This window comes from Mytilus trossulus, chromosome 6 (genome assembly GCF_036588685.1).
Source record: "Mytilus trossulus isolate FHL-02 chromosome 6, PNRI_Mtr1.1.1.hap1, whole genome shotgun sequence".
NCBI lineage: Eukaryota > Metazoa > Mollusca > Bivalvia > Mytilida > Mytilidae > Mytilus > Mytilus trossulus.
This window is the reverse complement of record NC_086378.1, coordinates 48,206,409-48,266,621: the sequence shown is the minus strand read 5'-3', so window position 1 is coordinate 48,266,621 and position 60,213 is coordinate 48,206,409. Positions and strand designations below refer to the sequence as shown.

At 31.6% G+C, this 60,213-nt stretch overlaps 1 protein-coding gene and 1 long non-coding RNA gene across 2 annotated transcripts; both read left to right on the top strand.

The window, feature by feature from the left end:
• The first annotated feature begins 12,055 nt into the window (after window positions 1-12,055).
• LOC134723476 (uncharacterized) lies at window positions 12,056-14,385 on the top strand. Its single transcript, XR_010108084.1, has 3 exons — window positions 12,056-12,158; window positions 13,438-13,553; window positions 14,275-14,385. It is a non-coding gene; the product is annotated as an uncharacterized LOC134723476 (long non-coding RNA).
• A 3,025-nt stretch (window positions 14,386-17,410) lies between these two features.
• Window positions 17,411-46,735, top strand: LOC134722760 (transient receptor potential cation channel subfamily M member 2-like). Its single transcript, XM_063586385.1, has 12 exons — window positions 17,411-17,600; window positions 19,452-19,505; window positions 20,302-20,391; window positions 21,834-21,933; window positions 23,730-23,991; window positions 24,257-24,334; window positions 25,536-25,682; window positions 29,967-30,239; window positions 31,725-31,920; window positions 40,836-41,007; window positions 44,934-45,103; window positions 46,429-46,735. Exons 1-12 carry the CDS (start codon window positions 17,411-17,413, stop codon window positions 46,506-46,508), a joined length of 1,812 nt encoding a protein of 603 aa, XP_063442455.1. The 3' UTR covers window positions 46,509-46,735.
• Window positions 46,736-60,213: the final 13,478 nt, after the last annotated feature.

The window sequence follows — 60,213 nt, the reverse complement described above, 5'->3', positions numbered from 1 at the left end:
CTAAAACTGCCAAAGAAGAAGTGTTAAGATTGTTGATAAGACCACTCATCACCAGTGAGAAAATCAATAAACAAAAGTGCACAACACTAACTTGAGCTTGTTGTCTTGAAATGTGGTCAAGGAATCAAACGAAAATAATATTTGACTAGATTAATAAATGTTCTAGGTTACAGCATCAATGTGCTTTGAATTGCAATTTGTTCTTATGTTGTACAGTAACACTTCTGATCTCCGCTCATAAACTCTTTTTAGGCCACATCATTCATTATGTGACTGTCCCAAGTAAGAACCTGGCATTCATTTTTCGTTGGCTGTTGTCTGACATATTTGCTATTGTTTTATTGTTTGTCATTTACTAGGCAGTGTTTTTTTCTCTCGTTTGAACAATTTTTAATTGTTTTGCATTATGTAATTCTGACCTTTTGCACTATATGATTATCTGCTCATTGTTGAAGTTTTTACTATAATTTCATGTAAGGACTACATAAACATCATTTCAACTCTTGTTGATAGGATCATTTGGCTGTCTCATTCTCTTTAGTTGTTTAATAAAAATAGTACCCAGATATTGGAAAAAAATTGCATTACCTTTTTAAATGTTATTGGATGAAATATACGACAGTCAAATGCAAACTGTTATTCTGATTGAATATTTTTCAATCAAAATCTTTGAAATACCGGGTTGTACACTTATTTCTTTTAGCAACCAAATACAAGTAATAGTTACTGCTGAAGACAATGAAGAATCACTACAATACAGCTTAACGGATAAGAAAGTGAAATATGCAAATTATACACTAAAAGTATATGATACGCGTAAAGATGATGATAAGAAACAGAAGAAGGACGGAGGGAATCAAGGAACGAAAAGTACGAATGTTATATGGAATGAGTTGACTGAGACTAAAGGGGAGGAAATCATAGAATGTACAGATACGGAAGACAATGACAAATTTCCCGGTCTTGTTCTAGCAGTAGTAGGAGATTGTGATAGTTATGTACCTAGGCCATGGAATACTACAGCATTCACGACTGGACTGTTAAATACTGTACATGGAGTGAACAGTAAGATTTAATTTTGATTAGGAACTTTTGCACCCAGTTTGAATTAAGATTATAAATTCACGCTTTGCTTTCAAGGATCTGTCAGCTAGCGCTATATTCTACTTTCTATTTTAAAGAACTTTCGGATTTTGTCGTTATGATACACGACTTCAAACATTTAGAAGCATCAATTTTATTTGCTGGTATAAAAATTCCCAGAACATAAAATGTCAAAGTGTTTTTAGATCATTGTAGGCAAATAAGAATACTGGGTCTGTATATAAACCAGGGGTCGTGTCAACGAAAGTATCCTAGGATTTGTTCTAAGATAGGTCTTAGGGCATTATTTATGATGGTCTTATGACGTGTCAGAGACATGTCTTAGGATGTAAAACAAAGCTGTCTTAGGACAGTCCTAACTACGATGGTTCTAGGACCATCCTAACACATTTATGTAATTGAAAATATGTGTAGAAATTTGTATGACATAGATTAAATTGTATTTTAGAACCTATATGTAAAGAGAGAGAGTATGACTCTTAACTAGAAAACAATTAACGTTATTAAATATGATAAAAGATATAAATGAATTTAATAAGAAAACAAAAGTAAATGGTCACAAAACTTTGTGATATTTGTGCTGCAATTTTAGTACATAAACTAGTTTTGTCCTTAGCTCCCCTCGATTTCATAACATGTATCGAATCAGAATAAGGTAAACAAAGAAGTAAACTTTTTTCCATATTTGAATTATTTAAAATATCAGTGTTGCTTATGCTGATAGTATTGTTTAGTCTTCAAAAAAGGCAGCACGAAATAATTTATTATAATACAATTAAATCTTTAACAAACATTAAACCATGTTTTTGTTTAATTAATTTTATCTAATGATAGTTTAATATTGTATTAGTATTTTTAGTATTGAGTTTATGCCATATTTGTTGTTTTTATTACGTTTTAGGACGATGTAACATTTAAGACTATCCTAAGACACCTAATTGTATCTCCTAACTTTAGGACCAAATTTAGGACGTATCTTATTTTAGGAGACTTTCGTTAACCCGACTTAGGACTAAGACGTGTCCTAAGACCATCCTCAGACATATCTTAGTCCTAGGACAGCTTCGTTGACACTGCCCCAGATTGTGGTTTCGCTGAATTATTTTACTTTTAATCAGACATTTAGAATACTTGTAAAACGTTTATCATCCATAAAGAGCAAGTAAATGTCCTCTTTCCTTAATGGTACTGAATGTTAGAATACTCCCGCGGTTTTGTGAATTAAAGTATCTACACCTTCATACTTTTAGTTGGAGTTTTCATATTATCTCATAATAAAGTCATGCTGATACAAACGTGGACAATTTTCTCTGCTTTCAAAATCTTTATTTTTGAACCCGTCCTGGTTTTCCTACTTCATTTCTTATTTTTTATAAAAATTGTTTTATATTTTGCCTTTTTTTTCACTTGTTTCTTTTTAGTGAATGTGTTCCCTTGGTTTTAGTTTGTAACCGGATTTATGACAGACGAACAAACTGAAAATGAACGAAGAAAAAACATTCATTATATTATTTTTAAGTTAAAACGTTGTTGATTCCAGCTTCGCTTTCATCCCTTATGTCGTATAAGGTCACTTACAGACCATGGTACTAATAATATTACAATATTTCTGAATACAGTGTACCTTGGTATGCAATTATGCGTCCAATGGCTTTTTTTTTTAAATCAAAAGCATAACATCAAGCACTGAAGTCGATTATCACTGAGGCAATTATTTGAGGATTAAAAGTATCATATTTCGATAGTCCATACCAAAATTGCCTTTTTGTTAACCCTGACGCATTTTTTGCAAAGTCCAAAGTCAGGAGTATCTGACCTTTGTTAGTCTTGTAATGTTTTTAAAACTTTAGTTTCTTGTGTATAATTTAGAGTTTAGTATACTGTCATTATCACTGAACTAGTATATACATTTATTTAGGGGCCCGCTGAAGGAAGACTCCGGCTGCGGGAATTTCTCGCTGCATTGAAGACCTATTGCACAGTGACCTTCTGCTGTTGTCTGTAATATGGTCGGGTTGTTGTCTCTTTGAAACATTCCCCATTTCCATTCTCATTTTTATCTTAAGAAAAAATAAAGGAGGGGTGTTTTCTGTATCATATGCATATTGTAAACATTTATTTTATCATAGAAAGCTGGATATTCTATCGAGGAAAAAATAGTGGAGTCAGTTCTTACATAAATAAAGCATTTAAGAAAGAAACTAGCAACATAAAGAAAGATAAGACCAACACTTCTGCACTTAATGAAACTGATTCAACAATTCTCATTGCTATTCAACCAAAGAAAAATGACAAAATAGAGGTAAGCGAATCATATGTTTATTTTCTTAATATTCTTTTAATAGATAAAATTTTGGCGAGAAAAACAAATTAAGAAATACGATGTGTCTAATGCGTTTTAATGTCAACAAACAACTAAATACCATTACAAACCCTACCTTCCTCGCTGTCATTTACAACAATTCCGTTTTAAAAATAATCACAATAATAACTCGACAACAATAGTAAAGTACTAGTATCTCATTTAACAAAAGAAATCGGCAAAATCAATAGTAAAAAAATGTCGGTGTCAATACTTATTGATACTATTTCAAAGAACCAATGATCTTTAACTTTAAAGAGAATGTTTTTACTGTTTTATTAGAAATATACACGTAAAAACAAGTCATAATGTACTAGTTCATTATTTATCTGTATTATTGCCATATATTAGCTTGTAATTTTAAACATTAAAATTGTTAGTCCTAGCTGAAAATTGACATGATTGATACGGGACATAAAATCCATAGTCTGTTACTATTTTTAAAACAAAAATAGCTATTTTCCGCCTGTCAGTTATCGAGAACGCCCGTCCTCTTGCACCAAAAAAAGGATACTTTAAGAGGTCTATATTCGAATTTTATGAATTGTAATTTTCTGTTCTAATATTCTACGTTGAACACCGATTTTATTTGTATTTCATCGTTTTTAACTAACATTTTATGTTTTGTTTAGCAACAATACACTAAAAGATGGAAATAATCACCCATTAAACCTCGATGTGCGTGATCAATAAGACAAAAAGGTGCAGCTTTTCTTTTGGAAAAAATGTGTTAAGTGATATACGTTTATTCAAACTTTAGCTCGAAATTCAACAACATATATTGATTATTATTGTATAGCAATATAATATTTCCCACAGAAAGTAACCAAAAGTTAGCGTGCAATAAATTCTATTATTGCACTAGTGCAATAAGTCTTCAAAATTCATGACGTCATCAACGACAAAACCTCAGTTGAAACCAATTTTTACTTTCAAATATTATATTGCTATACAATAAAAGGGTTATTGCATGAATATTGGGGAATATTGTCCCTCGTAAAACATATATTGCACTCGCAAGCTCGTGCAATATAAAATTCTACTCGGGACAATATTCCCCAATATTCATGCAATAACCCTATAATATGATTAAGATTTGCACCAACACCTTTCTAAGTTATTTTGTGACCACGATTTGTATCTTAATTCTTTAAATTCTTACGTAATAGAAATATAATACCTTATAGGAATTATATCTAAATCTACATTTATAGCATTACTACACACCGCTAGCAACTTTTTCTTTATGAAATAAAGCCTTGTTCACACCAAGAAAGTTGCCAGGTTGAAATGTGTGTGAACGCTCTAATCTATTCCGAACCTGGAACAGTGTTGTACTGCGCAACACAAGAACATACTGTAAAAATCAGTTGTAAGTGGCTCACAATCAAAATACTGAGGCACAAAACAATAGTTATCAAAGGTACCAGGATTATAATTTAGTACACCAGACTCACGTTTCGTCTACATACATTTGTAAGACTCATCAGTGACGCTCATTTAAAAAAACACGCAAAAACGATAAACAAACAGCACTAAATTAGAAACTCTCAATTACTAAAAGCTAGATTAAAGCAAATGACATTTAACAGAATTATCATTTTCTCTCAGACTAAGGAATCAATCAGTAGGCACCCAACGGATTTAATGCAAATGTGTCATAAATAGTCTGAGAAATGTATGTAGGATAACAATTTCTCATAACTAATACGGTAAATTAAGGTTGTAAGTTTTCCTATGGGCACCAAATGCAACCAAATGCACCCCTTTTATAACACAAGTGTTATATTTTTGTTAAAAATAACTTAGTTTTTTTTTCACCAAACTCAATTAAAAACGTTTTAAAGCTTAATTTTCATTTTCGAGCACTAGTTCGTTACCGATACGGTAAAATTGTTAGTCCATTTTGATACCATCGATTCTGTGGAAATTGCATCGGTATTGATAAAATTTAAAGCATATTCAAGTTATATAAAGATATGCTAAGGAAAACGCATAACCATAGGAAAATATCACAACGGACCAAACACATTCAGTATTTGTAGGTATGCCAATGATACGAGAATTATTGTAGAATGATTCATCTTGACGTATATTTCGTTTTTTTTTAAATGTTTTACCTTTGTCCTATACCGGAGCATTTTATAGTCTGCTTAACCATGTTAACGGTATTGTTAAATGCTGTTTGATTGCATGCTATTGTTGATACATATCCTTTATCCGATTTTAATGTACATTCAAATTAGTGGAAAGTTTTCGCTATTTTTGAATTATTTTTATTTGGTGCTTGATTATTGTTTTTTTTTTCTCTCTTGTTGATAATACTATTTTCATTGCAGAAACTATTGGAGACAGGAAAACTTCATCCTCATAAAGTATTTCAATTAAACATGGCACCTGAAAAAGAAAAATGCGAATTAGTTAAAAAGAAAGAAGAATACAAGTGGTTTAACACGTACATTTCTACACTTTTAGCAGATATTTCAGAAAGATGGACTCCTTTGCTAGATGTTTTATTCGTAGATGAGGATAAACATAATAGTCAAGGTTGTTATTTACAGTAACATTCGAAGTAACTTCTCCTGTCTTTATCAATCGCTGGTTCTGATATCTACTATCTGTTACTTTTTCATTATTATTTGTATAATGTAAAGGAAAAGAATTAAGTAACTTTGTATTCGTAAAGTATATTTTGAAGCCCTTGGTTACGACTCTTTTTTTTAAATTTGGCAGGAAATTCAGTCGAACACTCGCAATAAGTTTTGACATGTCAATACGTTTTTGACAATTTATTAATTTGCCAATTTTTTCATGTTTTTAGTTATAATGAATATCTCATTCCTGAAGATTCAGTATTAATCTAGTAGCAATTGTTTCACGATTTGTTTCGTGTATACATTCAACTCTTCGTCATATCTATTTTCGTTTCATTCTTTAGTTTATTTTGTACATATTCATGTATGTTTTATTTTAGCCTTAGAAATGAAAGTTCCAGTATTGCTTTTGGTAGTAGAAGGTGATATGCGAACTGTCCACCAAGTTAAAGCTACAGTTAAGAAGAATATACCAGTCCTGCTAATCAAAGGTTCTGGTAACGCAGCAGATTTAATATCGAATTATTTAGATGAACCAACTCAGAGGTGTGATTGTTATAGAGAGTTTAATAAGATATTCGTTAAAAAAGAAATTTATTAAAAAAGTGAACTCCAGTTTTTTTAGAACATTTATAATAAGGTTTAAAGACATTTGATATTTAATTGATATATACAAATCCTTTGTATTTTAAAGTTTTGCTTCAAATACTTCCTCGCTTTGCAACTAGTATTGTCTTTCGTACTATCAAACCTTGAAGTGATATTACGATAATTTAGTACGTGAAATGAAGATCATTTTGATTGTGGCGATTATAAATATAATAAGTTGACGCTTTGCGTAACGAATATCAATTTCTGCATATATATTTTTCAAACGAACTCAACAACCCAAGTTGAATTCGTACACATGTATTCAAGTGAAGATGCAGAAAAAACTTTCATGGTTTCCTACTTTGAACTCTGTCTTGTGTAATCACAGTTTAAAAATAAATTTCATGATATTTGCATCTACTTGGAAAATGAAATAGAAAAAAAATGATACCTAAAAATCTATTTCAAATAAACTCAGTAAAACACATTCAAAGATTGGTTTGTATATATGCCTTTCAGTGTTTCTATGTTTCATAATTATTAATTATATTGATTGAAATGATTATAGCTTAATGTTGACTGATTTACCCTTGTTTTTGACATTTTTAACTACAAGTATTATGTGTTTGTCAATATAATGGAATATTATGCGAGTGTCATACAAGTAAGAGGTTAAGCTATCAATAAAACCTTGTTAAATTCACCATTTTCTACAAAGAAAATGTCTATAACAAGTCACGAACATGACAGTATTCATTCGTTTGATGTGTTTGAGATTTTGATTTTGCCTCTTGCTTACTTACTTTTCGTTTTGATTTTTCTCGGAGTTCGGTATTTTTGTTATTTTACTATTTACAATCAACGTATATAACACTTTTGGAAAGGTCTGCGTATTTACTTCATGCATTATATGTATAATATACAAGAAATTGTATACTTATCTTGTTTGGGAAAGCTGAAGAAGTTATTTATAGTCAATGGAATATATAAATTTAACTAGAAAAAGGACTACATTAAATAAATTGCATTGCTTTTCAACTATCATTGAGACCAACTTATCAATATCGTCACAGAACAGCTTTGACATTTTTCATTACCATTTTAGCTTTATCTATATGAACCAATTACACCCCAAGATCATACATTGGTCACCATTTTTATTTCAGTGAACGATGTCGTCTGCTAAAAAAGAAGGCGCCTTTGCTATTCGGAACCTATTTTTTGAATGACCGCTTCATGAAATTAACAAAAACGATGGAAACCATTGCAACATTTGATCATCTGGTGAGTTTGTTTGTAGAAATGTGCATCTATTGTATAAGCTTTATAAAACACCGATGGAAAAAGCGTACTATTATACTGTTGTAATGTTAGATATTTTCAGTTGTGGACACAGTTTTCAATCTTTCCCCTGCTTTTGAATTAGGCTTGCAACATACAACAAAACGCCATGTATTAAATTGATCTTCATCACTCAATAATCATATCTAGACATTTTCGGAGTACTTCTAAAGTTTTTATCAATTATGTCTTCTTTTTTCTGCCTTTAAACTGTGTGCATTTTGAATAATTTTATTTTGACATCTCCAGTATCGGCTTTCACTTCCGTATTCAAGGCATATTTCGAACTGTGAGTGAAATTAATCATGATTTGATGAAGTGACGTAATTTAGAAATGAACTTTTTAAATAATGAGTTTTATATGTACGACTGTAGTATATGTAAAAATAAATGTTTTATTCTTCAGATCACGATATATGATGTTAACAACGACGAAGGTTTAAAGATGGAAGAAGCAGTAGTCGAAGCTATAATCAAGGGATGGTCACTGCGGGATTTAAACAAGAAAAGTAAGTTATCTTCTTGTCCTTTCACAATGAGAATAATGATTTTTGTTTACAGTTTTTTTTATATATCCTTTATCTTTTTTGCTTAACATTAAGAAGTGAATAAATATTTTTTCCACAAAAAGTATACGTAAATGAAAACAAATGCAATATATATGGTTTTCTGAGCTTGTAGACCAGAACGAAAGGCGGTACATTTTGACTTTGAACGAGGAAAGAAAGTAAAACAAATAAATAATATTTATGAGATATACGTAAAAAATATTGAAAACAACACGTTATTAATTTCTTGCGTCCGAAGCGCTTTTCTGGATTTACCTTCATCAGGAACGCTCAAAGCCAAAATATGGACGAAAGATACCAGAGGAACAGTCAAACTCATACATCGATAATATACTGACAATGCCATGGCTGAAAATGAAAGAGACAAACAGACAAACAATAGTACACATGACCCAACAAAGAAAACTAAAGAATAAACAACACGAACCCCACCAAAAACTAGGAGTGATAAGTGAGAGAGAAAAAAACATTCCGAATATGACATAAAGAAAATATATAGGGCAACATACAGAATTTAGCATATTTGAAGCTTTAAATCGCCCGGCTTCTTTAAAAGATGAGGAGAACATTATACATATACGTTTTAAATTTTCATTTACACTTCCTTCAAATAAAACAAAATAGAAAATTTGACATCGGATAAATACTGATGAAAATGCATTGCTTGACTCAAAGACATATTATAATCCTTTGACATAATTTTTTATATGTTCAATCATGATTTGTTATATTAATGATGTAAAGAGCAGCTATAAGTATTATCAGCGGGTTTTTTTTACGGAAGAGGTTTAGTTTAAGAAAAGCTTAGTTGAAAGTCAAGCAATATTATTGTCAATTATAATCAGACTAATTTCAGTGCAATCGTAAGTTAAATTAATTTAAACAGATAAAATAAAATGAAAAGACAGATTAATTGGTTCTTTTAATTCATAGTATTGGGCTTTGAATTCCTTTCAGATGATAAAGTACATGTCGGAGAAAACGAAAAAGAATTTAATCCTGGTATGTATTGTTTTCATCCTTGATATCTTAGTGGCATTTTATAATATGAAAACGATAGTAGATATGGAACTCATTATAACAAGTAATCATAACTTGACTTGCGCATATATTATAGATTTATTTTGTTTAAGAATCATAATTGATAATAATGATTATAATACCATTTATTTTAATATATCACATACAAAGTAAAGTGCATTAACGTAAAGTCAAATACTGTAATGACATTAATTATATATATACATTTCCTTTATGCGTCATTGTGTACCAATGTTCTACAATGGAGAAACTAACAGTAGTAACCCCATATTTTTCGTCTTAAATTTATCTGCATATTGATAGATGTAATAGGACGTGACACGCAGTTAAATATTTTACTATGTATGAATTAGATTGCTGTAGTAGTTCTTTATTGCAGATGAGTTGCCCGTTGAATTTCTTATAGCTCAAGCCGGTAAGTGCATTTCCAAATAGGTATACCCTCTGTTATGTTTTAAAAAAATAGAAGATACCAAATATATTATCTACAATATATGCCTATTTAATAAAAATAGGTTTTCTAAATTGCATGTAACCACAAATGAAAATAAAGGCAAAATGTTAAGGGCCACCAGAGCAGCAATTATACAAGACCATAACGTTATTTGACTATCGTCAAGATATTTAAAACAATATCTATATTTAAAACAATATCTATATTTAAAACAATATCTATGAATTATCATTGATATGGTTTTATTTATAAATGAACTGTTTACAAAATTTAGAATTTTTGAAATACTAAGGCTTTTTTCTACCTAAGGCATAGATCACCTTAGCTGAATTTGGCAAACATTTAGGAATTTCGGCCCTCAATACTCTTCAACTTCGTACTTTATTTGGCTTTTTTTTTTTTTTTTTTAACTTTTTTGAATTCGAGCGTCACTGATGAGTCTTTTGTAGACGAAACGCGCGTCTGGCGTATGTACAAAATTTAGTCCTGGTATCTATGATGATTTTTTTTATCTATACTATTTACAAAGTTTTCTTTCAATATATAAGTTTTGTGATGGTTCGTTTTTATCATAATCCGCTCGTTCGTTAGCAGGTTAGTTAAATGGTTCTATTTGCAAAATTGCAAAATCTACTATGCAGTAAATCTCATGAAAAAGCTTATACAAAGGAAAGCTATTTGCATTTTTTGTGACGGTTTGCAAATTATTATATTAATTGACCATAGATATTTTACCAAACATTTGGATCAGTCAACTTATTTTTAAAATACTTTGAGCAATTAGGTTTTACCGATAACTATGATATTGTAGCATATTTACCTGATGATATCGGGATATAGGTATTTAGTCGGAGTTTAACATGTACTTGTTTTTATTTACAAACCGGTATTGATAAAAATAAACAAACAAATTTCGAAAAGTTCAGGACTTAATTAAATCTGTATTGGGGTAAGATGATGCAAGCATACGATTTTTATTGCATCATACACTTTGAGAAGCAAATAATCTTTAACTACTTTATTAAAATATTGTGTAAAAAAGTTAATTATGAGCTATGAGAGTCAAGTGGCTCGAGCATTTTTCTTTAAAAAATTCAAAGAAATATTTTTCTACAGTGGGTTAGCTTTCATTAGTCTTCACTATCCTATATATTAACAACTTTTGGTTATATTTATAATTTAAAATCCTCACTGAAGGTGGAGCACGAATGCACAGTTAATTAAATATATTGATGTGCCATTTGTATGCAAGAGTGACATTCTTCGGTATTATGTGCCGATTCGAAAAAAAGTTATAACAGGTTCATTTTTTTATAATGAGGTAAAGGTTTCTGATATATTTTGAAGAATTACAAAATGTTCAAATTCAATATATTTCAGTTTTTGTCATTGGTGTAATATACTTTCATAAATTTGAAAGGTTAAAAATTAGTACTTACCAGTATAAAGAACCGTTCATCATTTTTGAAAAAGACTTTAAATGAAAGTCGAATTATTTATCTCCACTACATGATAGATTGATTGGCAAATTAACCAGATTTATCTAATGTCAATCACAGAGAGGGACTAGCAAGCAATTTTTAATTGAAGCCTATTCTAAAACGTTAAAACAATATTCCTCTGTTAACGAATGTTACTTTATACAAATATAAAGACTTTGTTAGCTCAATCCACAAATTTTATAAGATATTATGAATTTTTATTACAATAGATTGATATGCTAGATATTGTCAGTTATCTATATTATTGTGTACACAAATCGAAAAGAGAGCAGCTACGTAAAGCATAAAATGTAGTGGTACACTAAAATCAACGAACACAAAATGGCAAACTGCCTAATTTCTTTGGGTTTTTTTTTTGTTCTGATTTTTTAATTTTGTATTTTGAGTTTGAATTTTGATTGTCGTTTTATTTAATAATATAATTAAAAGACCAATTATTGATGAATAAATATCTCAAGTTTTTTCCCATAAAGTTATATATTTGCTTTGCAGAAATGTTCCAACAGCCACAAGAACAATACACAGACAAACAAAAAAAGCATGAAGAACATCGTACACCAAATACTGTCACATTAAACATAGTAAATGACAAAAAGATAAGTAAGTACTTGATTTATACTTTATTCAACAATAAACCCTAATTGGCGTGCCTGGAATGAACTACGAAACAATACTTTTATGTATGTTTCGTCAACTAACTAATTGTATATATTAGCGGCAATAAGTGAAATTAGGCATTAAGCTTAAATCCTAGGCAATAGTCTAACGCCTAGGCAGTAAGTATAATGCCTAAATGATGTTAGGCATTATTCTTTAATCCTAGGATTTAAGCTTAAATCCTGAAAAATATGTGCAGGTATTAAGCTTAATGCCTAAAATATAAATGCGAGTAAATAAAAGACATTTATTCATTTAAATGAACAAACAATTATTTGTTATATCATAGCATTATGAGATCTGGTGCCTGTTTGTCAAAACTGTCCTAAGATCGGTCCTATAAGATACTCTCAGAATAGAAATTATAATAAAGTTACAAAACATGTAAGACCGACTTACGGCATGTCTCAGCATGCACAACGAAGCTATCTTATGATTATCTTAGCTAGGATGTCAACCGCTGTCATAAGTTTTGGCGTAAAAGAAAAATACCAAATGAAAAAATTGAAATATTGTATAAACTTTAACCAACAACTTTAATTAAAAAAAAACAATTGATTATCAGAAAACAATTATTAGTTTTTAATTAAAGTTTATAAATAATTTTGATATAATAATGGACATTTAAACTATATGAAACAAAACATAAGTAAAAGAAATATAAATACGTTATCATATATTAGAATTGAACAAACTAATTGTTAATAGATAAAATTAAATATATATTTGAGGGAGCTGAATTCGAAGTGTCACGGTTTCATACATGTACTTAAACGTTCAAAGTAAAATCTCGTACATCTTTCTTATAAATTGTGAGTACTTCAACCATTTTATTTTATTACTGCAAATAACATACGTGTTGATATGAGCAGGAGAAGAGATTCGAATTTTACTGATGCAGAGCCCAGTTTCATCCTAATTATGAAAAAGAATATGTGGTATGATTGCCATGAGACAACTCTCCACAAGAGACCGGAAATAAAATCAATAATAAAATATGTTATTTAAATTAAAACGCACCAAATAATAAATTTAAAGATATGAAAACGTGATAGAATTTTGTGTTAAAACAAATTGTGGGACTGTTAACAAAAGTATTTTATTATCCAATACAAATACTTGAAAATGGTGTGAGCAAAATATCAATATAGAAAACAAATCTTTCCAAACAAGGGGTACATACTATTGATTTAAGATGACAAAGTTATTACATGTATTGCAGATATTCAAAGTTTGATGAAAAGCTATCAACTGTCACTTTCACCTGGATCCTTGTCTTTGTACTTTTACATTGCATATCAGTTCATACAGGAAAAGAACTACGAAAACAAAGACAAAGTAAGAAATACAAATGTAAAGTAAGATATACGATCTGTTTCCATATAAAGTTTAGTCACACAAGATTGGAAGTATGAACTGTTTTTAACAAATTAGACCAAACAGCAATTTATTATTCAGATATTTATGTAAATTTGATTTGTTAAGAAGCCACCCAAGTGCTATGGATAAGGTGATAAACATAGTTATCACAACACAATAACGTTCAGTAGTTTATTTTTAAGAACATTGTTTTTTATGAATTTTGAATCCTCAATGCTCTACAACTTTGTACTTGTTTGGCTTTACAAATATTTTGATATGAGCGTCACTGATGAGTCTTATGTCTTATGTAGACGAAACGCACGTCTGGCGTACTTAAATATAATCCTGGTACCTTTTATAACTATTTACTTATATAAAGAATCAAATGCTTCTATTTCATAATCTAGATTATTAAGTCACATTTCATACATGACATTCAATTTTTATGTCTTTTTTCTCTGTAAAGAAACTTTTTTTTAAAAATACATAAACGGATATGATGTATTATTTGTTCAGAAAGGGTTGTGAAGAAAAATTGTGAATGAAAAGATTTTTTTATCACCAAGAACCAGTTTGTCGTACATTTTCACCGCTTTACATGCCTTCGGAATTTCAAACAGTAAATACAACCTTTTTACAACACTTAATGACATATCAATAAAATACAGCATTTCATCTCTTTCACATTTGTTTGAAGGATTTACAGTTACTCTTGCTGGAAGCTATCATAGCAGACCGTGTGGATTATGTGTCAGCCATGCTACAGAATGGAGTCGAATTCAATTATAATCACTTTGAAACATTATATAATGAGGTTTGTGTAGCTTAAGGCATGTATTATTATGATCGTCAACTATCATAACCGTATTTCTGAAATTACCAAGACGGTTGAGCAATAACGTTTAATGTTTAAATGTAAACACGTTATCAATTCCATTCGTCCAAAATACCTTCAAGAGCTACAACTCAAACAAAAAGACCTAAAAATGGCCAAATGTAAATCACAAATAAAAATCCTTAACGATATGAATTAATTTCCTATGATTTTACTCAAGGTACGAATACAATTCAAGAATCCACAAGAAAAAGGTCACAAGGGAACTTCGTAGAAGGGTTTTATAAGTTTTTCGTATACTCACCTCTGGCGGGACTTGATGGTTCAAAACATTTACAAAATAATCTTAAAATTTAAATCATTTCATTATATGTTTTCCGGTTCTTTTCTTTTTATTGTATATAAATTATACATAAATAGGCACATCTCGAGGGTTCATCGTCCCTTTCGAACACTTTTTAAGAGTTAGACTATTTTTTATAATTGGGTTTTTTTCACATCAAAAAGTAATATCACAAAAATCTTTAACTGCTAGTAAAAAAAGACAGTGAGCTGTTTGATTTTACAATGACACACTTCTTTTTTTTTTTATTCGAACAGATAAAACATAAAAATATTATAAGATACTTATTTGATCTAAATAAATGAACTAGCAGAATATAAAGAGATGCGATATAAATGCAAATAAGACAATAATCCACATGATCGAGAAGAGAATAAATGACATGGTCAACCGAAGACCAAATGACGTGGATGATCGAATGTAGTAATTGGGAGTTACGGATTAATAGTACGGATACACGGTATTTTTGGCAATCAAACAATTGAAGTCATACGAAAAAACTTATTGTTCAGGTCATCAAACTTATATCAACAAAGCGCATACAGTTTAACAATCTTTTGAAGTCTATCAAAATATAAAGCACGTATCTACGAAATGTGATAACAAGTCGTGACTGTTTATTGCTGCTTGATGCAGCATAGTTTTGTGTATTCAAGTTCTTTAAATCTTAAAGCTACCTTTTTTTTCTAGCATTACGTAACAAATATAAAAATAGAAAGCTGTGGCGTGATTGCCAATAAGACAACTCTCCACAAAAGACACAATGAAATGTACGTTTACAACGATAGGTCATCGTAATACATTCACTAATGAGCGAAACCCAACCTACGCAGTCAGCTTTAAAAAGCCCCGAAATGACAAATGTAATACAATTCAAATGAGAAAAGTACCGACCCCAATTATGTACAATATAAAACGTAAAACAAAATGACATTCAGCAATATACAAAAGCCACTAAATTATAGGCTCCCGACTTGGGACACGAACATACATGTACAAAATGTGGCGGGGTTTGTTGGTACCAAACATTCATTATAAGCTTGTGTTGGTGTTCTTATAGTGCAACATAAACGCGCGTCAGGCGTACTAAATCATAATCATGGTAACTGTGATAACTATGAACAAACTATAAAATCGGTTAAAAGGGCTTATTTCATCAGACCGACACAAATAAGAAAATTATGTAACAAAAACACATACCTTCATATCAGAGTCTTTAAACAATTAAATCATTATATATAATCTTGTGAAATGATAAATAATAAATGCTTAAAGTTTAAAGTGCCTTCCCTTGTAATGTTTATTTTTTACAGACATTGAAATGTGAAAACTGTCGAGCAAAAGACTGTCGCAAAATTCACTCCATTCACCACGTAAGTCATTTCTTAATGTACACGTCACTCTAAAGTATCTGTGGTGACCATGTGAGCAGACAGATATGATGCTAAATAGTATATTATTTCATAAGTAAAAATAGGGTTAGATTTTTCCGAGTATGATTAATTTGTAAGTATGTTTTGTCATGCTATTTCTTATTTCGTTTACATTTAATCTTTTCATGGTATTGTTTCTGACTGTAAATTCAGTATACTAATACATTGTCTCATTTCTATCGAAAACAGTACTGCATGTATGATCTTAAAGTCTATTGTATATGGAATGTTGATTTATTTTTATCCGAATTTGGAGCTTTTATATTAATTTTTAGAATTAATAGATAACTTCAACATTGTACGAATATTGAAAACTAAACCCATTTTATGGTTTTATTTGTATAAATCTTTTTTATATGTTTACTAAGAAGTTAAATGCTCTCTAATTTGAAATGTTTGCCTCAAACTTGAGTTTTTGCGGTTGTAACTTGATTCCATTCCCTTTTATCGAGAATGCCCTGTCATTAAAAAAATCTAAGGTTCGGTGACTATGTTGAAGACTTCTACCCCATTGACCTTGAAACGTAGGATGCAAACAAGTAAAACAACAAAAATTTCGAGCTCCTAAAAAAATTCCAAACGGAAATTCCTTGAGCAAATAGCAAAATCGATAGCTCAAACACATTAAACGAATGAAGAACAAGTTTCATATTATTGACTTGACTACAACTGATGCAGCTAATTCTGCCTCATATATAAAAATTAATAACACGGTCGGTTGAAATCAAAATTTAGCGACACAAGAGATTATTCCAGCTTTACAATTGTGAATTTCGATGTAGCGCATGCATATAGAGAATATATGTCCCAGTTAACACGTTATTCCAGCGATCGCATTTCTTATCTAGATAACCTTTTCAATGAATCATTAAAGCAATAGTTCCAAGTACTGAAAGTGCATTTATCTCTTTGGCAAATTTTATGTACGCCACTTAGATTTGATTGATCGTTACGGGATATCTGTTTCAGAGATGACGACGAACATATTTCTATTGTCCATATCCTGTCCTCCCTAACCAAAAGTGACCATTTCTAGTAAAAAGAACGTGTTCTTGCGATTAGATATCGTTATTTAAAATACATAGATGTTTTAAATAAGCATATTTATACGAAAAACGAGCAACTAGTTTTCTATATGTTCAAAACGAAAATAAACATGTATATGTTGGTGTATACGTAGGAATTGTAATTGTAAGTAAATATTCTTGGTGGGGAAATTGACATGACTTGGTTTTTTTCTATAAAGAGAATAAGTGCAGGAGTTTGTGAACAAATCTGGTGTACATGCCACGGAAAACAGAAAGGTAATGCAGAGAACGGATCTACATATTGTAAAAGACATGTCGCAAGGTCTCTAACAATCTGCGACAGTGGACGGCTTATGTGTCAACAGTTACTCAATTATGCCACAAGTAAGATATTATTTATTGCATGTACTAAAAGACCATTTGATTCTTCAAATAAGTTTAAGAGATATTCGGATTAAAATGAGTTGAAACTGTTTTAAAGGAAGGTCCATTAAAACTTCAATCGGATGGATGATAGATGCTTTAAAGCTACGGAATAACTACTAGTAAACAATTGTCATATTACTACCTTTTTTCAGGCAAATTCATGAGCATTTTGACGATTGAACCTGATTTTATACCTAGTTTACCATACAACGTATATGATTATTGTTTGTAGTGCTGTTATATTATTATAGAAAATAGGTGTAACAAACAGAATGCTTTTTATTAGGTTAATATGATTATTATTGGGATACAGCAGCAAAACGGTGACAAATACTAAATGAATGAATTTGTTGTTCACAGTACGGGTACAGAAGTCAAAATTTATCGTCACAAAAAAATACTTATCAAAGGTGGTACCCATTACAATTAGTGAGACAAAATATTACTCAAAATATTATTTGTTTTTTACACAAATCGTATTAACAGGTCAAAATAACATGAATGTACGATGACTTGAGAGTTACTGAAAGCTAGTTTAAAGCCAAACATAGTTAATAATAAAAAAAAATCATTCATCAAAGAATCACTTAAAACATATCCCGGTAATTTATTGTTCATCTCCATGGACAGTCAAAGAAGACATTAGTTGTGCAATACAAAATAAAAGTATCGACAGGCCTCGATATGGTTAGGATTTAACATTAATATAAATATGTATCATGTTTCATAAGATACACAATCTCTCAAATGAACTTGTACTGATAGATCCCATAAATAATACAAAATTGTCCCTAGAAATGAGGTGGAGGAGGCTGTATTGGTGGTATATTTGAGCTCCGCCAAACCTAAAAAGATATAGAAATGCGACCCAATCAGAAAAGTTTTAATTGTTAATCGAAAAAACATTAGCAATATACCAGTATGGAAAATCAAAAGATCTAGCTTATTTGACTTTTCTGATTTAACATCGAGTAAGAAAAGTAGTATAGAAGAGATGTGCACTTGGTTCCAATTGGAAAGCCAACTACCTGCTGCAGCATACTGGTCACTTGTTCTCTAGTGGAGCATGTTTTATTTTCGAGCTATCTAGGAACAAAACATACAGCTATATATTCCAAAATAATACATTTTTAGCGTATGACATCAATTTCATGGCGGAAAGCATTACAGATTACAAAAGTGCAATATAAGTTGTAAATGTGGTATGGTGATGTAAAGGGGAGAGAAATCGTATATAAATCATATTCTAAAGAGTATTAACTTAAATGATAAAAGTTTCGTCCAGCGTTTTATAGACATATGTAAAGGAACAATCAGCCATTGACAGGTCCAATTGACCTACAATGCTATCCATGTTTTTCTAATTTCTTAAACTTTATTTTTTGCTGTTTCAGTAACAGAAAAAATGACAGAAATAAAGTTAATCTACTTGCGAGTTCAAAATAGTTTTCCGGTAAACTAAACTGGAAGTTTTCCGTTTTGCTTTCGCACAGTAACACACAAAATGAAACTCAAAGTTTTTGTTCAAAACATTTAAATGGCATGTTTACCTTTTAAATCTTTTTTACATTGTTCACACATCGGTATAATGGAATTTGATTCGGACTTTAATTTTTTTTTTATATTTCTCGGGTTTCTTTCTTTTTTATTTTTATTTTACACTTTTCTGATTTGAAAGAAAATTCGAAATCTCAAATAGCAAGATTTGGATGTGAAAAATGAATTGCCTACTGTTGGTAAATATGTTCCGATAAAGGTAACTCCCAAAATACATAATTAATGTGTTTTGACTTTCAAATTTATTAACAGTAGAAGGTGAAATCAGACCTGGGAAAGTACATCCACAAATAAATGACGACGAAGGTAATAATATATATAGAAAAAAAACGGGATTATCTTTCTTGATTTTCGAGTTTTCAATTTGAATTTTGAATTATGAATTATCTTTTTCGGCTTTAGTACATAGTTTATTAATTCAACACTACTGAGGTATACATATACAAGATTGAGTTGTATGAGATAAGACAGTATTTCAAAGATACAAAAAAAACTCTGAACATATAAGCATGTATAAAGTTCATAAACTGAAAATTTTATTATTTTTTAAAACTCATCAATATAACAAGTATTTAATACGATGCACAAGACATATATTTTGAACCGCTCAAATTTGACATAAACTGCATTGTTAACCATAAAAGTTGGAAAAATAAGTATGTAAAATGCCACAACATGGAATATACGTAGTTTTACTGCATTAATTTAACAGTAAAATGACAGATATTCCAAGTCGTGGCATTTTATGGACATATAGACTGCAGCAATGTCGACATGAATATATGTATTGCCAGTAATCCTGTCTGGAACTTATAAGGTGCTATCCCATTTACGATACTGAGGAAGAACAATAATTCTTGTTTAATTACTGTTTGTGGACGTTTCATCTCCGCGTGTATAATCAGTTTATTTCTCAGCACTCTTAAATATGGCGATGATCATTGTGTTTAGAGTAAAGGATACGTTCAATTTTGTCAGTGATTATAATAATGAAAGATATGCAGGCTTATCTTAATTTAATAAAAACGATAAAGTCACCAGTGTTTATCAATTTTGCAGGTATTTACTTATATCGTTTTGTATTTACTCAACAATATTGCAGGTTATTTTCATGATCTGTTGGCATGGGCTTTGTTCACAAACAGGGTAGAAATAGCAGGAGTGTTTTGGTCAAAGTGCAAAAACCAATTACGTAAGTTATATGTTTGTATTCTTTAAATAGATATAAGAATATGTGGTATGAGTAAACCATTATAGGTCAAAGTACAGTCTTCAAATTGACCATTGGCTTACACCGAAAACCAAAACACAATACATACAGAGCCCAAACAAATTACTAGTGTAAAATCATGCGAATGCAAAAACCAACGGTCAAATCTATATAAAAACGAGAAACAAACGAGAAACACTTATGAACCACATCAACAAACGACAACATCCGAACATCAGATTCTTAAGTACAAATTGGGTATAGTACAAAATCAATTCATTATTAAACAAAATAGCATAAGGATTCCATTTAGGTTCTTAAGCAATACAAAAATGCTAATTTGGTTAGCAATACAAAAGAAAATAGGTTAAGCTCTTAACCGTTCCAGAATGTTACAAATGTTTTAATGAATTTATAGACTTAAATTTGAAAAACTAAAACCAAGATGAAATCAGAAAACCGAAAACAACCAGTGTAGAGGTCCTTGTTTAGTGATAAGCAATATGACTTTTGTTACACGCGCTGGTTTTTTTTTCACTTCAGATATATGAAGTAGCAAAAAAATATATGGATGAACAGTAAATAGAAATCGATGTAGAAGACAAGTTCATCTACAAAATATTGTTTTGCATTTATTCAATCTAATTTTTACTTTTAATAATGATACAGACTTAACTGTCCTCTTCTTTTCCACAGACAAATGTTTGCAGCTTCTTCGTTAAATAGTTGTTTGTTTTGGTTATGATTGCGATTGTGACACAGTAATGATTGCTGTATCTCTATTTTGATAATTTTACCTATTATGTCTCTTTTGTTCACGCATCGTTATTAATATATAATGGTACTTGGTGCGACTGTCATAAAAATGTGAGGTTTAGCGCTTTAAAACCAGGTTCAATCCACCATTTTCTACATTTGAAAATGTCTGTACGAAGTCAGGAATATGACAGTTGTTGTCCATTTCTTTTGTGTGTTTTACCGTTTTATTTTGCAGTTTTATAGGGGACTTTCCATTTTGAATTTTCCTTGGAGCTCAGTACTTTTGTGATTTTACTTTTTAACAGAAATTTAATGGGAGCTTTTTTTTATTATATGAATAAAAAGGTAAAAGATAGATATGGAAATAAGAAAAAACAATCGAAAGATCATCTGATGACGAGAAATAAGCATGTAGAATGAAATAACCTTTTTAGGTCAAATTTAAGTATTATAGTTTTGATATCAACGCATCCTTAAAGTATGCAGCATTTGCATGTGCTTAATTTTTGATTATCACATGTGGCATTTGTAAAATATTGAAAATCCGATATGTAGGTTACCACGAAAAGCAATTGAAATATAAAATTATTTTAAAACACAATATATTTGGTTTGATATAATGTTATATAACATGTAATGCGATATAGAATGTATTTGAATTACAGTAACAGCGGTGATGGCTAGTAGTATACTGAAAAATATGGCGAACAAAGCAACATCAGCAAAGGACAGGCAACTCTACAAAGAGCTCCTAGACCATTCAAGGTTGTTAAAATATTTTCGAATGTATAACTATAACACTACCCTCAATATATCTTTACAACTATGAAATCAAATCCGTTCCAATCGCCTTTCTGCATTTTAATATATACAATATAGATACCGGGTATAATTACCATACATTTTATATTTTCTAATAGACATTCCGAGGCAATAAACATTAAAAAGCATGAAAAGCCAGTCAATATATCAGATTTAAAACGTGACTTCAGTTTGAATTATTTAAAGTTAAAAAAAAATACATTGTACACGTTCGTTCATATTAAGTTATCAATGCAGAACCTTCAAATTGCCTTTCAAGCTTTTGTTAAAAATGCACGTATGTCTTCTTATCGAACTCACGAATTTCCAAATAATAATGCTTTATATATGTTATCAGATAACCCTGTATTACACCTTGTTCACGTTTTTAGACGCCACTGTACTATTTTCAAGAAAAAATGAGTCCAAATCACAAGAAATCAAAGTGGTGGGTGTGAATTATAAAAAAAACACTGGAGTATTTACCACTTGCCTCTTTAGCATAAGTTAATTTTAGATTTTGTATTTACTATTTCGGTCATGAAAATATAAAGTACTCTACTAGCATTTGCTTTGGGAATTTGAATAATACATAGTTGACCAGTAAATGCATTATTAGCGGACTGTACAATTGAAACAAACTAAAAAGTTTTCAAACGTAAATGTAATGAAATCAACCATTCAGATTTAGCTACTTACATGTTATGTTAAAATTATCTTCAACTGCTATCACTTAAATTATGAATTATTTGTACAATTTATTTCTAATTTATTTACAGATTTTCTACTATTATAATGCAATTTATTCGTAGAAATTGAAATGGCTAAGTTAATGATTGGTGTGTTTATTTGACAAATAGTTATATCTAATTATAGTTGTAATTTCCATGTTCTTGTTTAATCGAAATAAAACAAACTTAGTGTCTGTTAATAACTTGAAAAAACTTATTGATACATTTTTATTTGCTTACAAAGATTTACAGGAAGTTTGCAATTACATCAGTCTTCTTGGAACCAGGAAACCTGAATTTAAATTTTTTGTGAAAAAATCCTTCATGCTAATGTCAGTATTGAGTGACAAAGGCAGCAAATGCGCATTTAAACATCAATGCCTCTTAAGTAATGCTTAGAACAAAATATTTAAAATTGCAAAACCTAATAAGTATGTATTTGTAAAATAAGTATGATGTTTGGTCAAACAAAACATTTTTTGCTAACGTAATTGCTTAAGGGCTAGTGATTCCATTAGAGAAATAAAGTCCACCAGCAAAGATGTCGACATCTGACTCCCATAAGAAAAAACGTTTTAAAGGATATGTCTGTTGTTTTACCTATAGACATTGAATTAAGGAAGCTGGCTTGTCAGATTTTCGGATTCCTCTGGTTTTATCCATTTGAATGCCTTGAAAAAAATTGCCCGGTGACCCCCATTTTTCTTTTTGTAAATCTTTTACATGTATAATGACAAGCCATCTGTAAAAGTCTTATAATTTTTTTTACAGTTTTTGAGAACTTCAACTTGTCAATGATAAAGCTATGAAAAGTCAAGAGAGAATAATTTCCCGCCAAAATTTCAATGCATTATATCTCAAAAACAAGCACGGTGACCTATATATTTTTTTGGCTCTTTGGGTTCCTTTATTTATCCCCTATATATATATATATATATAAACTAGTGTTTTGAAAAGTTAATTACTTTGAAACTGAGAAGCGAACTCCCTTAATGGCGCTACGTTAATCTTTTCTTGTTCTCCTATTAGATTATTTGAGGTTAGAGTAGTTCATATGCAGAGTTCATTGTATGACGAGATTGAATATGATGCTATGTCGCTGATGGAAAAGAAGGATGAAGTATGGGGAATACATGTTTCTCCAATGACATGTGCATATGAACACAATATGATAGAAGTTATTGGTCATCCATGCATTCAACGACATATCAACAGAATATGGTACAATGAACAGATATTTTCCTCTGTCGGTACTTCTGAGGCAGCAGCAAAGTTTCGGGACTGGTTTGGGGTAGGACTGCTTGTTTTTATGTTGATAGTAGTCTTTTACAAAAATGTCAAATTATGATTTTTCTATTGATGTTCTTGTAAATAATAGCTATCGAAATTATGAACTATACCTTAATTGATAGTTCAGAAAACACAAAACATACAAACTTATTTTGAAACGAGATATCTTTTCATATTTGCATCAATATTGTCCTACTAAACATCCATATCTATATCATTATGATGAAGTATTTTGAAATGAATAAAATGATTTAATTTTTTTTCAGAATGTGTGTTTCTTAAATGGGCGTAAGCGATTTATCCAGGCATGGTTTTCTCCATTGATGAAGTTTGTAATTCATTATGTAAGCTTACTAATAATCAATCATATTTATATTTAGTTTTATTTACTGGTAATCAAAAACTCTTTTTGTTGAGAAAAATAGGAAGTCTCAATAAAAGTCAACAATACTTTGAAGTTGTTCGGTATTGATGATTTAAAACACACATTTTTTAACAGTTCATAAATTTTAAACAAATGAAAAGACTTAAGTGTTTACCTTTTTAGACGTATATTATAAATGGCCATGTTCCAAAAAGACTTATTTTGTTTATTCCTTAAAAACCAAATTCTTTAAAAGATTTAGTATAAGGATTTTTTTTCTGACGGCTCTTTCTTTTGCAAAAAAACAACCTCGGACGAGTTTCAATGGCATGCCTGGTTTAATTCATTGCATACAATATTGACAGTAGAAGGTCGTTATTTTCCCTGATCAAAATTCAAACAGTTTACTAAAACAATTATCTTTTTGATAGTTATTCTGCGTCTACTGTGCGATGTTGAAAATTGAGGTTTTAATATTTCAATTTTGAATCTTTAATAGAGTGAGAAACATACCTTTCCAGCTTTTTATTTTTTCTGAAATTCCAGAAAAAGGAACTATCGTGTACATTTTTCGTGCTCAATGCACATGCTGATTTTCATTATTTCAAATGAATAACTATTGTGTATCAATAAAAGGGAACATCTCCCTACTTTGTTTTGGGTAGTTTAGTTTAAAAATATTTATTTATAGTGGATTGGGAAACAAGGATTGCAACTAATATTAGTCCCTTTCCACTTTGCGGGTGCGAGTGCTGCCTTGTAGCGGCATTAGCCTACTCTTTTTTGAAATCTACAAGGTTGTCTTAACACGGGTCAGCCATTTATCGTCCCCTTCCGACGGACTTTCGTCGTATTTTGGTTAATAAAACGACTAGCTTTTGTATAACGTTCCAAATCTCATTTTGTAAGGAAAAAGTCATATAATGCATATTGATGTCATTCTGGTCTTATATTATATTTAACACAGCTTGAGTTGTCAGGATTTGCTAAATAAAGAATGTGCACCTTGAAATAAGCATTACCTGTATCAAAATGAAAGAACGGGAAAAATTCGCATGTATGTTTATCATCCCTGAATTATACACTCTTGGTGAATAGTTTAGGCGAATATAGAAGATGATTACATTGAATTTAAATAAAGGGAATTGCGTATTAAAACAGGAATTTCCGATATTTTACAGATTTTTCTGATGGCATTAATTATAGGGTTCAGTGCTTTTGTTCTTACTGACCTAAAAATAATATCCGGTATCAGTGATATTGGAATTTATGAATGGCTACTTTATTTGTGGCTATTCGCAGATCTTCAGGAGGAGTTTTGGTTTCCGGTGAGTATTATGGTTATTAATTTTTTAGTCGTCCAATGTAATTGTATAAATAATGTTATATAGCTAGACAGTTCAACAATGTTCACGGATTTAAGGTATCATAACTCTGCAATAAAGTTTTTAGAGTATTTAGGAATCTACCTGTCTGATTCAAAATTTGTACTATATTTTATCATTCAATGCAAACATCTTTACGTGAAGGATTTTTCGTTCTTTTATCTTTTTGTCTTTACTTTTCACTTTAAGATTCTAATATACAAATATGAAAATAGGAATGATATGCCTGTACATCGATATTCATAAGTCGAGTGTCGATCCACCTTTGCATGTATATTATAACTGTAGTACGACATTTCTTTAAATTATGATAAATAGAGAGAATCTCCATATAGCAAATGATATGCAAGAGCAGATAGATTTATTGTCATTAAATTACGATTAAAACCAATGTTTTGCGTTATTGTCTATCATAGATATTTGAATATTTGCAAAGAAAATATGATTGACAAGTCAAAATCTACAGTTATATGAAATACTATATCGGTCATCACCTAATATGTTATATTTGCCGGAACTCTACACATCAAGGATATATCAACGCAACCGCGGAAGGTATACATATACATGTTTATTCACCAGTGCATGTATATGATCTATGCATTTTGAACATGGACCTGCTTTGTCTTTGAACACGTGAATATTAGCATTTTATCAGTGGTAAAGAAACATGTTTATCCCGAAGACGACTGCATTTGCACATCAACTGGAAATTCTTCCCGTCGGTAGAGAATTGGTATGGCGGATGGTGGTAACATCTAATTGGCTTGACAAATAAAAATTCAAGAATATTTTGGTAGAGCCTGCTCACGGCGAATAATCTTAGAAAACCATACGGAGATTGAAACACAAATGTATTATCTCCTACTTACATATATTTCTTCCGATATAGGTGAACCCAAACCATTGACCCCATCTCATCTTTTACGCAACGCGAATATTCAAGAACTTTATACAATCACAGCAAACACACTTTTTGAGAGAAAAAGACTTGCATTACACGACTGCGCAAAACGTTGGTCCAACGAATATCTTCCCAGATTATCATACAGCCTCAGGAAAACATAATGAATACGTTAAGATTGGTGATGTAATTCTAACAGAATATGAATCGCCACGACGTTTTTGAGATTATAATGTAGAGAAGACGTTATTAAATGACGTGATAAACTTATCTGGGAAACTAAAGTATGGACCTGTTAGAGGATTAGTTACCACACGACCTATCATATGTAATGTGAAGTTAGATAACCCATATTTCAGCCAATACTTACATTTCATATATCCCAGTGAACTTGAAATTAAGGATACTATTGATACTAGAAGGACTGCTTCATAGCTTGATCTTTTCCTCAATATTGACGCAGATGGATGACTTCACACGAAAATCAATGATAAACGGGACGATTTCAACATCCCATTTATCAATTTCCCATTTCTCAGCAGTAACATACCCTCTACTCCTTCGTATGGTATTTAAATATCACAATTGATACGTTATTCCCGGGCTTGTTCACACAATACGGATTTCATGTATAGGAGTGTGCTCCTTACGCAGAAACTGCTCCAACAAAGTTATGAAGAGGACAGATTAAAATTGACGCTCCGTAAATTTTAACGGACACCATCACGAATTGGTGGATCCATACGATGTGTCTTTGACCAAACGAGCTAAGGACATTTTTACCACATGGGAGATTGTGGTTTGTTATTTCGTCGTCTAATCTTGTAATTACCAAAACGTGGTTTATTCCCGATTGTGACTGTTTTGCTGAGTGTGAATTTGCATTACTATAAGACGTGTTACGGTACTTATCTATCCCAAATTCATGTATTTAGTTTAAGTGTTTAAGTGTTTAATGTTATATTTGTAATTCTCATCGGATTTTGTCAAATGTAACGACGTCTTTTTTATTATATGCATGTGTTATGGTAAAGAAAATTAATCACCGCCTTCATTTATTAGATTTCATTTTGTTCAACGTAATCTGTACGATGCTTTACGTTTGAAGTTAGATTCAAAACAAACCGGACATATTTATGTTTTACATATTTCTATTTCGTTCATTTTTTTACATAAATAAGGCCGTTAGTTTTCTCGTTTGAATTGTTTTACATTATCTTATCGGGGCTTTTTATAGCTGACTGTGCGGTATGGGCGTTGCTCATTGTTGAAGGCCATACGGTAACCTATAGTTGTTAATGTTTGTGTCACTTTGGTCTTTTGTGGATAGTTGTCTCATTGGCAATCATACCACATCTTCTTTTTATATAGCTATATAACTAGTTAATTGCTACCTTAATTAGTTTGCTATTAATAAGTATTGAAATGTGCATTGTTATTAAATGTAATATTAGTATTTAGTTCAAATATATTCTTAAATCCATCCTATTCTATCTTATTCATTCAAATGTGACTTTATTTTTCTTTTTTTTGATGATCTGTTTTACAAATTCAAATGTGACGTCATTTTTTTTGGTCATTTTTTACAATTTCAAATATGACGTCACTTGGCGTTGAGGTTTAAACATTATTCGGATGTGTCTTTTTTTTGTGATGCATTTTGTCGGGTTATTAAATGTATTTCGGTTGTTTCCTGTAATTAGTCAATACTTCAGTTTTGTCATATATCTTTTGTATAGTCATTTTATAAAATTTACTGTTTGCAAAAATATAAATTATTCTAAAGAATAGGGATGTTCTGGTACCTAACAGAAAATCCTGGCCGTTTTTGGCCCAAATTTTTTGAACTTTTGGTCCTCAATGCTGTTCATCTTTGTACTTGTTTCAGCTTTCACACTTTTGTATCTGGGCGTCACTAGTAAGTCGTGTGTGGACAAATGGCACTTCTGGCGTATTGAAATATTAAACTTGTTGCATTTTGTTAGCTTTTATCCGTGTGATTTTTTGTCAATTGTGTTCTCCTATTTATTTATATTGTAGTCCTGTAATGTTGTGTTGTCATTTTAATGTTAAATTTCACATGGACATAAGAAAGGGAGGTTTGGCATGCCACAAAATCAGGTTCAACCCACCATTTTTTCCTTTAAAAATGTCCTGTACCAAGTCAGGAATATGGCTATTGTTATATTATAGTTCGTTTCTCTGTGTGTTACATTTGAAAGTTGTGTTTCCGTTGTGTCGTTTGTTTTTTTTCTATGTTATATTTGTTATTCTCATAGGATTGTGTCTAATGCTTAGTCTGTTTCTGTGAATGTTACATTTTAATGTTGTGTCGTTGTTCTCCTCTTATATTTAATGCGTCCTCAACCCGATTTTGTTTTTTGTCCAAGGATTTATGAGTTTTAAACAGCGGTATACTACTGTTGCCTTTATTTATGTTCCTTAAAACTAGTTACTGATTAATAAAAGACTTTTAAGTAAATCTTGTTGAGGACAGTTAACGAAATGTATAATCTTACGAACACTTTCAATTTGATTTATTAATAGAACTATCATTGTTTCTATTATTTATCATTTCTTTTGAGACCCCCAAAATGTAATGGGTCAAGATACTTTAGAGCATTATTTTATTTAATTTGTCCCTCACTTTCGCGCCAGTAATACTATTGTAATGTAACAGATTGCTAAAGTTACGTATCTACGATTCATAGAATCAGAACAAGATATTTAAATGTTTTTACGTACGCAAACAAGATAAATTAAGCAAAATAGACGAATTTACTGATTTTCAATTTGAATTGAAAAATAGTCCTGTAGCTTCTTCTCCTTTACCTATTACAAATTATCACTTATCCTGAAATATTTATAGTCCGGATTTAAATGGCTCGTGAACAATTAATATCAGTTGGTGCTCCCAAAATTGTTAGAATGAGTATTGTTTAATTATTTTGTGCGATTCCACTTTTGTCTTCTTTTGGTTGGTATTGTATTTTTCATGAATATACGAACTTATTGCATCAGTTAACTTATTTGTTATTTACTAATCAACCTCCTCCTTTTTTCTGATTTTTGTAGTTTACATATTTCTTATTTATAAAAATTTGCTTGAACAATTGTCGCAGCTTTTAAATGGTCCTTTCGCGTGTACCAGGTGTACAGCATATTTAAACGAATGTATGTTCAAACAGTAACAAAAATCAAAGCCTACAATCAAAAGCAACTGTGGACTGATGATAGATGGCAACATATTTTGTAAATGAATATTTCCGAATAGACAGAAAGTATTTAAATAATGCCATTGTACTTATCTAATTTTTTTTCAGATTTTGATAAGACCACGTATGTTTAGACGTCGGAAGCATACATATTGGTTTAAAATGAAAAGATTTCTTTTCAATGTTTGGAATATTCTAACGTTTTTGTCACATGTAGTTTTAATTCAAGCAATATGGGTAAGATTTTTCACCTCATCCGTCTACCATAGGGCATCACTAAGACTTTACAGCCTTGGTTTGTTTTTGATGTATATGAGATTTCTACAGTGCATGATCGTACACAGTTACTTTGGACCTAAAATCATCATGATTGGTGAAATGGTAAGATGTTTAAATATACATTTATTTTCGTGGGTACCAATGAAAATTATATATTTTCGTTGATATTTGATGTTGTGGTTTTACAAAGTCTGTATACACGCCCATAGAACTGACTGCTCTGTTGAATATTCAAAAGTCGTTGTTCGCCTTCATAAAGTCCACGATAAAGTTGTTCCCACGAATTGTTACTGATTCTAATATGACGTGATTTTTTCGCTTTGTGGATAAACCAATGTTCTAAATCCAATAAAATTTGTTTGCACATGCGTACATTGACTTCTTTAGAATAATGAATTTTATCAAATTATCATGCACTAAATATATTTCTTAACTTTGAAACACTTTCAAACTCTTAAATTGTGTACATGATGTTACTAATTCATTTGTTATGACCGTAATGTGTTGTATTCCGAAATTGACTATTTGACCTAGATACGACAACCGTTCGTGCTGGCTGTTCAAACTCCTTCCTCTTAAAAATCACAGTGCCAGCCGTTTGCTTCTTTACAAACAAAAAGGGAGGTTCATGGAAGAGCTTACACAAACGCTTTTACAATATACTTATCGGACATAGAAATCACATTAATTGTCCTACTCATAATCGAAATAGTTGATTCAAGCTATACTTTATTGTAGTTTTAACATGGGTAGGCATTACATTCGTGTTATTTTAGCCATCACTATCGCTCGGGCAAAAATAATCACGAATATAATCGCTCGGGCAAAAATAATCACGAATATAATGCCTACCCATGTTAAAACTACAATAAAGTATAGCTTGCATAAATTATTTCTTAAGTATTCACACTTTTAGTTTTTAGTTTAATAGTGTCTCTGAACATTCTTCTGACATGATGCTACAATCACATTTTAATTGAACAGTCTATATTTTTTTAAATTGTGATGGAATATTTTATGGGAATTTGTGTGATATTAATTAATAGCAGACAATGTTGCATACAAGTGTAAATATTTTTATATAATATACAGTTTATCGGTCTTTTAAATGAAAATATAAGAGGAGAAGATATAGGACACTCCAAATATATATGACAGATTTAAATTCTTATTGGAAACAGGCACATTATAATGACTACCAATGTCGTTTTCAGGAGTTAAAATGACTATGTCATAATTTTCAATGAAACCTAGCTTCCGGTTATTATATTTTCTCACAAATTACGGTTAAAGATATAATATATCATGAGTTTATTTTAATCAACAGTAATCTATGCAATTCGTTGAAAATATGTTATTTGTTTTGGCCATTTATCTTTATGAAAATTTATATTTGTCTTTTTGTATACATACTGGAAAGAAATATACCGATTTATATATATGAACTGTCATTTATTACAAAGAAACTTTATATAAAAAACGCATAATTATCGTATATCGAAATCATTTCATTTTTGTCAAGTTCAAATTCAGATATGTTTATTGGAATTAGCTTCTACTTATGTTTTTTTTACTTAATTTTTGTAGCTTCTGGAGTTGTTTAAATTTGTCTGGATTTTGATAATATTCATGATGTGTACAGGTGTGTTGTATCATGCCAACATGTATCCCAGTCATTATGACATGTGGTCACCAAAAAGTGTGCAGTACTGGCGAATCTGGAAAATAATAGCATTGCCTTACTGGCAAATTTACGGAGAGCTTTTTTTGGAAGATCTTCAAGGTATGATTATATCAAAATATCAAGCATTGTTGTATGTGAAATAAAGATTGAAATATTGGTTTACCTATGTTCAAAGCTTAACAATTCATTCGGAATATACCAAACGAAAACCAAAACCGGAGTCATCACATGCAACAAAAAATTAATAATCATACATACATGTTGGACGTGTACGGATTGATAATTTAGTCTTAGATGCATGCTTTTTTATTAGTTGTTAGTGCCTTTGAACTAGCTGTCAGATAACTGCGAGTACTCGCAGATATGTTACAAGTGTCTTTTAGTTGTGGGGATGTACAAGTACACGTTAACGTCCACTTGTATTTTGGTCTTTCTGATGAGTTAAGCCTTTTCCAACTAATTTTTATAGTTCGTTCTTTCTGTTGTACTGTTATACCACTGTCCTAGTTAATTGGAGAGTTGGGATCCCGCTAACATGTTTAACCCCGCCACATTATGTATGTATGTGCCTGTCCAAAATCAGGAGCCTGTAATTCAGTGATTATGTTTAACATATTTGTTTTACTTTTAATTTTTTTAATATAAAATAAAATAAGGCGGTTAGTTTTCTCGTTTGAATTGTTTTACATTGTCATTAAAAGGCCTTTTATAGCTGACTTTGCGGTATGAGCTTTGCTCATTGTTGACGGCCGTACGGTGACCTATAGTTGTTAATTTAAGTGTCATTTTAGTCTCTTGTGAACAGTTGTCCATTGGTAATCATAACACATCTTCTTTTTTATATATACAAGATTGTCATTGATAATCCCCGATGGTATCACCATCCATGAACATACTGATTTTATGTTACAAAACAATCAAATCAAAATTAATACCAAAATATGCCATCTTTTATGATCTGACAACATTGCCATAATAACATCCCTTCGAAATAAGTCTGTTAGCTTTTGAGGTGAATGCCGACATTATTGTGCTTTGTAAAGAAGATTATCATAAAAGATTGGATGTGAAATATCTGAACGTATAAGATGTCGGCATGTTGATTTATAGTTACGAATGATATCCTTGATTGTACTTGAAAATGCTCTGAATAGTTTTTAACAGTACACACTATGTGTTTCTAAAATATGTTTCTTCATTACATTAACTAAAATTGAGAATGGAAATGGGGAATGTGTCAAAGAGACAACAACCCGACCAAATAAAAAAACAACAGCAGAAGGTCACCAACAGGTCTTCAATGTAGCGAGAAATTCCCGCACCCGGAGACTATTGATGTCAAAATAAGGAGGTGTGATATGATTTCCATTGGGACAACTATCAACTAAAGTTCAAATGAAGTTGATGTTAGCAATTTTAGGCATTCAATATATAACAAGAGGCTTCACAACGACAGCAAACCAGATTTATTAACATTTATTTGTGTCCTGGCAATATCACAAGAACCATTACTGATGATTAGTGAAGGTGAAAATCGTCAATATCAAATTTGACCTCCATTCCTGTCATCAGTATCAACATATTAAAATTTGAAAAGCTTAGATTGAATGGTTCGTGAGCAAATGCAACAACGTGAATGGAAACACAATTTTACGATCTTTCAAGAACCATAATTCCTGAATGGTAAAAGTCAAAATCATCATTATTGAACTTGACCTCCATTTAGTCATCAGTAACAACATATTAAAATTTGAAAAGCTTTGGTTGAATGGTTCATGAGAAAATGCACGGACACGACTGTAAACACCATTTTTCAATCTTTCAAGAACCATAACTCCTGAACGGTAAAAGTCAAAATCGTCATTATTGAACTTGACCTCCATTTAGTCATCAGTAACAACATATTAAAATTTGGGAAGCTTTGGTTGAACGGTTCATAAGTTAATGCACGGACAACATTTGATTGCCGCCCGACCGCCGAGCATCCCCAAATCAATAACCGACATTTTTGTCACAAAAATCCGGTTAAAAATCATCGGGATAAATTCGCTTGAAAACGGTTGAATATCGACGCTTCCTGAACAATATCTGATTGTTGTCGTGAATAAATAAAAAAATTTACCAAATTTTAATTAAAGTTTGAATTTCCATTCACGATTCATAGGATCTTGATCAGACTTTTGATAAATTTTAATCGGGAATGGTCCTGTCATGGACGGCAGTAAAAATCGTGAATGTGTGATCCCAGCTTAAGACGGGTTTTAGTCATTTAATTGATGAAATGAAAATACACATACAATTCAATTTCAATTCTTTATTACTTTTATATCAGTGCAATAAATACAAATACATTTTTATAGCACAACATGACATAATACATCAGTGAAGCAAATAAATATCAAGTATTGACCAATAACAGTTCGGTCATATGATTACATGTAGGTGCATTGAACAAGAATTTACACAAATAACGCAAATTACCCAAATCTTTTACACTTTCAGTGCCGGGAAAATGCACTAATTTGAACGACGATGGAAGTCTATAATAAGAAGGTTTAATAATCCTTAGGTCTCTATAGCATTCACATTGTAAAACAAATGGAATTCATCTTCAATGATATTCAAAGTACAAAGAGTACACTTTCTATCTAACCTATTTACTCTATGATAACGGCCTACCTAAACAAACAAATTATGAGAAGACATTCTAAGGCGAGTTAAATACACTCTAAAATTCACATGTTTAAATGGATAATTATGTAAACATACATTATTGACAATATATACTGAACGACTTTAGAAACGCAACACTAGATTATTTTTGTGTTATTTTTAAATGAATGTGTCACCATCAAAAGCGATGACTGCCTGTTACAAACGCCAAAATCATTGTCAGAAAGGTCAACAAATTCTGTCTAACATGTTTTGGGTTCTGTTTTACACCTTCTGATTTTGCATTTGTTCAACCTATTAATTGGTTTTGGCAATCATAGGGTTAGAACTTGAGGGCTTTAAAGGATTTCTTTCAGTCGATACTTAGGCAATTCAGTTGATGAGAAACATTTATGGCATGAATCTGTACTCAATGGCACTCGACAATTTGATTAGCAGTTGACGTTGTGGCCGTTAACATGTCTGGCAAATGACGTTGCATAATCAAATTCTGTTGACGTTTCATTGTCACCTCACGTTGATCTGTTCATTGATGGCCAGCAACAAATCTTGCCTACCTGTATCGTTGTCGGAAGGACAGTAAGACGAGTTTCTGAAGTCATACAGTATGGTTGCAGCACGATTATGTTTTCATGTTTGCAGTATTCTTAAGGGCTAATTCAGGTTTTTGTTTCTCAGTCTTGGCTAAATGGAGATGCAACATTTTTAAACTTATTTAAGTGAGGCAAAGGATTGAAAGAACTCTTTCACAAAGCAAAAAACATGAAACAATCTTTCATGGGTTAAAAATTTCGCTTTAAGAAATTCGTGCGACTTAAAAATTCGGTATGTTCAATAACCACAGGTTAGTATTTTTTTTAAGGAAAAAGAAGAATGATAAGCATGAAAAGTAGTTGGGAGATAATCAAACAAGATTTGGTTAAAAAAATCAACAAAATGAGTGTTGCGTTTCTAAAGTCGTTCAGTATATTTATATAAATAAACCTTAGATGAAACGTTCAGTTGATCATTCAAAGTCTGTTGTGCTTGATCATATATCCTTGTTTTTACAAATAATAATAAATTTGTATCAATAATCAAATTGTCTTGGTTATACCAGATTTCATTTAAACCTAAGTTAAATAATAAGTGGTGTAGTTGATAAATCCAACTGCTTCTAATATTACATAAATTATACAGTTGTTCCCTGTAGCAGTTTTTAAGAATACAGTTGCTTGTGGATAACCAGTACTTCACTATTTTGTACATTCTAGAATATATCAAAGGATATCTACCCAATTCAAAATAAACCATAACATTTGTTGTACACTGTTTGACACCTAACATATGTTTGCAAAAATCAAGTTGTTTTTTTTCCAATATTTGGAGCTTTATGGAAGCCCTATATTTCACAACCATATAATATAATACTGCTAATGGAAGTATCAAATAAATTCAAATATGTAAAAACATTCAAATACAATGACGAAACCTCTGACTTTAAGCCAAATACAGTCTTTTACAAAACCTCCGTTTCTAAATACAATAAGTGTTGTTATGGCAATATTTATAGTCAAACCCCATGTACAAGTATATAATAATAATGTGTCTAACATATCTTGCAAGCCAATAACTGAATCAGAAAATAAAATCATGTCATCAGCGCACATAACTGTCCCATTTCAAAGTCATTTACATATGACGAAAATAGTATAGGAGAAAGAACTCCCCCTTGCATAAGACCAACTGAACTTGTAAACTGCTCAGAATAAAAACCATCCACTTTCACACATACTTTAACTGTAGAATAAATTGATTTTAAAACAGACAGTAATTTGCCTGTTATACCAACTCTTGATAGTGTTGACCATAAGTTAAGTCTGGTTACAGAGTCAAATGCCTATGTGTAGTCAACGAAACAGCAATATAAAGGAGTAGGTCCGGTAAGGACCGATTTTGGCCTCAAATTTCATTTTCATCTGACCAAAGATTTTGACCACTTTTTAAACACTTAAGTGTCTATTATATATGTTTCGATTAATTTATGTGAAAGTTTTTAACTTATTTCGTCATTAAAAACGATCCGATTCAAGCTCAAATATGAAAAATCTACCAAATATGCGAAAAAATGTCACTTTTCAGATGGTTTTTGTCAAAAACGAAAGTGGCCGCATCCGTGTTCATCCTCAACCTTTATATATGTTATGTATTATCATCAAATACAACTTCCATTTCAATATTTTGGATGAACATGAATGCGGCCACTTTCGTTTTACATGGAAACCGTCTAAAATTTAAGTAAAATGCTGGAATTGTTAAGATTTTAGTAATTTAGCATGAATTTATGGTGCTACATGTAGTACCCAATAGATGTGCATTGTATTGTCAAAAATAGCCCATATTTATGTAGCAGAACCATTTTACTATCCAATAAATAACTAAAAGTTTACATTTTAACAATTTTGTAAGACTGCCATATTTAGGGGTCAAAAAATGGTCTTACCGGACCTACTCCTTTTACGTTTTTTCTTGAAACGTGTTTTCTGAACGAGTGTCAACAAATAATAAATTTTATCAACAGTGCAGCAACCAGGGCGAAATCCAAATTGCGCATCTGTAATAATATCATTATTCTCAGACCATTTTATTAGTCTTGAATTTATAATAGATGTAAACAGTTTCGCTAAATTACTGAAAAAACTGATTCCACGATAGTTCGCTGGATCGGACGAGTCGCCTTTTAAAAAAAAACCAGGAATTAACACTGCGAGTGCCCAGGATTTCGGAAAATGTCCTAATGCTAATATCTTATTGAATATTTCCTCTAGGAATGGTAGCAGAATATCCTTAAATTCAATTAACAACTCGTTAAATGTATCATCAATACCTTGACTTTTACCACGTTTAAGGTTAGAAATACACTTCAGAATTTCATCTTGTGTAATAATTCGATCAAGTTCATCATATGTTGTGTCGGAAACGGTCTCTGGAGGATCGACTGTCACATGTGACCAAATTTCTAATATGTTCGAAGAATTCTGAAAGTGACACATCAGAAGTTTGAGCTCTCTTCTTTTGAAACAGTTTATGATATTTCTTTGGGTCGCTTTTACGCAATGTAGCTATCAGTATCATATCACCCTCTTGACGCTTATTTTTTCGTTTTAGTTTATTTTCTAAACGCTTGTATTGTCTTTTAGACATAATTAATATTTGATGATTTTCAACATTTTTGTCTCTTTTAAATGCATACATAGAATATAGATAGATGAAGTCTTTTACACTCGTAGTTAAACCATGGTTTGTCATCTTTATATCGGGTCGTCTCACTACAGGTACGTTCACAAGTATTATTTGATTTATGTGAATTACAAAAGAATGGTGAACTAATGTCCATCAAATTGAAGGTAAACGATTCAACATAATTGTCAACACCATCTTGGGATTTCTCAATATCAGAAAATATTATCTAGCTAAGTGAACCACTGTTTAAAGTTAAAGACTTATATAAACACTGATATGTTAGCTCTTCCTTCCATCGGTAACTATTATATGAGTTCTTTGATGTACCACTGTTACGCTCAGGCTCTTGTGAATCGTACAATTTGCACCGCAAGCGAACATGTAGAGGCGCGTGGTCACTAAAAGAAGTAAAGTTACAAACAATAAACTGGTATATAATTTTCAAACAGTCATATGGAGCCAATAAGTAGTCCACAACGCTCATTCCCCGGGAACACCAAAATGTATAGTAATTAGCTTAGCCATCCTTATGACGACCGTTCAAAATACGAAGACCAGTGCATTTACACAGATTTAACAATTTTAACCAGAACTCATTAGTACTTTGATCTGGATTTCTTCTTACTGGTAGATTTGTGTCACTTAAATACCCAAATATATGGTTAAAACAATCAAAAATGGGGCCACATACGTACACTGTCATTTATTATAAAATCATTAACTATAGCAGTTCTTACATTCATATCACCTAGTAAAAATACTTTTGAAGTTTCTGATGAATATTTTTCAACAGAATTTGACAAATCATAGAATAAATCACAATTATACATTTTATAATAACTTGAATAGGCAGAAGGCAAATATACGCATCCAATAAAAAAAAATCAAACCCACAAGTTGATATATCCATTGACACCTTGAGCCATATAATTGTATCGTTCTGAATATCAACTACGTCAACAATCTCCGGCGCAGAGTTCATATCCGTTCCATACATGCTTTGCAATACTGCACTTAATATGAGTGTAGTGTTACAAAGTATTGAACGGAACGGATATGTGAGCTCTGCGCCGGAGATTGCAACGTCAACACACTTTGCAAAACAGTTTGTTATTAACAAAAATAGTCCACAGCCTTGTTTATATTTACTTTTTAGTAATGGGATAGGCTTACAAATATAACCAACTACAATATCATCAAATGACTTATCAATCCAACAATGAGACAAAATATCAATATCATATATTTTAATGTAAGATAAAAAAAAAAATTGGCTCATTAAGTTTATCATGTAAACCACCATTAATGTTCCAATACAAAAAGTTAATAAAGGAGATGCTTCTCGATGTGTCTTAATCTGTACCTGTGTGAATATCTGCTAACACTTCAAAGCGGGATCCACTAGACGAGCCATCACTCACTGAAGATTTACTAGGTTTTATACTTGAAACGCTCGGTGTTTGTTCGGCCACTGACAACCCTGGACCCGACGATGTATCCGACATTCTATCACCTGACTGATCACGTCGTGTAATTTTGACTTGTTCGTTTGATTTAACGTCAGTCTGATAACCATCAATAAAAAGTTTATATTTATTTAACGAAACTCTTTTACCTGCCTCCTTTGCTTTTTTATACACAGGAAATAATAGTTTACGTTTTTCATGTATATTATAGCTTTCAGAAAGTGTTCAGAAATTAAAGTGGTTGACTCTTTTAATTTTCGAGAGTTTTGACGTACAGTGTCCCTTTGTTGACGTTTAATGAATTTTACAGTTATGGGGCGCGGCTTACACATATTTCGAGTCGACTTACTCACGAATGTCTTTCCCATCCTAAAGGCAGATGCTATTTATACAATATTACACTAATATTAAATCGCGGGATATATTGGTTGGGAGGAATAACAATTTCGATTACGGTACGGGTGTATAGGTAGTGAAAATATTTGTAGTAGAAATTAAGTATTAAAGGGATAATTCGCGATTTTTCACTTTTCATCTTATTATGTTCATTATACCATAAAAAAACATATTCACCAAGTTTTATTTCGATATGAAAAGTAATAAAGAAGAAAATTGGGATTTACTAATTTTAATTTTTCAAACTTCCTGACTTATGTGACGTAGTTTAAGTCTTTGAGCATGCCGGGGGTGAAATTAATCTCATTTAATTCTTGTTCTCTAACCATCTAATAACGCTATTTAAAGCGCATCGACGACTTTTTGTGTAGCTATTAACCAACGAAAAGTAAGTGATAGCCATGCAACTTTTAAAATTATATTGTAGGATTTATGTGTGGATTTTTTATACGAATTCTAGTAATTAAAGTAAATAATACAATAGAACATTTTTATGATTTTTTTCTTCAAACACTTTAAACAAACATATGATAAACTGACACGATCGATAGTGTATTAAAAAATACATCTTTGTATTCTGAACTTTTTGCGTCATTCCAGCAAACATTTTCATTAACTTGTACTGTGGAAATAAAATGTGTATTACAGTATTAATTTGTGACACTTAGTCACTTAGACACTTAATACACTGCGCTCTGATGATCATTGCACCTATAAAGTCCTCACAATCTATCATCAATCCTTACCGGAAAATATGGCTACTACACACATCAAAGGTGGATCTATAAGATTATAAAGAATCGGAAAAAAACAAATTCCTGCTACTTTTGGTCTCATTATTCCGACTTACATATATATCATACAAATAGCGTTGAGAGCAACTTGACTCTTTCTAAGGTCAAACACTTGGATAAACTGAGATCGGTTCATACATGCTTTACAAGTACCCTTGCTGGATCACAATACACATAATAGAAAGGAGTACATGCTTTATATAGTACACATCATTGACGGATCCAGGGGGGCCGGGGTTGGGCCCCCTTTTCCTGCCGATCAATGCATTTGAATGGGGACACATATAGTTGGATCTCACCCTCCTCTTTGTCCTGGGTTGGGACCCCCTTTCAAAAATTGGCTAGATCCACCACTGCACAACATTGTACTCTAAAATGCTTATGTCATGCAAAAAAAGAGAACATTAAGATAATTCGAGAAAACAGTTGTGTGTTCTCAGAAATAAAATATTGTTTTTCACAGGCGACAACAATGGTGTCAATGGAAACTGTACATTTGAAACTTCTGTATGGGAAGATCATCCGGGGACGTATGAACGTTGTGTTGATTACGATTGGGCGGTAATCGTCATTGCTGCCTTTTACATGCTGATCACGAACTTACTGTTGGTTAACCTGATTATTGCCTTGTTCACGTAAATATTACTCTTTATTGTTTTACTTCTAATTAATTATATATGGTATAAAAAAGAAGATGTGGTATGATTGCCAACGAGACAACTATCCACAAAAGAATAAAATGACACAAACATTAACAACTATAGGTCACCGTACGGCCATCAACAATGAGCAAAGCCCATACCGCATAGTCAGCTATAAAAGGCCCCGATAAGACAATGTAAAACAATTCAAGCGAGAAAACTAACGGCCTTATTTATGTACAAAATATGAAAGAAAAACAAATATGTAACACATAAACAAAAGACAACCACTGAATTACAGGTACGCTGTTTATGTAATACTTTTAGGCTTAAAATAAAATATTGATTGTTTGCCCTTTACCGACCGACCCTATAATTTCGTTGCGCCTGAAAATCTTTTATTTGTATTTACCAGCACGATTTTATTTTATTTTATTTTTTCGTTCCTACCAAAAATCTTATATTTGTATTTCCCGCTCAAAACTATTTTATCCGGAATTCTCGGGTTTTATCTTTAACGTATAAGGTCCAGTCCGTTTGGTATCACCTGAGCGTTTGACATGAACACTTGCATTTGAAGTTTCAAAGCATTTGTTTGAAATCGATGTTCAGCATGTGAACGCTTCATGAAATCATGATATGACCTACGCTACTCTGTACCTTTATAATTAAAGAGCAGGGTTCATTTACAAATAAGTTCGTTTGATACAAAATTATCAACGTGTGTACAAACTAATTTGTGAACGGACACGTGGTGTATTCTTTGTAGGGATGGCCTTTTGTGATCCGCAGATCGGGATGATTATGTTAACGATGCCGCTTTATTATTTATATCTGATTTGAATCAAAAGTGACAAAACCCTGTAAAGTGGAGAATATCTGGCAGTAAAATCGCCAAGTTGTCCATACAGATCATTTATAAATGCGATGTAAAATACGTGACATATCTTATCAGTACAAAGTTATCTTTAACAGAAAATCTTAAGGTAAGCATACAAGGTACGTAATACAGAATATAAGTGCAAGTTCAAACTCTTCAAAGTTCCAGGCATATAAACGTTGAAGATATGCGGCACAGCTCTATATTTATATATTTTAAAACAAAATAGTACTGTGCATATGAATTAGCTTCACATTCTACGTGATATTTTTTTTTAAACTAATAGTCCCAGAAAACTTATTTGCAAAAAAAAACGGACACAAATGACATTATGCAGAGTTTGTATCTATAAATTAAAATATTATACCTACCTGCCTACCCATGACAAATAATATACCGAGCCAAGTTATTTTTTTGGGGAATAGAATAAAATATTTTACCTACCTACCTACCCTGTTTCAAAACATAGGGTCGGAAAAGGGCAAACAAACAATATTTTAATTTAGGCCTTACTGGTGTATTATTAATGGGTCATGAGCGACGATATCGCAAAAAATAATATATGATTATTCGAGATGGCTTGTAAAACTAAGATTTGTTGGCAGTATTGGCCACAGCTTTTCTATTATTATTAATTTTAATATTTACACAGAGATAGATTCAAAGATATATATTGTTAAACAAGATAGGTCTTACGATATATTGTTCAACAAGATAGGTCTTACAATATATATTGTTTAACAAGATAGATCTTACTATATATATTGTTCAACAAGATAGATTCAAAGATATATATTGTTCAACAAGATAGATTCAAAGACATATATTGTTCAACAAGATGGATTCATAGATAACTCAGGTTTTGCATAGATCATGTTTGCTTACTTCTGACAATCTACAGATAATTAGATAGATTCATAGATAACTCATTTTTGCCATTGATTGTTTTTGTTTCAAATGCTCATAAAAGCGGAATTTTGAAATGATATTTTGGTATTAGCAGTCAGTTTGATTCAGTGTTGTCACAATAAATTGACAAAAACATCACTGATGAATTATTACTTCCAAGTCTATATTTAAACCTCATTTGGATATTTGGCATGCGACCTGTGGTTTTACTTTTATTGGAAATTAGTTGCGCATGTGAAGTGATTGCAACTTTTAACTTTGGAAATCATAAGTAAGAATTTCGCTAGTTGAATCAACCCACCAAAAATAAGTATTTTACAGAATGCGCATGTTAGCAGATGAATCTATATGTTAAGATCTATGAAATATGATTAAAAAAAACAAATAAGAAAATCGACATTGTACTGTTTCATGTGCTGACCTGTTCAGTTAGGATTCTACTTCGTCAAAATTATCTCCCCATTACGCCAGTTCATTTTCACAATCGTAGAAATGGAAGCCATGTAGGGATGACGCGCGGCCAATTTTGCTCTTTGAAACCTATAAATTTATCCACATTGCACTATTACGATCCTTATCTGTCAGTTGTATTTTAAAAGACAAATGTATCAACTAGCTAATGAGCATCAGTTAATGATCCTGTCTGCATTGATTCAACTTAAAAATATTGTCTGATCGGTTGTCATGTGGAATTTCGAAAATTCATAAACATTTAAACAAAAATCTAATTAAATATTTCGTGGAGGGCAGACTAGATTTTTTTTAGTGGTTGAAGACAATAAACCCTAGTTATCACACACAACAAATCATAATTTTTCAAAGATATGCATTTTCATCATCCAACTTGAAAGACTGTCGTCAAGTACTGTCAGTAAAAAAAATAGCTATTCGAACACACCTTCTCTGTTTTTGTTTATTAGATAGGTATTTCACTTGACCCATATATTTCATCTTTAAGTACTGTGATTTTTGTATGTAATAAAGTCAACCTGAAGCTTTGATAAATAAAAATGATAGAATCCGAAGCGAGACGATATATGAGATAGTCTTGCTTTGTACGATAGCAAGACAAAATATTCAACTCAAACACGCCCTACCATAAAAAGGTGCACTCGATTTTCTCTTTTCGATACATTTTTTACCCTTTTTGGGAATTTTTTCTTGAGTCACATAATGGAAAGGCAGACACGAAAATTGCTGAACTGATAGATTGATACGTTTTCCGTCCGTGGTAATTTTGTTTTTAATCGGAGGTTATGCATTTTCTACATCCAACTTGAAAGATACGCATGTCGTCGACTTGATATCTAATTGTTGTACTTAACTATGTAGTAGATAAATTGAAAACTTATGCAAATGGTGTTTTTAAAATAAAACACTTCATAATTGAGAAGAAAATTGTAATTTTGTTCGTTTCTATTAACTTTTAAATTTTTTGCCACTATAGTAAAGTAAACATTACAGTAGGCATTTATCGCCTTCTCTAACAAAGAGCTTCGATTGTTTTGTTCTATTTCAACCTGGTTTCCGACTGTGTTTGTAAATGTAATTTTTTGATTAACGTGGGTCACATGTCATCAACAATTTTCTAGGATCATAGCGATAGTTTATAAATGGTGTCTAGTCAAGAGTACACACGAAATGTTGGTATTCTTATATCATTCAATACATTGTGTATTATTTTTTCCTCTTTACGTAAACATACCAGCGATTGTTTGGTGGTTTGGAGAACCGTGATGTAGTGGTTAATGCATCGGACTACTTTTATATACACAAAGGTTCCTCATTCGATCATTGTTTCGGGTGAAAATATCAGGGACTGAATTTTTGGCTCTCCCTAGACACCATGTGCAAGTTTAATGTTGAGAAAACGATGATAGTCAGTCAGAAGGGTACGATAAATGGCTGACCCGTGTTTAGAGAGAGTTATATCTCTCGCACTTTAAAGACACCCTTGTAGATTTCGTAAAAGAGCAGGCTAATGCCACTACAAGGCAGCACTCGAACCCGCAAAGTGGAAAGGGAGTAGAATATGGTACTACACAAAATGTAAAGAGAAAATATTTTTGCTTTATTGAGTATTTCCAAAAGAGTAAATCACTGTTTATATCGACATGTTATTTTTTTTCAGTTCTCGTTTTGAAGAAGTGCAAAAGGACTCGGACAAACTGTCGAAATTCTGGAGATACTCAGTAATTACGCAATATAGAAACAGACATCCTGTACCATTGAACCTGTTATTTCTACCATGGAGAATATGGAGAAACTGTTGCAAACAGCAGTGTGATTGTAGGAAAGAAGGTATGTTTAACGAAATGTTATATGTGATTCCTATTGTCATTTCATTCACACACAAAAACACCAAAAACACTATCGCTTAATAAACAGTGACGCAACGTTAGATATTGCTACCACCACGAAAAATAGTGTTAAGTAAATATTTGAAGGGAATTTTTTTTATAGAATCGTAAAATAAATATTTCAAATTATACATAAAAATAAAGATTGATTCTTAAATTTTCACATTATGATAGAGAAAGAATAAAAATATAATATTCAAAGGCTTAGGAAGACACAGATTATCCGAAAAAACGTTTACTTAGCGTTGTCCCATGTAAAGCTAGAAACATAAAACTCGAACAATTCGCGAAATGTTTACGCAACTCTTCGAAATTTTGAATGAACATTCTATGACATGATATTTTTCAGTATTGGTAAGCATGGCTGTCTCCATTTAAAATTTGCATACATATTTTCAAAAAATTATGATGTACGGAAATTTAATTTGGAAACTTGAAACATTTCAGTTCAAAAATAAATGAGTCTTGACTGCTTGAATAAAATCATACTCGGGTTGAAAATATGTATAATGCAGCAATATTCCTCCAAAAACACATAATTACTAGCAGTAAAATTGAATATCTTATTTTAATTATGAAATCATATTGGATGGGATCCTCACGGCATTTATACTTGTGTGTTATACTTTGCATTTACCCAAAAAGGAAAGCAGGAAGAATTAGATAAAGCACGTTTCCAATTTAACGTCATTTTTCTGTTACACTAAATGGTAGCAATATCTGACGTTGCGTCAGTATGACGTTACGCACGGTATATACTACTTTTAATTGAACAGATATATCATGTTATGGGGGTATTTTTCACATATAATAAGTAGTAAAACTTCTTGCCATAGAAACAGTTCAATTTCGACTGATGTGATTCATTTGTTGGTGACCGCATTATTTGTTTGATAATTTGACCGTACAAGGAGATTTCATAATTAAACCACGTCTCCTACTGGTTCAAATTATTACCTTTATTCCCTGAAAGATTTTTAAAACTATAGTTTTGTTGAAAAAAGGAGATACTAACCGTACATAGTAAGCAAATATTTATGAAAGAGGACCAATGTGAATTTTAGTTTAGAGACCTGATATGTATATTTAGCTTACTCGGCCGTGGTGGTGATTTATGAAAACATATTACAAAAAGATATATATGAAGCTAATTGGAAACAGACATGTTAAATGCCAAATTAACGACATAAGCTTAAAATATGCTGCATCCCGTATGAAACTGGTATTTTACTTCACTTTGTTTTCATGAGATTGAAATACTTTCAGATGTTAAAACAGTGAGTCAAGAAACACAGAATCTACATGCTGTTAAATGTCTGTATATTGAGTCAATGAAGACAAAGTAGGAACTAAGGTTTTATGAAAAACAAATTAAGGTGTAAAGGGAATAACATTGATATGTAAACCGTTGTACAAATGTTAGAACACGAATTTAAAAACCTGAATAGTTTTTCTTTAGAAGTTAATCCCTGCATTTATAAATAAGAGGGGTGTATCGGAATACCTTTTACAGCCGATTGCATTGAGAGTGTAGGTAAAGGTAATATGTTTGATTAGCTTGCATGCTAGCTGAACTGCGAAGTCATTTTTAGTTAAGGTATACTACCTTCCTTTCGAAGTAGTAAGTAGTCTAGTCCTACAGACAGATAGATTGTTATCTGTCAGACTAAGTCTATACTTAAAGGAGTGTAGTTTATCTAACATAATAATGGCTTCACGGTTCAGCTAACAAGCAATCTAACCAAACATATTACCTTTCCCTACACACTCACTGTAATCGGCTGTAACTTCCACTCCCATTCAACGGCTATCTGTTGAAAGAAAAAACATTTCACATGTTCACTTTTCCTTTTTTTTTTTTATTAACTTTTCATTTAGTAATTTCATTCAAATTCTATGACATTATTTATCTTCGAACATTAAGTTTACTAATATAATAGATACAGTTTTAAATCAATGGTTGGTATTTAAGAGCATTGATAAGAAATTTTACGTTTTAGCGCGGAAGTATAACCCATTTCATCTTCGCTAGCCAAGGGTTAAACTTTAACTACATATTTAAGAATGTGGCAACACAAGGATCGTAACCCTTGGCTAGCGAAGATGAACCCATTTTAGCGCAAGATGTTTTACCCATTTAAGCGAAAATTAAATTTAACCCATTTGCATTAAGAAATGACTGTCATATTATTTTCCTACTATGAAGAAACAGCATAAAAAAAAATGGTGCACCCTGAATTGAACACCTGCGTAGCGGTTTTTTTAAAGTAGGCACCTTTTTTTTTGTTATTTCGTAAAAGGGTGTGCGATTTTTGTATTTTTTTGTCTTTATCAGTGTGTAATTTTGAATCAGGTGTTTTATCTTTAAATTTCATTGAGTGATTTTTATAAACAGTGTGTGATTTATTTATTTTTAACACATGGCAATATTAAAATCTCTTTGTTCTTACTGTGATATAATCTGGATAATGCACAGAAAAGGTGTGCATTATCTACCTCAGATATACTGCATAGTTCAAATGTATTTTTACCTTTAGGGGCGGTTCCTGGATTTTGAAAGCGCTGGACGTTATTCTATCAAATTTAAAAAATATCACCGAGTGTAGCGAGACTAAAGACAATATTGACGATTTTAAGCTAAAACACGATACTGTGTTCATTCCAAGGCTTAACAACCTGTTCGCCCCCTGCCCCGAATCCGCCATTTGTCTTGAAATTACGACAAAATTGAACTTCGTACAAACATCGTAGTTTCATAATAGGAAAAAGAAAGGTTTCTCATTCCTAAATATGTTTTTTTTTTAACTTAACTGGGCAAAACTATTCTATTATATTTTGTGTACAACGTAAAGTTAGAAAGATAGTTCAAACAATTTTTGGTAATTTTTGCCAAAAAAGAAATGTATCTAAGAATATCCGAATAAAAGAAATCTGATTTGCATTAGGTTCAGACTCAATGGTATTTATAACGACTTTTTGAATATTCATTCCTATAAAGGGACTATTTTGGGATCGAATTTAATGAGGACCTTATTTAAGTTTGTTTTAAAACAGGATGATTAGCTGAAGATCAATCAGACTTCATGTAGATGGACGTGTCTTAAAAAGTAATACAGTAGATAAAAAGAAATTGGGGGAGGGGGTTGCAGCGGAGATTAAAAGGTTTTGAAAGAGAAACGTATTTTCTGTTTATTTAATATTTTAAATTTAGATTATATATCATCTTCCTCGGTTCTTCTTAGCATACCATAGAGGGAAAGAAATTCAAAAGCAATTAATCTAATTTAAACTGAATAAGCCTTGCAGTTATGGTTTTTTTTTCATACACCGATTTATAAGTACACAATTTATCAAAGTCTTAATCGTCACAATTTTTTTTTAAAATGGGAATAAATTTAACGGAAACGATAAAAAAAAAAACATACCATTAAATCGCTATTTTCAAATGAGTCTAAATATATAAAAAAAGATTAATTTAAAACTTACCAAGGTCGTATTTCCCCCTTTCTTTACCCTACAAGAAACTGATCTAGGATCCGTGAATTGCAGAATAACGTCCACATTTCTAAAACGTTCACGTAAATTGATTGCGTCATGTGTTAAATCAGTTATTGGCCAATCAAATCGGTATATGTAATTTAATCTGCACAGCACGACATGACCTAATAACCCGAACTACTACGTCGTTCGGGTTATTGGGTCATCTCGTGCTGTGCAGATTAAATGACATATACCGACTTGCTTGGTCAATAAATATAAAGTATTTCCGTGTGTATTTTGTTAGAAATAAAGCATATACATAGTTTTTACAAGAAGTGATTGCCCTTAACTTTCATACATGTTTTGATACTATTGTCAAATAATTTTGATCGGGAAATGGTTTGTCCTTTTCGTCAGTGTTATTCGTTTCATATTTGTTGTTAGTAGCGTTATAATAATTACATTATACTGACGTATTTGAATATTTTATCAATAAAGTAAGTTATAACGATTATGTGTTAGTTAGTGTCTTTTTTTTAGGCTGTAGTCTACTATTTTGAAGTAGTATAAGTATTCAGTGACGTGATCGAAAACAAACAAAGGCAGATGCACGACCAAGAAACAGTACAAGAAACTATAGAGTTTTATTCTTTCAATTTAGCTAATAAATCAGGAGTTGTGTATATGAGGGCCAGAAGACAACTCTCCGTCCAAGTCACAATATATAAAAGTTATCAATAAATGATAAAAGAATATTTTTGACAAAAGTAATAGTATTTCTGATGTTGTTCTATCTTAACATCTTTTGAATAGGAATCAGAGATATCCGCAAACCACGAATGGACTGTTTAGATCAAAAACCAGACGAAAGTGAAAATTAAATAAGAACGCGTTTTGTGTGCAAATGTACCTTTGAAGAACGGGAAACTTTTGAAGGTCTGCACACTACAGCAATAGACTCTGTCAATCAAATAGTTACGGAATATTTATTATCCTTTATTTTACCACACAAATTTTACTTTACTCCTGTTATTTTAAATGAAATAAAATTGTAATTAATCTAGAATATTATATTTCGTAGTTTAGTTGTCCGTTATACAAAAAGGAAAAGTAACAATCAAATATTTGTTGCACCTTATACATTTTAATCTATATTTGTGTTCCTTCGAATCAAAATCTTTTTTTTACTTATACTTGTTTCCTTAGTTGTTCAGAGTTATCTCTCTTTATCCGTTGCGAATTTAAGGAAATTTTGGTTGAATGTCAATAAAAGTGAAAGTTTTAAAAAAAAAGTTGTTTTACATCTACGCAATTTTGGTATCTGGTGGGAAGTTGTCTAATTGTCAATCGTAAAATATCTTAAAAAAAATATTTTATTTTATATGTTTCTTCTATTATTGCAGATCGATCATTTATCGATTGGGTTTTTTTTGTGTAATGTTCACAAAAAAAGTATATATATATCATACAAAAAATAAGGAAATGTGGGTTGATAGCCAATGATACACGTTTACCTACAAAGCATAGACCCTCACTCGTTCCAAATCTGACAGACATAAACAAACATCAACTATAGATTAACAGGCTCCTGACTTAGGACAGACAAATAATTACGAATGTGGCAGGGTAAAACACCTGGGACAGTTGTGTAACAGCAACACATATAAATATATATAGAATACGTAGTTGCAAATGGCTAACCTCAATATATCAGCACGAAGCACACAAAAAAACTAACATAAAAAAGATAAACATGTATAGCACCGATAAAAGAGTACTCACAGTAACTGAGAGCTAGTTTAGGGCAATCTAATTGAAATTAAATCTCTCACTCGCAGCGACCAAGAATAAAAAAAATAGCGAGTGAGAGATTTAATTTCAATTAGATTGAGTTTAGGGCCAATTACAACTTATAAACAAAATTGAATCTTGTCTCCCTTCAAAACTTGTGAATAAATCAAAACGGAAAACAAGCAACATTTTTTTATTCTCGTTATCTTTTTTAGATATGAGCCAAATAACTTCAAGATAGATAACTCGTACAAAATTTCGTTTTGAAAGGGCATGTCACATTTTCATTTAAATTAAGAAATTATTGGGACCGTATTGTTTGTAATTTGTCACTAACAAACTTTTGTCCATGGTTGATCATAACTTGATATTTCTGCTACAAGATATAAAAAATAAGCTAAAACAACATTTTGTAAACGTAAAGCACTTGGAAAATATTTGGTTGTTTACATAATGTCCAAAGGAAAGTTACATGCTGTTCAGGACGAGCATACAAGATTCAACATGGATGAGAAAAAGGAGGGTATTTGGGTTACTAGGATTTCTAAATAAGGCTATGTTATATCAAGGTTATAAATATATTTTGTAGTAATACCAACCTTCTCTGTAACCTTCGGAAAGCTATTTCAAGGAATTGTAACTTGAAGAAACATGGTACAATAAAGACACAAGGTTACGGAAAATTGATTTAATTTCGACTGGACTAAGCTGCATATTTCTCATCCCACACAATTTAGATGTCGCAATTTTCCATGTGAGTCGCGTTCGTAAATCTTTACAATTGTTACAGTTCTTTTATTGATAGAAAAATCGTACCTTATTTAAACACGACACACTTGCAAATTGAAAACACGATTTTAAATCAAAACTGCACGTGTGGAGTATTTTACTGCTAGCGGAGAAAGAAAGTAATCAACAGTATCACAATACATAACGTCTTTCTCCACTTTTCATAAACCCGGAAGTGAAGCGATAAATGTAACAGGATTCTGTATCACAACTAGATATTGCCACCCAGCTTCCATTTAGTAATAAAGGGAAACTGTTATCTTTCTAACAGTTTTATTTCAAATATTCATAAAGAGACTAATTTGGTATGAAATAAACATTTTGTGTTTCGATTCATTTGTTGTTATTTGCTTATGCACGGTGGGTATAGTTGTCCTGCGAGAGAACGTTCTGTGCTGGTGATTTGGTCCTGTCAGGTGTTGGTGGGTCCTGATTCTGTGCTGGTGGGTTTGTTTACATTGTATCAGAACGGCAATAAAACGAATGTTTTGTTGCTTAATTTTTCTCTGATGCATCATAAGTATCATGCAAAGTATATTACAACAATATTATATTGCAAAAGTCTTGCAGTTCGTTAAACGGAATTGTCCTGACGCTGTGCTGGTGATAAGAAAAACGGTCCTGGTTCTGTGCCTTTTATATTTTAGTTGAAAGTGGCATATATTCAAGATCATTGATGCTGTACTGTTATTGACTAATTAACTGTTGTCTGCTTTCTTGAAATTGACATTGTTGTGAATCTGTTTACTGTTATTATGAGAGAAAAAAATACCCCTATTTTTTTATTATTTTTTTTTTAAATTACCTGTAATGTTATTTATTGGCCTGTTAATAGAACCCTTCTTGTACCCTTTTAAGATAAGAAAATATGTTTACGATTTTCGGGATAACGATCATTTTGCAAGATCACCAAAATACGTTGTAATTTATACAATACTTAAATTATGTAGATAATGTGGTATGTTTGTTGTCAATGGACAAATTTTCATAAGAAACCAAAGGAAGTATGTGTTAACAACCAACCGCATCGTACGACCTTCAACAATAACCCATAAAATAAAGATGTAAAATGTTTTGCATAAAAATGGAGAGCAAAAATATAGAACAAAGGACTTTCTGAGCGTTTGAATCATATGTCTTTAGCAGCTTAAAACACATTTGTTTGTGAACAATTGAGTGCTGACTAAAAGAATGACAATAGTATTGTGGGTTTGTTTGTTTGGTGTTGTTTGGGGGTTGTTGTTTTTTTGGGGAGGGGGGGAGAGATTGGGGATAAGTTAGAGCGAGGTTAAAGTGAAAGTTTTAAGCTTGGAATAGTTTCCCGTAAGATTTAAAAGTTGTATTTTAAAAGAAAAATGTATCTTATAGCTATTAAGAATCACTTGCTGTATATGTAAGATTTTACATAATATTTTTTTGAAAGTTCGATAGAACACTAAAAAAATCACTATGTTATGACAGGGCAGACTAGAATATGTCAGAGAATGAAGACGAGATAACCTAGAGAACACTAACAAAACTAAGATTTCTTAGCTTTTTCATTTCAAAATTCCAAAATAAATAAATATTTTTGACAAAGAATTACGGGGGAAGGAAGTGAACAATGTGTCCTACTTTTCCGCTACATTTAAATATTTTATTATGAATAAAAATCAAATGTGCCTTAATTATAATTGAAAATGAGTAATTGGAAAAAATATCCAACTAAAATACACTTTTATTTTGATATTGGTAATATCACTAAGCTTTTAAGTTGTCAATTATGAAATGTGCAAACTGCAATAGAATCAAAACAGCACAGACAATGAATAATAGAGATATAATTTTGTACATATATCAAGGGGAAACTTCTTGCAAAGCATTATTATGTATAGTTCATTATTGTTTTTAGTAGAAAAAGAGAATTTGGTGATAATGAAATCACTATTTTTGTAGAAAATTCACAGACCTTTGTACAGAGAATTTTGTAATGTTTAGCATGGAATCAACACAAGGGTACATTATTTTTAAAAATCTATTTAAAATTATTTGAAACTAACGTTTGCTTTGTTAATTGTGCCTTCAATTTCAAAAATTAAAATATCTCGTAGCTTCATACTACCAATTGAGTATAAAACAAGTATAATCTGATGTACAGTAGTTGTCGTTTGTTTATGTAATATATACGTGTTTCTCGTTTCTCGTTTTGTTTATATAGATTAGACCGTTGGTTTTCCCGTTTGAATGGTTTTACACTAGTAATTTTGGGGCCCTTTATAGCTTGTTGTTCGGTGTGAGCCAAGGCTCCGTGTTGAAGGCCGTACTTTAACCTATAATGGTTTAATTTTTAAATTGTTATTTGGATGGAGAGTTGTCTCATTGGCACTCACACCACATCTTCCTATAATTATATAAGTTTAAAAAAGAAATTCTTAGATTAAACACCTACATTTAACTTTAAAAGGTCATAACAGTTTAAAACAATACAAATTTACACACACAAAAAAACTGGCTTAATTTCAACTGGTTTTCAACCCGAATCGCTATAAGATCATATATAAGCTCACCTGTGTCAAGGGGTCGTGTGAGGTCCATTTATTGTCTTGGCGTCCGCAATTACAAAAAGATCTTTTCTGAAATTACTTGACCATTCAAATGTTACCAAATGATTTTTCAAGAGTGAATTTAGGAAAAACAATATCCATTAACAAACATGACCGCTGTCTGTTAAAATGTATTCGAGTTTTTAGTCCATTGAGTATGTAGGCAAAGGTGATATCTTTGGTTAGCTTGTTTGTTAGATAAACCGTGAAGTCATTGTTAGGTAAGTTATACTACCCTCCTTTCGAAGAAGCCTGGTGCTACAGACAAAAAGATGTGTCATTTGTCGGACTTGTCTACTCTTAAAGTAGGGTAGTTTACATAACCTAACAACGACTTTTCTGTTCAGCAAGCAAGATAACCAAAGATATTCCCTTTGTCTACACACTCATTGAAATCGGCTTTAATATTGCAAAAGTTCAATTGCAAGCAATTAGGGCAAAACTTACCGAGTAAAAATAATCAAAATGTCTATCTACCTTGCACAATTCAGAAAATTCAGATCAGATAACGAAACTGGGTCCAGCAACATTTATAAGCAATTTAAGATTTTGACCCTCACAGTTTCCATTCACCACAAATATTCTCGTTACAACGAATCATTGTAAATACAAAAATACCAGTTGCAGTCTTTTGTTTATATATTAATATATGTATAAGTATAAAGTTATGAAAGGCAGCAGGGTCACCAGGGTGAGGAGTGCATGTCATCTGAAATAAATGCTAAGCATTGATCTAGAAAGCGACAGAGAATCATGACATTAAAAATACTCTCTTCTTTTCGACTTTTTTCGAAATAAATTTAGACATAATTAATTATATAGTATTGTGGAATTTTTAACTTGTGTTCAATTCATTGGTTACACCTTTTACTAGAGTAACAATCCTCTCAAGTATGAGCTGGGTAAAATATTCAGAAAAGAAGATGAAATGTCAAAGTTTCCGTGCGTCAGGTGCAACAGCATACAAACAGCTAACATGCCTCGTCAGGGTGGAAGCTAAAAAAGTCCAATTTAAACCTTTATTTCTTTTTGTCCTATGTAAACGTCGTACCATTACCTTCCATTCATGATCATTAAATTGAACTGTAAAATATTTCTTGGTACCTTCTTAATTCCTTTATAATTTTAAGTCTTATGTAAACATAACTATGACAATAACTGTTTTGAGCTCAAGGTTCACTGCACACTTTTAAAGTTCTGCTTCATCAAACATTAACATTTGAACTTAAGTTTTGAGACTTTTTTAATCGACACGATTGGGATTTATGTATTATGAGAACATGGTTTATCTATAAGTTGAAAATGCGGCTTTGGACTAGCTTTTAGTACCTGCGAGGCGAGTTGGTTGGGTGGAAGTGGGCAGTGGTATGCGGAGCGGTAACAAACATGTCTATGCGGTATGGGCTTTGATCATTGTTGAAGCATCAATGTAAGGGGCATTTAATATCTTAATAAAACTATTCTTATTTAAGATACTATATATTGTTATCTGATATTGGACGAAAGCTGTTGCCCATTTATGTTATTATGTAATACATGTTACGATCATTTGAAAACATATATTAAACAGCCAAATGGATGCCCAAGAGCTAAAATAGGAGTCATAGATCCTATTGACAACAATTATCTGCCCAATTTTATTGATTTTGTAACATTTGTTTCAAATATAACCAACTACTTATCCAAAATCACCAGCACCGTATCAGGACCCACCATCACAATGAACTGTAAAATATTAACCCAACCATAGCACAGTATCAGGACATGAATAAATTGAGAAAATGCTAAAATTTTATAAATTGCAATGTTTTTTCACAAAATAGTTTTGTCGTGTGAATTGCGGTATAAAAAGCGGACTCTATGAGCATTTTTGTTTTATTTTTTCAGTTCGAGATTTTCTGAAAATGAGCATTTTTGTGTTACGCTTATTGAAACAGTTTAGAGGGTCAACTTTTTAATGGTTTACATATGAACCCGTAAGAAACAAAATTGAAAAATATCAACTGTTTTCTTCCATTTTTTATGAGTGAAAACGTCAAAAATCATCATTTTCGTCTTTGTTTACATTTTTTCATTGGTCACCAGCACCCGTCAGTACCGAATCACCAGCACAGGACGTTCTCTCGCAGGACAACCATACCCACCGAGTTATGTCTAGTGACAATAAGTTCATGGTTTTTCATGACTAGAGTGAATTAATAATGACTTCAACTCGTAGACATTTGTGTACGGACTAAATGAGTCATTTAGGATAAAAGGCTTAGTATACTAGAATTATCACGAGATATATATGCACTCTCGCCAAAAGATGCATCGAATCCATTTCCGACATTTACTCGCAACTTATCTAATTCAATACATTCCACGTAAATTAACCGAAATAATGATTAGCTACTATTGATATACATCAAGCAACCCTGTGAGTTTGCATCTCAAAAATACACCGTGTATCATCGGTACAGCGGATAACCATGCGGGGAGTGATCGATTTTTACCAGACACACTTGGTTAGTACCTATATCCGCGGTACCGTTGATACCACTTCGAAAACACTGAAGAATGTATATTTAATCTTTGTCCCAATCAAAATTTCTTAATAGAAACCAGGGGGCCTCGGTGGCCGAGTGGTCTAAGTAGTTACTACTGTAATCACTAGCAAGTCAACACTGAGGTTGTGAGTTCGAACCCTGTTGCATTCGACTCCAATCTTAATGGAAAAGTATTGTCAGTTTTCCTATCGAACGTCGGAGGTTTTCTCCGGGCTTCCTCTCCCAATTAAAATTGGCCGCCACAAAATAGCATGAATGCGGTGCTTTAAAGTGCCGTTAAAACACTACAAACCAAATCTTAAAAGAAACCAATCGGTTGATCTTCACTGTTAGTAACATTGTGGTGATGGAATAGTAAATCTGGTTCATCTTTCCAACAGAGTGAGTCTGCCGTTTTATTCATATAGTTGACGTGTTATTTTCCAAATTATAACTTGGTTTTAACTTTTTTTATTACTGATAGGTGTGTTTAAAAGTAATAAAATTACAGCCACTCGTGTTCCTTTTAAATCCTTGTCTTTGAATTTAGGCTAAGTAAAATAAAAGTGCATGATTCATTACTCTAAACTCTGCTTAACATCATTGAACAAAGGTAATTATTATGGATAACAACCCCTTTTCTTTCTTTTACTTTGATTTTTTTTTTCTTTTTGTTGAGCTGCTTTCTGTGATTATTTGTCTTCAAAGTTTTATGATATGAATATTTTTTGCACGCTTTCTAAACATGTATATTCTGCTCTTTTAAAATGAATTTAACAAAATTTTGTTTTAATTGGCCTTTTGAAAAGGTCACAATGGGGACCATTCAAAACAATGATTTTAAAAAGATGTGCATACTATTATATGTCGAATAACGCTGATACGTTGGACATAACACTTGAGTCAATCAAAAGATTGAGATAAAACGGCTACGCTAGATTCGTTCATTAGACGAAATATTCTAGATAAGGGAAATCTACTTGCTGCACCTCTCCTTTATTCTTGCATATAAAAATAATTTTGAAACAAAAGGTTGTATCAACTATTGCGATTAGACGAAGAAATATTGTCAATTGCTGGGCAAAAAAAACGACGAAAATACAAAATAATCCACCAGATTCTACGAGGAAAATCAAACACTGGGTTACACGATCTCCCACAAAATCTGGAGTAAGCGGAGGTGGCAGCTAATCCACGGCTTATGAATCCTATAATGTTCGGTAAACCGGAAGTAGAACATCGAGGAAACTGTAAACTGTCTCATGGTAACGATAATCCAGTTGATTTGTTTCTTATACCGATATTATACCAAGACAATTTGACTGATTTTTAATACGAAGAAGCTTGTAACATGCAGACAGGAAGTAAAAAGTCGAAAGGTCTGGACAAAATATTAATAATATAGCATTATCAAATAAGGCTATGTGTTCTGGATTTTCTAACTGTGTTGAAGACCCATAATGATTGATGACTTTTGGGCTGTTTTCCGCCATTTGGTCGTGTTGTTGTCTCTTTGACACTTCCACATTTCCACTTTCAAGTTTATGACTACATTGTAACAATTGGTGAGGAAATGTGACACTAAATGAGGGGAGGATAGGAGGGTTTCTGATCCCGAAATCCCGGGCTTAAAAACACGAAGTCCCGAGACCCCGAATTTAGTCGCATTTAAATATTGACATCCCGAAATTCGAAAAAAGAATTCCCGGATCCCGTAATGGTCAAACTCGAAATCCCGAACTTAAAACACCCGATCCTGGAGTCCCGATATAGGTCCTATCCCCATTCTAAATGTATTACGCTCGTACGAATGAACGGACAAATTAAAATCCGTATACCATTTTCTTTTCGAAATATTTTCATTAGGTTCCAGGGAATAATTAATCGTTTATTCAAACGTTAAATTTGAGACGAAATGTACCCATGTTTTTCATTCTAACGTGTTTGCTTTGACAATCATATTACCACTTTTTTTCCCAATAAAACATGTAAATAAACATAAAATAAGATTTTTAAGAAATAACAACATTACAAGCATGACAAATTGCTATTTAAAGAAAAAGTACCCTAAACTGTTTCCCGTCACTTGTCGTCTGCTAAACTTAATGTTTCAGGAGGAAGAAAGATTGTAAAAGAAAAACATTATCTTTAAAGATTCGTAAGACTTTCTTCCTTATAACTTTTCTCCATACAAGATTTTTGTCTAAACTTAGGTTTGTCGTCTGCATCAAAGTGAATAGGAAATCAAAGCCAACTGCTGGTCTTTGGTCGCCATGCATTATACAAGATGAAAGAATCACTTCAAACGAATAATACGTTGTCGAGTAATTAAAGCTTCATTTACTCTCTTCTTTTAATGTTTTATTCTTTTTTATCTAATACCACAAAAGTATTTGTGACAAAGAAAAGTGGTTTTCATATCAACATGGCATTATTTTCCAATAATGATTTTTTTATAAGTCTGGAAGAATATTGCAAAAAGATATTTTGCAATTAAAATGATATGTGTACTCTTTTCTTATGTCACGTTGTGTCTACCATGATCATTCTCATGCAGTATTAATAATCGAATTTTGGAACCAAACCGTGCTTCTTCATAAAGAAAACAGAAACGAAAATAATTTAGTTTTATTGAATAAGTAATATGAAATTATGAGCAATGGATATGATGAATTTTTAGAGTAGAAATCAAACTAAGAGTCTCTAAATTGTTTAGTAGATAATGTTCAACAAACAAACAGTATTGGTCAAGACTGACATAAAACAGCGATTATAATTAAGTTGGAAGCCAAAAGTGATGAAACCAAAGATATAAATGTGAGATCTGAGACAAGTGTTAAACAATCTTGTTGAATAATTAGTAATGCTTTAGAGCATTTGTCAAATCACCCCTTTGTTTTGCATATTTGATTTACAAAATTGCTCAAATCTTGCATATTTTCCCGAAGCCCTCGACCTCCCTCCCCCATTTTGCAACATTGAATAATTTGTTGCCCTCTATATTTTCCCGACAATTTTCAATGCCCTTCCTTAATTTACCACTACCCCAGTTTTTAAATGACCGGTCCCTTTAATGCCACTTATAAACATATCTTGTTCAAGAAAATAATACGACAATAATTTGCTTGAAGTTATATGTCCGTTTTATGATTAGCCTTTTTTGAAGGATTCCGTATAATTATTACTTAATGTGACCAGACTTAACGCGTTAATAAAACCCTGGTTAACAGATCCCCTATCCGTTTGTTCTATCAATACTTTTGTCGCAATAAAGGCACTACAAATTAATTATTTTGATTAGCATGAAAATAAATAAAAAAATCAAAGTTGGCTTTTACCACAAACCGATGAAAACCTTTGTACATAAGTCACATCAACACGCCAGTATGTCACAAAGCAGAGAGCTCAAAAGCAAAGCTTTGTATAACGTTTGATCGGCTGTAAAACGCACGCAAAGTGAACATCAACGATTCAGGACTTTCCTTTTTGTCTTCCTTTGAAGATCGCGTATTAACGAATTCGATACATTTTTTTCAGGAAAAGTCGTTTTTGACCAACGATCGAAATATAATTTCAAAGAAGCGTATTAGTAGAATACAAGCTTACTTCTTTTGAAGTAGTTGTTTAATCTCTTTGTTACAAGTTGTCTCTTTGATTCATGTTCCTTTGAAAACGATTATGAAATGAATAGGAAAGAAGTTCAAAAACAATACGCGTTTAATCATCAAATTATAATTATAAAACCGTCTATTTATGGATAAACAACCCCATTAGCTCTATTATCTTTTCTAAGATTTCATGTTTTCAAAAATACTCAAACAAAATAGTTTTGGAGCCTTTAGAGAAACTGTTTGATCTTCTGAAGCTTCTAATGGATGTAT

What these genes read in the sequence shown, in the direction of transcription:
- LOC134722760 (XM_063586385.1), top strand. Translation starts at nt 17,411, where the DNA reads ATGACTTGGTTTTTTTCTATAAAGAGAATAAGTGCAGGAGTTTGTGAA. An exon ending in GTTACTCAATTATGCCACAA is followed by an intron (nt 17,601 to 19,451) that starts GTAAGATATTAT and finishes ATTTATTAACAG; the next exon opens with TAGAAGGTGAAATCAGACCT. An exon ending in AAAGTGCAAAAACCAATTAC is followed by an intron (nt 20,392 to 21,833) that starts GTAAGTTATATG and finishes TTTGAATTACAG; the next exon opens with TAACAGCGGTGATGGCTAGT.